Genomic DNA, 55,662 nt, shown 5'->3' with positions numbered 1-55,662 from the left:
AGAACCCAGCCCAACACAGGGAAGTTCTGATTTCCATGTTTGTCAGTTCAAGAAAAATGAACGTTTCACACAACAGTAATCATTTCAAACATTCTGGAAATGTGAGCAGCTTTTCTTGCTCTGATAACCCTAGCATTTCAAATCAGATGCAAGTCAGTCCTTCACCGAATGGACAACAGGGTGGCAGTTTCATACATCCAGGGTCAGGGGGAAACCACAGCAGGTCCTTATTGAGTGAAGTAGAACCCATCATCCTTTGGGCAGAAAGGAATTTATTGGATCTAACAGCAGTCTATCTGTGAGGCCACCTAAATATGAAGGCAGACCTTTTGTCCTGAAAATTTGTGGACGCCAACAAATGGTCTCTGCATCCCGAGATATTCGATTGGATCATGAATCTGTGGGGTCTTCCCGATGTGGATCTCTTTGCTACAGCAGACAACTCCAAGGTGCTGTGGTTCATTTCACACCTGCCTCACCCCAAGGCAGAAGCAATAGATGCCCTCTGGAGTCTGTGGGCATGCAAACTGGCCTATGTATCCCCCCCTCCGGCTTCTTATCTCAAAGTTCCTTTTGAGACTTCTGACGGAAGTCACAACAGTGATAGCAGTCCTACCGTACTAGCCCAGACATCCATGGTTTCCTGTAGCGGTGTTTCTCAAAGTTCGCTCACCGATACAAATCCCACTCATACCTTTTCTTCTGTGTGCACACACATCCGAATCCTCACAAATTGAATCTTCACATATGGTTATTGAAGGGCAGTTTCCAGGCCCTAGGATGTTCTTCGGAAGTTGATTCGACTCTATTCAAAGCCAGAAAACCCTCTACAATTAATATGTATGACAAGGTTTGGAACAAGTTTAAAACCTTTTCAACTAGCAGGAACTTTAATCCAGATCTGCCCTCTACTTCTCAACTTCTGGACTTCCTCCAGGCAGGCCTTAACCTAGGTTTAGGCCTGACCACCTTATTGGTGCTGGAGGCAGCGATCTTGATGGCAACAGACAAGAGGTGAGCCGAAGATTCACTTGTGGTCCAGTTCTTCAAAGGCGTTAAGAAGATATGTCCACCTGTCAAAAAATCTTTTCTTACCTGGGATCTGTCTGTAGTTCTAGAAGCTTTATCCAGCCAACCCTTTTATCCATCCAAATCAGCTTCTTTGTGGAAACTGACTCTAAAGGTGGCCTTTCTAATAGCAGTATCATCTGGTAAAAGTGTCAGAACTTCAAGCCATAGGGATGGAAGAGGATTACATTACTTTCTACCCAGATAGGGTGGAACATAGAACACTTTGCGAATTTGTTCTGAAGGTTTCTTCATTTTCCAATCTTTCAGAACCGTGGACTCTGCCAACCTTTTCAGACCCGGAATCGGGTAACCTCCATGAGCTCGACATCACCAGTGTGTTAAGGTGTTATCTTCAAGCTACAGCATCTTTTAGGGATTCATCTAATCTATTTGTCATCCCTTGGGGCAAAAACAAGGGAAAGGAGGCTTCATGGATAGTCAAGTTAATTCATAAGGCGTACAGGGCCAGGGATTTGGAACCCCCCCTCTTCAATCAGGGTGCATTCGACCAGGTCTGTCTCTGTTTCAGAGGCAGCTAGGGCAAATGTATCCATCGAGAACATCTGCAGAGCAGCTATATGGCCATCCCAACACACATTTATGAGGCACTACAGAGAGGACCTAGGGGCTCTCTCATCTGTGGTGTTCGGCAGACAAGTTATCAGGGCGGCCGTTGCCAGTTCAAAATGATAATCCTCCTATTTTTTTAATAAAACTATTTTCTAAGCATGATCCCACCCATTTCAGCTAGTTATATATCACAGGTATGCTGCCATGGAGGCACCAGGAAAACAGAAAATTGTACCATACTTACCATAATTTTCCTTTTCTGGTGCCTATCCATGGCAGCATACAATCCCGCCCTCAGTATTCTATATTACTGAGATTGCTGGGGGTACCTTAATCCTTTCTTTTATATACTCGCTGATCCTGAGTGAGGAGGCTAAGGCAGAGCTTATCACAGGTATGCTGCCACGGATAGGCACCAGGAAAGGAAAATTACGGTAAGTATGGTACAATTTTCAGTTTTTGCTACATGTCTTTGGTAAAAAAAAAATCCCAGTAAGTGTATATTAATTGCTTTGTGTGGAAGGTATTGTGTATATATACTGGAATTTACGCAGTTATAGATGCTATACTGAAATGGCGGTGATCAGTGACTTATAGTGGGACTGTGTTAAGGTGGCAGGCAATCTGGCGCTAGCTGACTTTGGCTGGGAGGTACACTAACTGACTGGCTGACACTGACATCAATAATGACACTAATACAGCGATCAGTGCTAATACAGTATACTGACACTGTACTAATGACACTGGCTGGGAAGGGGTTAACATCTAGGGGCACTCAAAGGTTTAACTGTTTGCCTAAAAATCTGTAATGTGTGCTTTTACTTTACTATCTGGTTGTTTTTTCTTCCTAATTTTCAGGGGGAAGAAACGGCCAGATTGCTGTTCCCTGTACACAGAGTTCTGTGTTTTTGATCAGCTAACTTCAACCAAAATCGCTTGCTGAAATCAGCTGCCAAGCTCATGCTTTGTCCAATCACAGAACAGGGCAGCAGGGGGTGTGCACATGCACGACACCGAACCCAGAAGAAAGAGCCAACGTACAGATACGTGCACATGCCTGCACCTGCAGCCCGCTCGCAGTATATGTGCTGTGAGTGGTCGGCAGATGGTTAACTAGTGATCAAATGTAAACCAGATAAGTAGTAAACATAAGTTCAACTCGAACATCGTCTATTCGTGTGTTTGGCGAACACACAAACGGTAAGGGCATTTAGCGTGCTGTTCGCCCACCGCGCCCAACAATACACTGTGCCCTGACAGTGCATTGTGATTGGCCAAAGCAATGCACCTGACCACAGGTCAGGCGCAGTGCTTTGCCCAATCACAGTGAATGATGAAGTCATAAAGGACGTCATCACAGTATTTAAGAACTGTCATCTCGGCACAGCTGTCAGACGGTGGGAACCAGCATCGAGAGCGGAGCAAGTTTTTTTTTTTTCTTTTTCGAGTCGGCGGGCATTGTGATTGATGATGGATCTGCTTCGGGGGACATTATTTTTTTGTGAATGAGTAGCAGTACCATGTACTCCATACTCATTTCACAATGGGGGGGCAAGATTCTGATAAGACCCCTGCCCGCAGACCCCTCAACCACTGACCACAGTTGTGGGGAAGAGGTCCTTTTGCCCATCAACATGGGGACAAAGTGCTGTGGGGGGTGCCCTGCTCCAAAGCACCCCCCCATGTTGAGGGCATGTGGCCTGGTATGGTTCAAGAGGGGGCGCTTGCTCGGTCCTCCCCCCACCCCTTTCCTGACCTGCCGGGCTGCATGCTTGGATAAGGGTATGGATTTTGGGGGGACCCCACTCCATTTTTTGTTTTATTTTCGCATGGGGGTTCCTTTCAAAATCCATACCAGACACAAAGTGCTTGGTATGAATTGGGGGGGGCATGCATTTTATTTATTCTTTAATTGCCTGGCAATTCTTTTTACAAAGAATATTTTCACTTCTAAAATAGCGCATGACTTAATAATATAACACATTAATAATATAAAATAATATTAATAATATAACACAAGACATTGGGATCAACAGAGACCCAAAGACTTGGCCATGAACTAGTAGATGTTTTGTAGGCTGTGAAAAACAAATCTAACACATTCCTCCATTCACTCTATACCAAGGGTGGACTGACTATTTGGAAACTCGTGGACTGCCCAAGGGCCCGGTGTCAGCAGGGGGCCCCATGAGATGCCCCTGGTACCTTTTTCATAGGCTTTTTTGAGATTGGGCAAGAACACAGGGGCCCCATGCTCCCCTATTGCCCGGGTGCCCCATGAGTTGTCAGTCCGCCCCTGATCTATACAGTGCAGATGGATGAATCTCCAGCTGTGGCTATTGTTTTCTGACATCCACCAATGGTATTTGTCAGAGTACCCATATGGCATCTGCCTACAAATGGATTCACTACTATTTGGACAACAATTTTTCACCTGGCTCCTTTGATTTTTTGATCAAACGATGTCAGATGGGAGGTGGGAAACAAGCCACCCATGGAGTGAAATTCATCCAGTTCATCAAGAACTGGCCGACATTCCCACAAATGGTAGACAGATTTAGCCAATCAATATCTGGTAAAGCCAGGACTGAAGTAAGTATTTCTCCTTATTCCAACACCCCTAGACTAAGCAAGCGGTTAAAGTGTAACCGAAGGCAATTTGTTTTTATTATAGATGGAGTAAGGGAGGGTTATAACCCCTGTCAGGTTTTTATTTGTCATCTGTGTCCCATAGGGGAGATTTCACTTCCAGTCAGATAGCAAAAACAGGAAGTGAGAGAAAATCCCTCCAAAGTGAGGGAATCCCAGTGTATCACCAGGGTCACCAGAACTAATGTTCCTGTTGGAAGATCTCCTCTCTATTACTGTTCTGGTGGCAACCCAAAATGTTTTCTTTTAATTTTACTGCTATGTTTCTGTGTGATTAAGGTAAACAGAACAATTATAGAGGGTGAATCTCCCTAATGAGGGCACAAACAGCAATAACAACCTGATGGAAGTTCTAACCCCTCTCCACTGTATCCAAAATGAAAACAATGTTGCCTATAATTACACGTTAACCCTTGAAGGGCAAGGCAAGGGTACATTTTGCCTAAGGCCCTATTCGAACCTGAGCATTTTGTAGCACGAAGCTCGAGGCTCCAAAAGGAGAAAAAAAATCAATATTACTCTATGGAGATGGTTCACATCTCCACTCCAAGTTGCCTGAAGCAGAATGCCTGAAGCTCATGAAAGTTTTGGAGCTACTTTTGTAGCTCCATTCGGGCAGATTGATGCGTTTTGGCAAGTTTTCATTCCCATAGAAATACATGGAAACGTTTTCATGCACCTTAGCTCATTTTGTTGCATGGCCAATAGCATTTTTCAGGCATGGCAAAACATGGCAACAATTGATGTCACAGATTAATTATTTTTCTATTGGCTAATACAAAAACACCAGAACTCAAAAACACCTGAACAAATCGCACATAAACGTTTGCAAACACGCATAAAAACGTTTGACAAAAAGCACAAAAAAAGTCACAAAAACGTTATGTTTAGGTGTGAATAGGTCCTAAATCCTGAAGTTTAGCTTTAAAGATCTTCTTTAGCAAGAAAATTATAGGCTCACAGAATACACACAATGAAGTGCTATGCAATATGGAAAAAAAATTCAATCCATTGATAATCAGAAGAGGGCAAAAATGTAAATCCAAGAAGATCAATCTTATAACAGAACAAAAATATAAAAAAAAACCCATATAATTGAAGCATCACAGATTCATTGTCAGGATAACTTTCTGGTCTACTTCAGATGATTGTAGCCGTATTAGTGCACTTGCGACAGAAACAATTGAGTTACTCAATTGTTTCTGGTCTACTTCAGAAAGATGTTTTGGTGATTAGATCCTTTCAGCCCCACATCCAATTGTTGTCCAAAGCTCAACCACCGCAACATCTCTAAGATACGGCCCTTCCTAACCAATGACACCACAAAGCTTCTAACTCCCTGGTTATCTCTGACTACTGCAACTCCCTCCTCATTGGCTTACCTTTGCATAGGCTATCCTCCCTCCAGTCCATTATGAATGCTGCTGCCAGCCTCATCCACCTTACCAACCGTTCCGTATCTGCCACCCCTCTTTGCCAATCCCTCCACTGGCTCCCACTCACCCAACAAATAAAATTCAAGATACTTACAACAACTTTTAAAGCCATCCACAACTCAGCCCCTAGTTACATCACTAACCTGTTCTCAAAATATCAACCAAATCGTTCTCTATGTTCCTCCAAAGACCTCCTGCTCTCCAGCTCCCTTGTCACTTCCTCCCATGCTCGCCTCCAGGATTTCTCCTGAGCCGCTCCCGTCCTCTGGAACTCCCTTCCCCAATGTGTCCAACTATCTCCATCTCTGTCCACTCTTAGACGATCCCTGAAAACTCATCTGTTCAGAGAGGCCTATCCTGCCTCCACCTAACAACTGTACATGTATTTTGTCCATCAGCCCATCCCCCACAGTTATTACCTTTTTTATCTCTCGACCCTCCCTCTTAGATTGTAAGCTCTAAAGAGTAGGGCCCTCTGAATCCTGCTGTATTAATTTGCATTGTAATTGTACTGTCTGCCCTTCTGTTGTAAAGCGATGCGTACACTGTAAATCCTGAATAATAATAATAATGATATCATAAAATATACTGCTTATAGGCATGATTATTTTATGCAGTGGTCTCTAAACTGTGGCCCTTTGCTTTGCTTTTATCTTGGGGCATTATCCCCCAACCCCACCATCAACAACAGTAGGGCAAATTTCCCAGCACTAACACCAATGATGGGGCACTATTCCTTCCACTGACACCAGTAATGGGGCATTATTCCTCCCACTGACACCAAGTATAGGGCCCTATTCCTCCTACTGACACCATTGACGGGGCACTATTCCTCCCACTGATACCAATGATAGGGTGCTATTCCTCCTACTGACACCAATGATAGGGCACTATTCCTCCTACTGACATCAATGATAGGGCACTATTCCTCCTACTGACACCAATGACGGGGCACTATTCATCCCACTGACACCAATCAGAGGGCATTATTCCTCCTACTGACACCAATGACAGGGCACAATTCCTCCCACTGACACCAATGATGGGGGGCACTATTCCTCCCACTGACACCAATGAAGGGCACTATTCCTCCCACTGACACCATTGACGGGCACTATTCCTCCCACTGACACCAATGATGGGGCACTATTCCTCCCACTGACACCAATGAAGGGCACTATTCCTCCCACTGACACCAATGATGGGGCACTATTCCTCCCACTGACACCAATGATGGGGCACTATTCCTCCCACTGACACAAACAATGGGACACTATTCCTCCCACTGACACCAACAATTGAAAACTGTTCCCCCAATTGATATCAATGATGAGGCATTGTTTACTCCCACTGATGCCAGGACATTTTCTTCTCCCACTGGCCACAGTCCGGCCCCCCTAAAGTCTGAAGGACAGTAAATTGGCCCTTCGTTTATAAAGTTTGGAGACCCCTGATTTTATGGATCCTGGTCCTAATGTGAAAAAAAGAAACAAAATTTATGATAAATAGCACTTCCACCTGGCAGCACTAAGGTTGTTGGTTGGAATCGCAACCACGGCACCACCTGCCTGGAGTTTGCATGTTCTCACAGTGCCTGCGTGGGTTTCCTCTGGGTATTCCAGTTTCCTCCCACACTCCAAAGACATGCTGGTAGGTTAATTGGCTCCTGTCTAAATTGACCCTAGTATGTGTATGTATGAATGTAAGTTAGGGACCTTAGATTGTACACCCCTTGAGGGTTAGGGACTGATGTGAATGTATAATATATATGTAAAGCGCTGCGCAGCGCTATATAAGTACCTGAAATAAATAATAATAAATAAATCTAGCTCATTTGATTAGCTACAGAATACAGTAATTAGGATAGCTAATCTGTTTACCTAGACAAGGAAATAAAGTTACAAAAAGCAGCATATTTCAGCATGCTCTGCCATATCCAGTATGCTGTGCCTGTTCTCCGGCCCTCAAGTGTTTGTTTAGCAGGATATAGTATACATGTAGCAGCATGCTGTCCCTTGTAGGGATGATTTAGCCCTCTGGTCACTCATGAAGAAAGGAACACCCTTTTCTCACACAGAGAACAAACTGATTACACCAGGAGGCCAGCCCTAGCAAACATTTCTTTTATCTGCAGTCCCACTTTATCATCTGACTTTACTGTGTCACTGTGTTGAAAAACAAACGTCTATTTGACCCCACTAAACTAAAAGAAAATCAAATCTCAAAGTGGAATTGTACTGCATTTGAGTGCCATAAACCAAAAATGCTACTGAATGCACTGTACGGCTCCATACACACTGGGCATTTTAATAATGCTGGTAGCATTAGCTGTATAAAGTCGGGTTAAAAACGCAAGTTTTTCTGCATTTTTTTTAACGTTTTTGTATTAGCATTTAGCCTAGGGTTGCCAGCTCATCCCTTTAACCGCTTTCCCGTCGCCCTATACCAGATATACTGCTACAGGGCAGCAGGGGTGCGCAAAATCACATATATATTTATGTGATTTTGCATTTCCAGGTAGGGGGTGTGCACGAGCCGCGCACGCGCCCTACTCGCGCTGCTATTCGCAGCCTTAGTGATTACTCGCTGGCACCCGCTGATCGTGGAGCATTACCAACGAAGGGAGAGAACTGTATGCAAACAATACAGTTCTCTCCCCTGTCAGCTCCTGCACACTGCTTTGCATGGCTCTGCATGATCTGCATTACTGACGAAGGGAGAGAACTGTATGCAAACAATACAGTTCTCTTCCCTGTTAGCTCCTACACACTGTTTTGCATGCAGAGTCGGTAATACTCCGCGATCACCGGGTGCCTGTGATTAATCACTGAGGCCGCGAATAGCGGCGTGAGTAGGGCGAGTGCGCGACTCACGCATGCTCCCTACTCAGAAATGCAAAATCACATATATATACGTGATTTTGCGCACCCCTGCCACCCTGTAGTGTAGTATAGAGCCATGCAAAGCAGTGTGCTTACATTTGAAAGTACAAACACAGCCCACAGTAAAACAGTATACAGTTAACCCTTTGATTGCCCCACATATTAACCCCTTCCTGCCCAGTGCCATTAGTACAGTGTCAGTGCTTTTTATTAGTTCCCCCCAGTGTCAGAATGCCCGACGCAGTCCCACTATAAGTCGCTGATCTCCGCCATTACTAGTAAAATATTTTTTAAAAATCCCAGTATATATGCCGCCATTTGTAAACGCTATAACTTTCACGTAAACCAATTAATTTACTTGTATTGGGATTTTTTTTTAACAAAGACATGTAGCAGAATACATTTTGTCCAAATTTTATGACGAAATTTAAATTTTTAAGTTTTTTACTGGACAGGTTTAATAGCAAAAAGTCAAATATTGTTTTTTTTCTTAAAATTGTCGGTCTTTTTTTTTATAGCGCAAAAAACTAAAAGTGCACAGGTGATCAAATCCCACCAAAGAAAGCTCTATTTGTAGGGAACAAAAGGACAGACATTTCATTTAGGTGCAGTGTTGCCTGACCGCGCAATTGTCAGTTAAAGTAACGCAGCGCCGTAACACAAAAATGGCCTGGTCAGGAATGGGGGTAAATCCTCTGGAGGACAAGTGGTTAAAACCGAACACATATTAATTACACAGGTTCTGTGGCTGAATAAGGTGGTAACTAAACGCACTTAGTGCCTTATCTGTATTAAATTAGCTTCAGAACCTTTGTAATTAATATGTGTTCAATTTTAAAGGGATGAGGTGGCAACCCTAGTTTAGCCACGTTTTTACCCTTTTGCGTTCTTTAGTGTTTTTGTACACACAAAAAAATAAATTTTTGCCCAAAAAAACCCCAAAGCGCGTTTTACTGCATTTTTCCGCGTTTTCATGCAAAGCAGTGTGCATGAGCAGACAGGGAGAACTGTTTTGTTTAATAACAGCTCCCCCCCCCCCCCGTTGGAGATGCTCGGCAATCACCGGGCGCCAGCGAGTAATCACTGGCCAGGACCCTGTGATTGACAGCCGCGGCCGCGATTGGCGGTGAGGGTAGGGCGCGACCCCTACCCAGAAATGCAAAATCACGTATATATACGTGATTTTGCACACCCGTGCCACCCTGTAGCAGTATATCTGCTATAGGGCGGATGGAAAGCGGTTAAAGTGATATTACAGGCAATTTAAAAAAATAAATAAACAAACATGTCTATACTTACCTGCTGTGTGTAGTGGCTTTGCACAGAGCAGCCCAGATCCTCCTCTTCTCGGGTCCCCCGCCAGTGCTCCTGGCTCCTCCCTTCTGCCGAGCACCCCCCAGAGCAAACAACTTAGTATAGGAGCACCTATCTGCATGTCCATTCACACAAAGAGCTGTGGCTTGGCCCCGCCCCCCCTTGACTTTCAGCAAACACACGATTGGTAAGGTCGCTTGGCGGGCTGTTCGCCCACCATGCCCCAAAATGCACTGCACCGACAGTGCACTGTGCTCACAGTGCATGATGACATCACAAGGGGGTAGGGTGGCCTCGCCCCTTTGTGACATCATGACAGTATTTAAGAACTGTCAGCCTAGCGCAGCTGTCAGATGGCGTGAGCCAGCGTCAAGAGTGTTTTTATTTTTTCGGGTCGGCGGTGGCAGCAGACATCATGATTGACGTTAAATCTACGTTGGGGACATTTTTTTACTTTTGTTTTTAATAAAGGACTTGTCAAAGACTATCTTCTGTCACTTTTTTCACTTACACTTTTTTTTGTGAATGAGTAGCGGTACAATGTACCCCATTCTCATTCACATGGGAGGGGTGGGATCTGGGGCCCCCTTTTTAAAGGGGGCTGTCAGATTCTGATAAGCCCCACCCTTGGCCACGGTTCTGGGGAAGAGGCCCTTGTCCCTCTTAACATTCCCATGTTGAGGGAATGTGGCCTGATATGGTTCAGGAAGGGGGGCTTGCTTGTCCCCCACTTTCCTGACCTGCTGCGCTCGGATAAGTGTATGGTATGGATTTTGGGGGGGACCTACACGCCATTTTGTTTTAAGCTTTAGCATGGGGGTATTCCTAAAAATCCATACCAGACCCAAAGGGCTTGGTATGGATAGGGGGGGGGGGAAAGGACCCCAAGCCATTTAAAAAAAAAATTTAATTGCCGGCAATTCTCTTTACATTCTGCTGAAACATTAAAGAAAGTTTTCACTACTAAAATACAGCATGACTTAATAATATAACTCATGCGGTATTTTAGTAGCTGTGCAGTATCTTACCGCATACTCAGATGCGGTGAGATACCAGTTAGTGAATTGTCCCTGTTTGAAGTTTGCGGTTGAACTTTCATTAGGTTTGAATGTTCGACCACAACTGAACAGGGGGGTGTTTGGCCCATCACTACTTGCCTTTCTCCAAAGCACCGAGTGTGATTTTCTCTGCTAGTTCCTCTCCTATCAACATGAGTCACTTCTGACAACTTTCCCTGATACCAGAGCAAAAAAGGTGACATGTTTAGGGAGCTCCAGCACACCGCCTGTGATTAACAGCCTCAGCGCTGTTCTTGTGTGCTGTGTGGAGGAGGGTGTGTCCCTTCCTTCCAATCAGCTCCCAGATCTCTTATACAGTGTGTAACTGCAGCTCCCTACCCCTTGCTTTGTGAGTCTGTGAAGAATCCTGTTCATCTAGGAGTGTTACAAGAATGCAAAGGAAAAATTGCAGCAAATAAACAGGTACAACTTATATAGGAAGATTTGCTTCACCTCTGTGCATCACCAGAAGTCAGTGGGTATAGGTTACTGTTGACAACCGCATTGTTGACGACTGCTATTTTTGTTGAAGACTTAATTCCTCCTCCCCTTCTCCCATCCCAATAGCGCTCCAGCTGTGATCTTCTGGTGCTGGAGGGGGGTGGCAGTTACACAAGCGCTGGACCTGTCACAGGCACTCGTCCCTACTCTTTCTGCGTCCTTGTCCATTTATAGAAGCTGTTTTCTATCGCTTCTCACAATGAAAAGCGACCTATGAATGGAGGAGGTAGACCTTTCATTCATCCACCCCCTCTACCCACTCTGCCATTCATAGAGTGCTTTTCTTTACAAGAAGGGATAGTACAGCTTCTATGAAGAGAGGTGGAGGTAGAAAGGAAGGAATAGTCAGAAATTTTGATGAGTCCTTGTGAGGGGTCCAGGGGCTTGTAATAAACCCCTCATCACCGGAAGATCACAGCTGCAGGGGTATTGGGGGGCAGAGGAATGATGATTTCAATTAAAATAGCACCCACCAGTAAATCAAAGTAATGTCCCAGATTAGGGTCGCCACCTCATCCCTTTAAAACTGAACACATCTTCAATCTCTCCCTCTCTACTGGCGCATTCCCCTCCCCCCTAAAGCACGCGCACATCACCCCCATACTCAAAAAACCCTCCCTGGACCCCACCGACCTGAACAACCTTAGACCCATCTCCCTGCTGCCATTTACTTCCAAGCTCCTAGTTTATAATCGCCTAAGCGCCCACCTCACTGACAACAACCTCCTCGATCCACTATAGTCTGGCTTCCGTCCCCTACACTCCACCGAAACCGCCCTACTCAAAATCACTAATGACCTGCTAACCGCCAAAGCTAATGGCCACTACTCAGTCCTCTTACTCCTCGACCTTTCCGCGGCCTTCAACACAGTTGAGCACACCCTCCTCCTTAATAAACAACACTCCCTCGGCATCAGAGACTCTGCTCTCTCCTGGCTCTCCTCCTATCTATCCCAATGCTCCTTCAGCGTTACCTATAATGTTACCATCTCCCCCTCTCTGTTGGGGTCCCTCAAGGCTCTGTCCTTGGGCCCCTTCTCTTCTCCATCTACACCTCCTCCCTTGGCCAATTGATACACTCTCACGGCTTCAACTACCATCTCTATGCGGACGACATGCAAATCTATCTCTCTACCCCCCACCTCACCCCCTTGGTCTCCGCCCGTATCACAAGCCTACAGAGCGACATTTCGGACTGGATATCACTCCACCCTCTCCATCACGACCAACAACGCCACCATCAGTCCCACCCCGCAAGCCAAAGTCCTAGGTGTCACTCTAGACTCAAACCTGTCCTTCCAACCCCATCTCCAATCGCTGGCAAACTCATGCATGCTCCACCTCCGCAACATCTCCAAAATACGTATGTTCCTAACCCCAGACACTACTAAACAACTCATACACTCCCTTATTATCTCACGTCTGGACTACTGCAACTCCGTTCTCACCGGCCTACCTCATCACAGACTATCCCCGCTTCAGTCTATCCGAAACTCAGCGGCCAGACTCATCCACCTTACCAACCGCTCCGCTTCTGCCACCCCCCTCTGTCATTCCCTCCACTGGCTCCCGATTGCCCAACGCATTAAATTCAAACTACTGACACAGACATACAAAGCCATTCATAACACTGCCCCGAATTACCTCACTGACCTGATATCCAAATACCACCCAACCCGTAATCTTCGCTCCTCACAAGACCTCCTACTTTCTAGCTCCCTGGTCTCCACCTCCCACGCCCGACTGCAGGACTTCTCCAGGACTTCCCCATCCTCTGGAACTCACTACCCCAATCTATCAGACCGTCACCTACCCTCCTCACCTTTAGGCGCACCCTGAAAACCCATCTCTTCAGGGAAGCCTACCCCGCCCCCACCTAACAGCCGATCTCCCCCACTCCTCCTACCACTCCATCCCCCACAGCCACTTCCTCCTGTACCACTATCCCCTCCCTCCTAGATTGTAAGCTCGAAAGAGCAGGGCCCTTGAACTCCTCGTGTTTTGTTTTGTTACTGTATTGTCTCATGTTCTGCCCCCCACTATAATGTACAGCGCTGAGCAAACATTTTAGCGCTATATAAATACTGTATAATAATAATAATTACACAGGTTCTGGGGCTGATTAAGGTGCTCATTAAACTCACTTAGTGGCTTATCTGCATTAACTCAGAACCCGTGTAATTAATATGTGTTCGGTTTTAAAGGGATGAGGTGGCAAGCCTATCCCAGACGCAGATTTAAAAAAAAATCTTTAGATGGCAAAATGCTTTTAACCTCACTCTGGAGATCCTCACCATGCAGGCCTGTCCAGGTATCGCAGCCATGGTAGGAAAAAAGTCCTGTGCCAGGCCCTGTGCCTACTCATTCATTCCTAGATTGTAAGCTCCAAGGAGCAGGGCCCTTCTATCCCTCTTGTATTGAACTGTATTGTTGCTGTATTGTCTCTCGTTATAATGTAAAGCGCTGAGCAAATTGTTGGCTCTATATAAATCCTGTATAATAATAATAATTCCTATGGCTGCACCACAGTCATGGCGGCCCCAGCGATCCAGAGGCCTACAGGCTTTTGTTCAAAGGGACCAGGACGCCCAGTGAAAATCTCCAGAGCAGGGCTCAAGGTAAATATTTGACTATGTGGGATATGCTGAGAGGAGGGGGAAGCTGTTAAGGACTCTGTTAAACACGAGGTGAAGTTGTCGTTTAATTGTGTGTTCGTCTTTTTGTGAAACTCTGTTGTGTCTACGGTAGTAAATCTGTCACAGGCCTTTACAAAGCTGTCTCCATTTGCAGCAGCTAATTGGAAAAGTGCCCGATTCGCAATAGACGAGTGTCTAATTTTGTTGCTAATTTGTTTCCATGCGTACTCTGCTCTTTTCTTTTGTTTAGACAGCAACAGAATCAATCATGCAACGAAGACAAAAAAGGGAAGATAGGAGAGGAAGAGAAACAGAAACAAATTATGGTTAATTTACAGGCCAGCAGATCCAATATGTCATGTAGTTCTCCTGACATTCTACACTGTGACCGTTAGGCTAGGTTCACACCTCTGAAGTTTGTGCTTGATCCGTTTCTGCAGTGCATTTTGCATTTTTGCACATGCGTTTTTGACGTGTTTATTCACATTTTTTTTCCTTGTTGCTAGGCAGATTTAAAATGCAAAAAAAACGCACTACATGCTTTTCTGCAGCGTTACCATTGAAGTCTATAGAACCAAATCTGCAACTTTTTGCATTCAAAAAAGTCCCTGACCCTTTCCAAAAAATGCACCAGGTGAAAACGCGGATATGTGAATGTGTCCCATAGGAAATCATGTTAACCACTTCCCCGCCGCCCAATAGTAGATATACTGCTACAGGGGGTGTGCAAAATCATATATATATCAGGGGCGGACTGACCATTTGGAAACTCGGGCACTGCCCAAGGGCCCGGGGTCAGTAGAGGGCCCCATGAGATGCCCCTGGTACCTTTTTCATAGGCTTTTTGAGTTTGGACAAGGACACAGGGGTCCCATGATCCCCTATTGCCCAGGGGCCCCATGAGTTGTCAGTCTGCCCCTGATATATATATATATATATATATATATATATATATATATGTATGTGATATTGCAATTCTTGGTAGGGGGTGCATGCCCAGGTCCCAGCCAGTGATTACCGAGGATCTCCGATGGGGAGGAGGGCTGCTTTGTTTACTAACAGTTCTCCCTGTCGGTTCGGGCACACTGCTCTGGATGGCTGTGCACAGCACAGCCATCCAGAGCAGTGTGCCTACAGTGAAGCACCAACATACCACCCCCCAGTAAAACACTCCCTGAACACAGTTAACCCTGAGATTGCCCCTCATGTTAACCCCTTCCTGCCCATTGCCATTAGTACAGTGTCAGTGCTTTTTTTTAGCACTGAACACTGTATTGGTGTCACTGGGGATGTCAGTGACACCGTCAGTTCCCCCCCAGTGTCAGAATGCCCGCCGCAGTCCTGCTATAAATCGTTGATCGCCGCCATTATTAGTAAAAAAAAAATTCCAGTATCTATACCGCCATTTGTAAATGCTATAACTTTCACGGAAACCAATTAATTTAAACATACTGGGATTTTTTTTTAGCAAAGACATGTCGCAGAATACATTTTGGCCTTAATTTATGACGAAATTAGATTTTTTAAATTTTTTTTACTGGACATGTTTAATAGCAAAATGTCAAAAATAGTTTTTTTCTCTCAAAATTGTCGGTCTTTTTTTTTTATAGCGCAAAAAATAAAAAAAAGCACAGGCGATCAAATACCACTGAAAGAAAGCTCAATTCATGGCAAGAAAAAGGATGTAAATTTCAATTGGATACAGCGTTGCATGACTGTACAGTTGTGCGGTAGTAACGCAGTGCCGTAACGCAAAAAATGGCTTGGTCAGGAATGGGGGTAAATCCTCAGGAGGGCAAGTGGTTAAACATTAAGGCTCTGCTCAGACATATGCAGGTGTATCAGTGTGCTGACATTAAGGTGCCTTGTGTTTAGAGCTGTCCATTCATTTCAAAAGACTGCCCTACAGATGACAATTGCAGAAAAGAGTGTCGCCTTTTTTTTACTGCATCATACTACAACGCATGGTATTATTTGTAATTTCTACACAATGGCAATCAGCAGACAAGAAATGAGCTGTCAGAAGGTCGCGAGGCTGCTCTTGAATCCTGAACTGTAAATGCTAAAGCTGTCTATATGCTAGTAAAAATGTGGTTGAACGTTCTCATATTAAAGTGGAACTTCATTATCTGAATCAACATTTATTTATTTTAGGTACTTATGTAGCGCTGTCATTTTATGCAACCCTTTTTTTTTATATATATTGTACATTCACATCAGTCCTTGACCCCCAAGGGGCATACAATCTAAGGTCCCTAACTCACAGTCATACATACACATACTAGGGCCAATTTAGACAGGAGCAAATTAACCTACCAGCATGTCTTTGGAGTGTAGGAGGAAACTGGAGTGCCTGAAGGAAACCCATGTAGGCACAGGGAGAACATGCAAACTCCAGGCAAGTGGCGCTGTGGTCAGAATTTGAACCCAGAACCCTAGTAGTGCCAGGTGGAAGTGCTAACCATTTAGCCATTGTGCTTCCCTACCTACCAGCATGTCTTTGGAGAGTGGGAGGAAACCCTTGCAGGCACAGGGAGAACATGTAAACTCCAGGCAGGTGGTGCCATGGTTGGGATTCAAACCAACAACCCTAGTACTGCCAGGTGGAAGCGCTAACCATTTAGCCACTGTGCTGCCCTACCTACCAGAAGTCTTTGGAATGTAGAAGGAAACCGGAGTACCTTGGAGGAAACCCATGCAGGCACAGGGAGAAGATGCAAACACCAGGCAGGTTGTGCAGTGGTTGCAATTCTAACCAATAACCCTAGTGCTGCCAGGTGGAAGTGCTAACCAACTAGCCAATGTGCTGCCCCATTATTGTGTTTTTCAGGCAACCACAGAATTTGACAAATACTTGTTTAATAATTGCAGAATCCTCAATAGAAAAATTACCTTTTAAGCCCAAATCCAGCTAAAATACTTAATTTTATGTAGAGCAGGGATGGGAAAAAGTTTGATTTTATTAATGTCGCTGTCCCCATTGGGGGGAATTCCCTTCCCTCCTGCTCCTTGTCCCTGGAACAGGAAGTGAATGGAAACTTTGCTGACAGAGACAAGAGTCGGGGTGTCATCAGGACAAAAAGTATGCTGAAATCTGCCCAGCAAGAACGCAGATAACCACACCTGACAAAGGTTCTAACCCTTCCCTTTTCTATTAGTGGAAATTAAATCACAAAAAAGGATTTCTTTAGTAACATGCTCTCCTTCTTATGCACACAAATTACAAAAATGCAGATCTCAGATCAGATCTAGTCTCAGACGAGCAGCAGCTTGTAGCAGCCCTGCATACCTCCTTCCTTCGATCAGCTCTCTCCAAGTACAGTACTATTCCAGTACTTGTAAACTACAACCCAACTACAATATTGTGCTCATCTGGCTACAAGATGGTGTTCAAAAGGGCAAAAGGGGGCTTAGAAATATTTTAAGTTTTATTTTAGAGAACAAGTTCATCTGCAGAGTACAGGTTCTTAAATATTACCAGACGCTCTATAATCGTCCTCGGTGTTGTGTAAAGCCCATTTACTTTCAGGAGCCCGCCAAGATGAGCAAACATTATGATGCAATGGGGGGTTTACTAAAACTGGAACACTCAAAATCTGGTGCAGCTATGCAGGGCCGTGGATAAGGGGGTACCACCAGTCCTCCTGTATGGGGCCCAGGCCAGCAGGGGGGCCCAGGAAGCTGGGTGAATCGGATATGGGCAGGAAGGGAAATTACTGGAACCAATCCCCTGTATGGCTCTCTGCAGCAGCTGAAAGCTGGCTTCTTCTCCTCTCCCCCCCCCCGGATAGCTTTCAGCTGCAGATATGTACAACCCGGCGTGTCCTACTTTTTTGTATGCCGCTATACACAACGCCTATTTTCCTTTGTAGACACAACTGTCATTTCTTTACTCAGGTTTATACATTAGAACAAAAAGATGGATTTGGGTCCAAAAGAGGGACAGGTCCTCCAAATCAGGAACAGTAGGGAGCTATGTGGCAGGGATAAGGTGAATTACTTACCTTTTTCCTGACTCTGGCAGGCTTTCTCAATCCTTGTGACTGGACCCCTATAGCAGTGGTCTCCAAACTGGTCTCCAAACCAGATGTGGCCCTTTGTTTAACCTTATCTGGCCCTTGGGGCACATTCCACCAACTGACACCAATGATGGGGAACCATTCCCCCAACTCTTCAAAATCAACAATGGGGTGCTATTCCTCCCAATAAAACCAATGATGGTGCACTGATGCCAGCCATTTTCTACTCCCACTGGCCACAGTCTGGCCCCCTAAACCCCGGAGGACAGTAAACTGGTCCTTTGCTTGGAAAGTTTGGAGACCTCTGCCTTATAGCCTTCTCTCTAAGCAGCTTTGGGTCCTGGACACATGCTTGCCTCCTCGAGTTTATTGCAGACTTAATAGTTCTGCATGATGACACTGAGGGATTGCCTACAGCATGGAGCCTAAAGTGATTTTAAAGGTTGTAATTAAGAAAAACAAAAATGCCAAACGTTATAATTACCTGCTCTCTGCAGTAGTTCTGCACAGAGCAGCACCGATCCTCTTCTTTTTGGGTCCCCTGCTGAAGCTCCTGCCTCCTCCCCCCCTGTCGAGTGCCCCCAATAGCAAGCCTCTTGCTATGGTGGTACTTGGGCAGCCTCTCTCCCGACCTGCGCTCCTGTGAATGGACATTGTCCATTGACACACAGAGCATGTCACAGCCCTGCCCCCCCCTCTCTCCTCATTGGCTCACTGGCTGGGACTGACAGCAGCAGGAGCCAATGGCACCAGCTGCTGTGTGAGCCAGTGAGTAGAGAGAGACCTGGGAGAGCTCTAGCTCTCATGCAAATTGCTAGATCGAGATGAGGCTCAGGAAAGTATAAGGGGGGCTGAGGGGAAAGCTGCTCCCAGGTTTTTTACCTTTAAAGTGATATTAAAGTTTCAGTTTCAAAAAAATACCAAACATATCATACTTACCTGTGCAATGTTTTTTCACAGAGTAGCCCCGATCCTCTCATTCTTAGGTCCACTGCCGGCACTCCTGGCTCATCCCCCTTGACCAGGGCCCCCAATAGCAAACCGCTTGCTATGGGGGCACTGATACATGCTTGTTCCTGAGCCCCACTTTATGTGTCCATAAAACACATAGAGCTGTGGCTTGGCACCATCCCGCTCTCTCCTCATTGGTTCACTGGCTGTGGTTGACACTGCTGTGTTTCAGCCAATGAGGAGAGAGAGACTCCTGTGCACATTTCTGGATTGAGAGGGGGCTTAGGTGAGTAATAGAGGACTGTGGGGGGAGCAGCACAAAGAAGGTTTTTTCCCTTAATGCATAGAATGCAAAAAGGTAAAAAAAACCTTCAGCCTTTACAATCACTTTAATGCACAGAATGTATTAAGGTAAAAAAAAAAAGTCTGCCTTTAGAACTACTTTAAGGCCTGAGCTGAAGCCTGCTGGACTGAGGGATAGGGTAAGTAATACATTTTATTCCTCCACCCCTAGACTAAATGAACATTTAAACCTCACAGTGCAGGGGGGAGACCCATCACAAAGGAACAATTTGTCTCATTTTCATAGTTGGGTTTTAATAACCCAGACGCTTGGGGCCCTCCTACATATGGACTGGTTGGCTTCAGTATTTTATATTTCTGTTTTTGGATTTAGATATACTATTAAATCCAATTAGCAAAAAGGGTCAATCTCTGGTGAAGGGTGGGTAAATCCTAAAAATATTTATAATATATACAGTATGTTGTGTGTTGTAGTTACTTTCATACTCTTGAGCTGGAGAGATTTCTTACAGTGGCCATACATGCTTCAATAAATGATTGATTTCTTTTCAGATCAATCTCACCCAATAGAAATAATCGATCTATAGTCAACACTCCATTTGACATACACAGGGAAGTGGATCTCGAGCGATAGTTGGAAGATATGATTATAAGTGATCAAACATATCTGTTGTCACCATGAATTCTCATAATCTGATCAATCGAAATATGATCAGATTCACAAACAAGAACATGAGCATCTAAGTGCTGCTGACCAATACAACACAATTGATAACTTTCCACCCAAGATGATCAACTCAATTTGAATCTTAAGCTAAATTGATTCTAAATCAATCAGAAGGGAAGTTATGCCTGCACAATTGTTTGCGGATTCGTTCATTTTGATCAAATTTCCAATCATTTGACCATTACGAAAGCCAATCAGAGTGCTCACATGACCCAAGTGCATGCCTTTGCCTTCTGGCATTTAAAAGCTCTTAAGAGGCCAGGAGGCAGCAGTGGGAAGGGGTTAAATAGGGGCTCCAGTCTCCTGTGCGAAAACTGTTGCTGCTGACGTTTAATAAACAGCCACTCACCTGTCCCACGATCGAGCGGTGTGCTTACCCCAGCCATTTCCATCTCATGTCATCTGTCCCCAGAGCCAGCATTGAAAGTGTGGGCACCGGGCTGTGACAGCTTGTGGTGTCTCCAGAAGTGGGAGTGGGTACCTATCAAAATCAGGTACCCGCTCCCCAAAAATGCCATTTTTTTAACAGGAGAGGGGGAGGATGCCTTAGGGCCAGTTTGCACCACATTCATTCCAGTGCGTTTTTTTTTTCTGCATCAAAAATGCATTGATAGTATGTTACATGATTTCCAATGGCATAGTTCACACTAGTGCGGTCAGTTCCAGTATGTTCCAGTTCCAGAAAAAACAGTAGAACATGCTGCATTTTTTCTGCACTGAACTGTACCGAAACGCAGTAAAACACATAAAAAAACGCACCTATATGCACCAGAAATGCACCGGAGCGCACATGTCCTTATTTAAGTTGCAGAAAAAGAGAAGAAAAAAATGAACGCATCAAAAACGCACCACAGCACGTACAGAAACACATCTGGAACGCATCCAGACTGCGTTTCTATGGTGTGACCCGGCCCTTAAAGCGGAACATCCCCTTTTGGGTGGAGCTCCGCTTTAAGGTACTCAATTAGAAACTGTGACTGCGAGCTGTGATAACTTGGTCAGTATGGAAGCCCACAACCTCAGACCACCATGGATGCATACTTGTGGCAGCCAGGCTTTAAAGTTCACTTTTTCTGCCACCACATATATGTGATACTCGCTCTGCAAGAGATTAAGGGCCAGTTCACACTACATGCATTTCAGTTGCTTTTTTTCTGTATCCAAAACGCACAGAAAGTAGGTTATATTATTATTATTATAAAGGATTTATATAGCGCCAACAGTTTGCACAGCACTTTACAAAATGAAGGTAGACATTACAGTTACAATATAATTTGGTACAAGAGGAAACAGAGGGCCCTGCTCATTAGAGCTTACAATCTAGGAATATTGATTGTAAGCTCCAAGGGACAGGGCCCTCCTAACCCTCTTGTATTGAACTGTATTGTTGCTTTATTGTCTCCCATTATATTGTAAAGCGCTGAGCAAACTGTTGGCACTATATAAATCATGTATAATAATAATAATAATATGGTTGTCAATGTCACAGTTCACATCAGTGCTTGCAGTTCGGGTTGCAGAAAAAAAAAGTATGCTGCATTTTTTCTGCAGAGAACTGCACTGGAACGTGGTAAAATGCATAAAAAATGCACTGGAATGCACCAAAACACATAAAAAATGCACATGTCCCTATTTAGGTTGAAGAAAAAGAGAGGGGGGAAATTAACTGCAATGCATAAAAAAAAAAAGTACTGGAACGCATAAAAAACGCATCTAAAAAAAAGGCATCTATAGTGTGATCCAACCCTAAGGGGTTGATTTACTAAATGCAAATAGACTGTGCACTTTGCAAAGTACAGTTGCTCCAGAGCTTGGTAAATGAGCAGAGGCTCTGCTGACTTCAATCCTCCAATCACATACAAGCAAAAATGTTTTTGTTTTCCCTTGCAGGTTGATTGGGTACTCTTTGCAACATTTTCTCATTTACTAAGCTCTGGAGCGACTGCACTTGCAAAGTGCACAGTCTATTTGCCTTTAGTAAATCAACCCTACAGTGTGAATGAGCCTAGAAGCATGTGGTGTGGAGGAGAAGCCCTTGCAGTTTTCCCGTACTGCTGTGTGTTGTTATATTGTCAAAGAAAATATTTATAAATCGACCAAGAATGAATCCTGTGTTGTGTCAGGTAAACATTTGTAGTGACAGCCCTGTATTTGTGGACAGAACTCTCCCTCTGAGTCCATGGAGTAGGGAGAGGACTGCTGGCTGGGTTTTGGAGCTGAGACAGTCCACCCCTCCTCCATGCACCAACAGCCTTCTGCTCAGTCCCCCACCCACTGGAGCTCAGCACACTCCCCTGCCTGCCTCCCTCCCCCATTCCACACACATCAGCAGCTCTCCTTCTACACACATCCCAGACTGGAGGAGTGAGCAGAGACTACACAACCCAGCAGGCAGAGCCCTACAAGTCCAGGGGGACACCAGGGGATGAGGTGAGGGCAGAGGAGGAGAGCTGGATGGAAGAAGGAGGACAAAGAGAACTAAAGAAGGAGAAGACAGCGATCCCCTCCAACCTCAGGATCCCAGACAAAGCCAATCTGTCTGCCTTGCCCAGCTGTGTCCAGGAGGAGCTGTAAGTGTACATCCCAGAATGGCAGCACGCCTGGCTTTGTGTAGGGGATTGAGTTCTAGAATGGCGATTTAGGGGTTTGGTGTCTAGACATGAATCCACGTCCTGGTGACAGCACCCCATCGTCTCATTAACATGAAGGTGGGCTCCAGGTCATTCTAATCCACCCAGTGTCGTCATGAGGATGATGTGGTTCTTCTGGTTCCTGACGTGTCATAAGATGTTCGTTTGAACCCCGGTGACAGTAAACATAAGAAGCACATGTTTAGTTTTCAGGCTGATCCTCCCTCTGTGGGCCAGGAGAAATACAGACAACCTGCTGCCAGGAATTTACAAAGCAATAAAAAGGTCCCGACCATCCGTAAATACAGCACGCCATTCGCATTCCCTGATGTTTACTGCGCTACAACGGGAAACGTTGAGGTACGCTATGGACGATTGGGCTGTGCAGCTTTTAAAGTTTGTCAGAAGCCAAAACTTTTCTTTTTTTTCAGTTTTTTTTAATTTCTCCAGTTTGGGAGATTTTTCTCTGCTTCCTGTTCTGTAGAAACAACAGGAAATGAGGAGAAATCTCAGAAAAGTGAAGGAAATCCCATTGTAAGTGTTCACCTTTTCAAAAAAAGCAAACTAACACTGTACACCCTCCCCCTGTTCCCCACTGTACTTACCTCTGTGGGTGCTGAGCTGTTAGTGCCCATGCAGCAGCTAGGGATTCGAATTCTCCGCTTATTTCCCACTTTTCTCTCTGGAGGACTTCCAGGAGGGATCAGTGTGATGATCTGTGCTGGTGCTGACCAAGCAGAATTGCTCTGATCTGTCCGGAAGCCCTACAGAAAGAAGAGGAAGCAGAGATTTCAAATCCCCAGACCGCTGCATGGGCACGAATAGCTCATCACCCATTGAGGTAAGTACAGTGGGGACCAGGGGGGTGGTAAGGGTATACAGTGTTCCCCTTTTCATTTTTTTTTCTTGTTTTTGTTTCTGAAAACTTGAACTGAAACTTTAAAGTGGTTGTACAGACAGAATGTTTGTTTTACCTTCATGCAATTCTATGCATAAAGGTAAAAAAACCTTCTGCATGCAGCTCCCCTCAGCCCCGCCTTATCTGACCCAATCTCAATTTGCACAAGAGCAGAGACTCTCTCAGCTCTCTCCCTCCTCACTGGCTAGAGTGGAGAGGGATTAGAGTACCTGTCAGCTTTTATTGCTGTCTGTGCCCCTATGAGGGAGATTCGCTCTATTTCTCGTGTTTACCATTATTATCAAAGGTGAAAATAAAAGAAAAAACACATTTTGGGTTGTCTCCAGAAAAATAACAGAGGGAAAATTTTCCAATGGGGACACCTCAAGGAATTCCCTTAATTTGCAGGGATTTCCTCTCGCTTCCTGTTTTGGCTATGGGACAGGAAGTGAAGGTAAATCTCCCCAATGGGACACAGATGGCAGAAAAGAAAACTGACAGGGTATATGACCCTCTCTTACGCTATCCAAAATAAAAAAAAACAAAAAACAAGTTTTGCCCATAGTTCTAAATTAAGCTGGCCATACACTATGTGAATTTCAACCGATGCTTGATGAGCCTGCTGAAATCTGCTCGGTGGGTAATCCTATTAGCCACCTCCTGCCCGGCATCATTCTTTTTGAGAAACTGAAGGAGCTAGGTGAAAAATTTGTGGAAGAGTGCCTACGTCTAATCATCCAATCAGATCAGATATTTTAATAGCCGACGTAAAATTCAATAGCCACAGTGGGAGATTGTCTATCCGGGCTGGAAAGCATGAATGGAGGCCAGGGGCGGACTGACAACTCATGGGGCCCCCGGGCAATAGGGGATCATGGGGCCCCTGTGTCCTTTCCCAAACTCAAAAAAGCCTATGAAAAAGGTACCAGGGGCATCTCATGGGGCCCCCTAATGACCCCGGACCCTCGGGCAGTGCCCGAGTTTCCAAATGGTCAGTCTGCCCCTGATGGAGGCATATGTTGCTTTTTTTTCCCATTTCCATCTGTATGTGCATGGCCAGCTTTAAACAGTTGCCTCTGGAATAAGGGTCCCCTCTCCAAGTTCTGGGGACAACTCAAGGTTTTGGATTTTCACTCATGGTGGCAATGATCAGCAGAATAGTTAGTCTGGGTTCGTACTTATGCGTTTTCCGTTGCATCTTACAGAAATGCACAGCAGTCCATTTAACATGATTTAGACAGTTGTCTCTGGAATGAGGGTCCCCTCTCTTCCAGATCCAGGAAAAACTCAAGGTTTTGGATTTTCACTCATTTTCACTCCTGGTGGCAATGATCAGCAGAACGGTTAGTCTAGGTTCACACCTAAGCGTTTTCCAGAAACAAAAAGCAGTCCATTTAACATGATTTCCTATGGGGCAGGTTCACATCTCTGTGTTTTCACCCGGTGTGTTTTTTGTAAAGGGTCAGGAACTTTTTTAACTGCAAAACGTTGCATTTTTGGTTCTATAGACTTCAATGGATAAGCTGCAGAAAAGCATGTATTGCATTTTTGATGCGTTTAATCCGCACAGCAACAAGTTGGGAAAAAATCAAAACGCATCAAAAATGCATGTGCAAAACGTACCGCTATAAAGCACTGCAGAAACGGATCAAACGCAAACTGCATAGGTGTGAACCAAGCCTTAGAGGGAATCTGCCCATCAGGGACACAGATGGCAATAAAAAGCTGACAGAGGTATGGTATAATGTGCACACTGGTGTGCATGCATCCAGCGATAATTTGTTGCAGAAACATTTTTCTTGTTTAACCATATTTAAACTTAAAAAAACATATTTAACTCTATGTACAACAGAAGTGTCAGTTTCTCAGAATTCAGGAGTATTTCTCTTGAAAGATCAAGGCAGGCAGCAGATGTGTAGTTAGTTACTCTTGTTTGCAGGTAGACTTTTCTGGGTATTTATTTTCATGACCGGGTCAGTGTGAATATCAGGACTGAATAAGGATTGTAAGATTAGCCATATGCAGTATGTCTTGCTTTCCCTCTAATACATCAATATATTCTAAAGCTGGCCTTACACTGCCTCCGTGCCTGGGGGCTGAAACTGCCTCCGTGCCTGGGGGCTGAAAAAAGAAACAGATTTCCTTCATTTACACTATACAGCGCAGACCAAGAGATCAATTTCTCACTGCAGCTGATATATTCTGACAGCCAGCACCAGAGGCTGTCAGAATACCTGAACAGTGGCTACATCTTATTGGATGCAGCCTCTGTTCAGCTGACAATTTTCTACCCGGCTCCTAAAAAAAAAAGCGTATTACTCAGTTCACCTCTGTCAAGCCTAACGATACAGACAGGGGCAGCCACAGCTTGAATTCATGATTAAAGCATTAGCAAACTCCTTTTGTTTCTATTGTGTTTACAGATAAGCCTGTAATAAGGCTTAACTGCAAATTTCTCAGAAACGTGCACTGTTTAGGAGATATTTACTTGTGCAGCAGCCAGTGATGTCACCAGCGCATGCGCACTGCGCTCTCAATGGACAGCATACACAGTCGCTGGCGGCGGCAGCTATTTGTGGCTCTCTGCACAGCCAACGGTTACCTGCGGTGATTACTGCTGGACACAGTGTAATTGCTGGCTGTGAAGAGAGCCGCGAATAGCTGCTGCTGCCAGCGACCTGTCATTATATTGAAGGGGGCCGGTGGCTGCATCTGACCACTGAGGGCCGCAGCAGACAATGCATACTGGCCCTAATTGTTGGTGTGAATGTGGCCTAATTTGCATTAATGGAGGAATGATGCCTATTGCATTGTGCCTCAGCTACCTGAAAACCTGAACAGTGACTGCATATGATAAAGTGCAATGCTGTTCCGCTGATAATTTTCCATCCATGCACGTCCTCATGCACACTGGACGTTTTGATAACACTGGTAACTTTAGCTGTGTAAAGTCACATTAAAAACGTGAGTTTTTTAGCGTTTTGGTATTAGTGTTTAGTGACGTTTTTCCGCATTTGCATTTTTTTAGTGTTTTTATTTTTTGGTCAAACAAATGTCCAAAACCATTTGTGGCGTTTTTACAGCTAAAAAAAACTCCTCTAGAAACCCACTAGTCCTGGGTTTTTTTACCAGCCACAAAACATCCCAGCCAAAAAACGTTGATTACAGTCTATGTGTGCATGGACACACAGGATAACATGCTGGGGGGTTTACTGGCTGTAGAAAAAAAACGTTGAAAGCCAAAAACAGAAACTGTAAAAACGTTGTGTGCATGAGAACTAAGGCTCCATGCACGCTGGGCGTTTTAATAATGCTGGTAGTGTTAGCTGTATAAAGTCGCATTAAAAACATGGCATTTTCAGCAATTTTTACTGTTTTTGCATTTAGCCACGTTTTTCCACTTTTGCGGTTTTTAGCATTTTTCAATGTTTTTTGCTAAAAAAAAAAAAGTCCAAAAATGCCGGTTTGCCATGTTATTCACAGTTAGTGCGTTTTTACAGCTAAAAAACTCCTCTAGAAACCCACTAGTTCTGGGGTTTTTTTCCAGCCAAAAAACGCTGATTAAAGCCTATGTGTGCATGGACACATAGGATAACATGCTGGGGAGTTTACTAGCTGTAGGGGAAAAAAATAGCCAAAGCCAAAAACAGCAGCTGTAAAAACACCCAGTGTGCATGAGGACTGAATCAACTTTTGTTGAGCCAAGTGGTGCTTGCAGGGCAGCCCATGGCTTGTGTTGGCCAGTTTAGCAGTAATCGGACAAAATTTTTTCAAAGTCACATGGAAGGGAAAAACATATGTGTGAACAGGTCCAATAGAAAATAATGGTAATCCTCTTGGTGTTCGTTGACATACAGGGACTTTCCAGGATTGTATAGACAGAAAATAGAAATCCCTTGGCCGGTAAGATGGCTCTCATGTATGAACTTCAAATGTATATTATCTGTTTGCGTGGAGTTCATCATCATTCAGGATATGTTACCGTACCTCTGCTCCTATGGCTGCTGCACTTGAGTTAATCTAACATGACTCCAATTCCTTACAATAAGCAGTGAGTGGTCTGAAAAGGAGCAGTCACCGTCGCTGTAACTGCGTGTCTAGACTTTGAATGGCCTCATCCGAGTAATCACTGTCCACAGCTAGGAGAGAGTATGTAGCAGGGGCAGACTGACAACTCATGGGGCCCCCGGGCAATAGGGGATCATGGGGCCCCTGTGTCCTTGCCCAAACTCAAAAAAAGCATATGAAAAAGGTACCAGGGGCATCTCATGGGGCCCCCTACTGACCCCGGGCCCTCGGCCAGTGCCCAAGTTTCCAAATGGTCAGTCCGCCCCTGGTATGTAGGCTGCAAAAAAGGCCAGCTTGGACCAACCTAATTTATTGTAAGTATAGAGGTATTTCCAGGGTGTTCAGATCAATACTGATGACATATAGCATTATAATGTTTATTCTTTTGTTCTAGTGATGAAACTGTTTTCTGCTAATGTCCTTGTAAGGGCTGGGAGGATTATGACTCAGAAAATATGGTATCGCTTGTTCAACTTCATTTAAAAAAAATTTGGAAAAATCTGTAGGTGTTACTATTTTTGGAAATAATAGATGACCTGGAGCACGTATTAGTCCTCATGCACACTTGACGTTTTTACAGCTGCTGTTTTTGGCTTTTGACATTTTTTTTCTACAGCTAGTAACCCCTCCTGCATGTTATCCTGTGTGTCCATGCACACATAGACTGTAATCAATGTTTTTTGGCTGGAAATAAACTCAGGACTAGTAGGTTTCTAGAGGGGTTTTTTAGCTGTAAAAACACTCTAACGCTGAAAAACTCAGCAAACCGGCGTTTTTGGAAATTTTTTTAGTAAAAAAAATTTTCTTTTTTTTTTTTCAAAAAAACTCAAACCATAAAAAACACAAACGCGGAAACGCCACTAAATGCTAAAAAAAGCTGAAAAACTCACATTTTTAAAGTGACTTTACACAGCTAATGTTACCAGCGTTCTCAAAACGTCCCGTGTGCATGAGGACTTAAAAAAGGGGACCTAAAAGAGAGAAGTTCATTATTAGGGCTTACACTTAAAAGTTTATGTTAAACTGATTTTTTTTTCCACGTTTAATTAGCATGAGTAAAATTTAGGACCTTCTCATGGTGTTACTGCTGTCCGATACAGGTATCGAACCTTGTCCAGTTCAGCAGGACCCGAGCAAATTTTGCTCTATGTGTAGTACTCTCTGCTCAACAGAAGCTGATCATTCAAACTGTCCTGCTGGAAAACCAGCCTTTGATCAGCTTGTCAGTGTATCCTGATGGCAGGAGGGGCTATGCAGGGAGGTTACAGTGCAGTCCCATTCACTTGAATGGATAGGTACACCCCCTGACTGCTGCCTCTGCAGCTAAAGGGGGAGCAGTTGTTGGGGGGGTTAAAAATGCAGGCCCCCCCCCCAACCACTAGTGTGAACAAGGCCTTGCTGATTTCTGAATGGAAGGATCATTCATACCAGTTGATCAGTTTAAGTCAGTGGTTCTCAACCTGTGGGTCGCGACCCCTTTGGGGGTCGAACGACCCTTTCACAGGGGTCCCCTAAGACCATCAGAAAACACATATTTCCGATGTCTAAAGAGCAGCTGCTGTGTTGAAAGCAGCTACTCTGTTAAAAGCAGCTACTGTGTTGAAAGCAGCAGTATTGGAGGTAAAACGACACTCATGAATTATAATTACTGGGTAAATAATTTTATGGTTGGGGGTCATCACAACATGAGGAACTGTATTAAAGGGTCACGGCATTAGGAAGGTTGAGAACCACTGGTTTAAGGGGTATATTTGTGAATCTGACATTTACCAAACATTCACTGCAGGTGAATCTTCCTGCTGTTTGAAGGTGATTCACCATCCGATAACGTTTCACTGCTTTGTAAATATGTTCATATGTGCTGTAATAATAAATGTTGCTGTTTGCATCCCTTTGGATAAGCAATAGCCCTAGGAAGTATCTCAGCAAAATGAACTTCCTATTGTAAAGGGTGCCAGAAATTTCCCTTGTAGTTCAATGAAGACTCTAACAAGCAGGAAACAGAATTTTAGGGAGATTCTGTGTACATACAGTATAAGGAACACTTCCAGAGAGCCAGATTGCAAGAATATGGCTTGTGCACAATATATGACAAATGCCAATTCCAAGTAAGTGTCAGATTTTTGTTTATTCTGAGAAAACAGTGACAATAAAATAACAATAACATATGGAGTTCAAATCAAACACATTTTTTATTTTACAAAAAAATTATAAGTGACAAAGGATTCACATAGCACTACGGGTTATCAAAAGTGACAACACAGTTGGTTTGTACCACCTGATGAGAGAAATAAATGTGACAGTTCAGGCCAAAATGACAGGTTCTTTTGATTGCAATGTTTTTGGCCAATACTACTTACTTTCCCTGCCCCTTCCGCCTACCTGAGTCCCAAGAAGAAAGCCAGTGCTTAGAGCTAAGGACCTTCCCCCACCCCATGTGAGCGTTCTCTCGACTGGTGATTAGCTGCTCTGCATAGTGGATGGAGGAAAAGGAGGACACGTGTTCCTCCCCACCCTGAAGTATGGACAGTTTCCAAAGATGCAGGTTGGCAAACAGGGTAATGGAGAGCAAGAGGAAGGTATCCACTCAAAAGGGGGGTGCTGAATGGGCAGTGACAGGTTTACTTGAGACAATGATCCATCTGCTGGCTGGTTAATAGACTTTTTGTAATATTAATGTTCAGTATTTCTTATTTATCAGGTATAGGATTTGTATAAAACATTTTTTCCCTTCAATGTATCCAAAGACTTTAGACGGAGGTTGGATAGTTCTGCAGAAGGATTACAACATAAATGTGCTTGCTTATTTCAGCCAAGTATTGGACTGAGAAGACCTCCCTGGCACCAGCCTGATCTCATTACTGATCAGCCAGGAATATCTAATCCGGATGAGGATTCTTTTCCTGAGATTTGTTAGTCAGATGTCTTCGAAGGCTGCATGGTGTCTACAGATTTATAGTGGTTTCTTGAATCAACTGCAAGAGGCCAACTGGGTGTTAGTCATCTGTAAATATCTTAACCTGATATGTAGTGTATGATAATATTTTTTAAATCGGTGCTCACACATAACATGATATCATACATTGTTCATCAAAAACAATCTGCAATTCTTTAACTGACTACGTAATGTAGCACAAAATCCTAACCACAAGTATTTGGATTAGGATTTTGATTAATAATTAGGATTGTATTAAAGTAGTATTAAACCCTCAGCATTTTGTAGCTTGACATGTGGAGCACAATAATATAAACATTCCACAGGAAACTATTTGTTAAAATTCTTATCCCAGCACTTGCAGTTTACATCTTTCAGTGCTTCTGACTCCTGCTCTCTTCAGTGCTGCATCCCTGAACCTGTGGCCTTCACAGGAAAAAGTTAACAGTAGAGTCTCTGCTGGGTGGTGGTGTGGGGGAGGAGCAGGGAGTACCATCCTAGACGTGAGGCTGTGTGTTTCTATGGATGCACAAAGTATAGGGAAAAACAACACTAGTACCTGATTGCAAGGATTTCTTCATAGGAACCACCCTGAAACAGTAAACCTGGGGCAGGGGTCTTGGCACCAGCCTAAACTAGAACAAGGATTAAAAGATAAAGAGGCTGCATACTCAGTAAATCAGCTGCTGAAAGTGCTTAAAAATCAGAGGGTTTAATATCACTTTATTAACATTCAGTGGTCTACAGGAAAATTTCTATGATTTTACTATAAATGCCTTCCTAAACCTAGATATCGGTAATGTAAGGAGTAGATTCTGTAGCCATTTGTATTGTGTTTTGTTGTCGTTTTTGAAGCTTGTTGTCTTGTAGTAGGTCATGTAAATGACTAACCTGCAAATTAACACCCTCTATTTTTGAGAAGCCTGATGCATTCTCTCTTCTGCCATTATTTAGGGAGTGCTTTTGGCTGAGACTTTGAAGTCTTCATAGAGCAAGTGATGAGTGCTTCCCATGCAGCAATTGCTCCTTTGACGCCTTGTATGGAAGGCCTACCTCCACTCCCAAAGAGCCTTAGTGGTCTGCTCAATTCAAGCGGGGGTTCAGGGTGGAGAGATCTGGAGAGAGTCTATGCGCAGAAGTCCCGTATTCAGGATGATTTAAGTCGTGGAGGCTCCAGCGGAGGCTCTCATTCAATAGCAAAGCCGCCCAACCTTGATGCTGCATTGGCTTTGCTTAGGAAAGAAATGGTAAGTTAACTTTTTTCTTTTCTTTTTTTTTTTTGTTATGGAAAGCCTAAAAAAATGTGCAGTAAAGGACAATTTCATTATGTTTTTTTTTTTGTGTACTTGGCTTTGTCCTTTTATATGCTGGTCACAAGCAGATATCTCCCTAAGAATGATGGACAAGGAGACTTTTGCCAACTCAATGTAATGTTAGCACCTGCTGCTGTTTTTCTTGAAACAGTACAAACTGAATACATGTAATTGCCTTTGGGGAGCCCTAATGGCTCAATCCTTGCTCAAGCATAGCATTAAGTTGTCAGATTGGGGGGCAATTAGACCACCCATAACCTTCCAAGTAAACAATGGGGGGGGGCTATTATATAAATTGGGGGGCTATTATATAAATGTTTTCACACAAGATTTACACAACTTAAACCCAAGACTAACACATTTTTCTAAATGGTTTCAACATTCAAAAATATTTATAAGTTAACCCCTAAATGATACATTCATAAATGGTGTTTAAGGACTTCTAACCTGGCCGTAAATGCAGTGGCAGACATAAATGTACCGGCATTTTGCTGCCATCATTGCACAAATTCAGCTGACATAACATTTTTCAGTGGTAGTGATTCCAGACTCTGGAGCAAGCATTTCTGTAAGGGGGGCTATTAGCAAAGTGTTAACTGACAGGTCAGCTAGTGCAGCTTGCTACTGCAGAGAAGCCCTGCTAGCCTCCACAGCTGCAATTGATATGGGAAGGAATAGTGTAGGTCTGTGCCTGCAAAGTGTAGCAGTTATGCTGTGCAATGAATAGGGATGACCATGCCTATTCCCTTCATGAATTTAAGATGATTTGACAGAACAGCTCATACAGGAGCTGCTCAGCTTAGATATCTACACTGACATGCTGAAAAAAAATTCTCCATATGTACCCAGTAGTTAGAGCAGTGGTGTATTTAGATCTTGTGCTGCTCTAGGCAACACTAAAATCGGGCTCACACAGCCCTTATAAAATTTTGCAAAGGGTTATATTGTGTGCCTTAAGCAATCCTTTGTGCTGATCCTGAGACAACTTGTAAGTTGTAAAGCTGAAGACAAAATGTTTTCTTTTCATTGTGGATAGAGTAAGGGAGGGTTACAACCCCTGTCAGTTTTTTTTCCCACCCATGTCTCATTGGGGAGATTTCCATTCCTTTTGGTTCCATAGCCAAAACCGGAAGTTGGAGGAAATCTCTATAAAATTAGAGAATTCCTGGTTGTTGCCAGAATCACCAGAACTAGTGTCCCCATTGGAAGGTTTCTCCTAAAACCCAAACTTTGGGATTTTCTTTCATGTTCACTTTCAGTAATCATGGTAAACAGGAGAAATATGGTGAATCTGCCTAATGAGGGCACAGACAACAATAGGAACCTGATAGGGGTTCTAATCGTTCTCCTTTCTGTCCAAAACTAAACAAAAAAAAAAGATTCTCCTTCAGTTATACTTTAATTTAGTTGAAGGATCATTTATTAAGGTAAAGGTCTACTCTTAACATGGATTGAAGTCCTTAGTATTGGGCAGCGGCTGTAGCATAGTGGTTAAGGTGCCTGTCCAGGAAATGTATGGTCGTAGGTTCGAGGCCCACCTGAAGTCCTTAGTTTTTAGGACAGGGGCAGGCAACCTTAAAGAGGTGGAAATCTACCTGAATGACATGGAAGAAGTTGAAGATCACTGGGCTAGTGTCACATCCTCACATCTAATTTAAAACTAATTACCGTACTACCGTGTGTTTAAACCAGGTGGTGAGGAGGCAACACATCTCCTCCTCACCACCTGTCAAACACACTCAGATTGCTTTTCAGAGGAGCAGTAGTGCCTGCTGTACTTGTGAATGAGTCCTTAGTTGCATTTGGCAGTGGCACTCTTAAGGCTTGTTCACACATAAATTTGGGGGGTGGAAAAACCCTACTGTAGAGTCACAGTTTTATCGCCTCCAATCCCTACCCTCTTTAGCTGCTAAGGCAGCAGCCAAAGGTGGACACATGTCGCAGCAGGAAGTAAACCCCTGTTACTTTTGGTTGGTGCTGTGGCCTGCCAATTGTGACACCCATTCAAATAAATAGGGCCACTCTGCAAGCACCCGCAACTGCATGCTTCTGCTGGGTCCAAAGGGTTAAAGCAGGTGATGAGAAAGCAACATAATGCTGCCTGCTTTAAACCCTTGTTGTACTGCAGAAGGTGCACTTGAATGGATCATTCTTGGCAGGTGCTACACCCAACCATGACAGGGCGTATAACTCCTGCTGCAGCTGCGACACGTGTACACCCCTGGTCACTGCAGCTAAAGGGGGTACGGTTGTGGGTGCTGTATGAGCGGGAGTGCTAAAAAAAACCAAATCTTAACTATGGGGTTTTACCACCCCAAAACTGCAAATGTAAATTAACCCTTACTGTTCTGAGTCCCCTATAAGGCTGCTTTCACACTGATGTGCATCTGTGACTTTCCTGGGTTAGCTGCGCTTTGCCATAGACTTCTATTATAACCTAGCAAGCAAGCCCGCAGGAAAGCTGCTGGTACACTCCAAGGTATGGGTAACCCTCAGCGCATCAGTGTGAAAGCAACCCTATACTATGCCCAGTGTATCGTTTCACACTGACCTGAAGATCTCTTCTTTCCTGCTGCCGGCACCACTCTGGAGATCTCTAGCCAGAATAAGAGGTGGAATGCAGTTGGTATCGCTCTGCATGGGACAGGAGCCGGCAATACAGAGCAGGCATTGGCTTATGTGGCTCTTGTTCCCAACTACAGCTCCAACTTTACAAGTAGCCCCTCTGCATTGCACCCTGATGCTCTGGGATGGCAGGTCTGCAAGCACAGACTGTGATCTACCAATCACCTGGCTGCGATCTACAGGTTGCTGACCCCCAATTTAGGATAATACAGACCTCTTTCATTTGAGTACAGCTCCATAAATGGCACTATAGACCTTATGGAAAGCCCAGGCATGAGAAAAAACATATTGGGAAACCAAATCTGGAGATTTTTTTCATGTAACTGCTTATAATAAAATTTTAAAACTATGTGCAATGTTTGTTAAATTTATTTAGTAAAAGACCTCCAATTTAAATGAGAAATGGTAAAATCCTCCAACTGTTTAATGGTTATTAAAACCCCAGTGTTTGATTACAGTTGTCATTGAGCATGTGATTACATTACCATCTCACACTGTGAACCCTCCTCATGTAAATCATAATATTCCAGAAGTCTGATGTTACTACGAAGAACAGTATTGTAATTGTAATGCAGTGGCATCAGTGGAAGGAAATGGTTGGCATACATTCCTATCTTAAACTGACACTATATGAAAAAATCTCCAGAGGAAAAACTTTCACACAAAGGATGGTGGTTGTTTTATGCACTTTTTTTGTGTTTTGTTTTAATAGAAAATCTGACTTTCTTATATATTTATCATATTGTTTTAGAGATTAAATACCGTGCATTGTTTGTCTAACCCTAATTGCCATTCCCCGGGAACAACGTTCATTCATAAAGAATCTATAGTGTAGTTTTAGACATGAGTATATTGCATTCATTTTTATAGTAATATTAGTTTTAAAGCATGTTAATATCTTAACATTGTTCTTTGTGTTACAGTCTGAGTTTTTACTGTGTGCAGTCTGAGTATCAGGTTGGGCCACAGAGACACAGTTTTCACTATTTTGACTCATTATGCCATCACATAAGCAATTCAGATGGGATTGAAGGCTAGACTTTTATCTTTAATTCAAAGGGTTTCACAAAAATATTGCTGTTTGAGAATTACATTTTTATACTTTATTTTGGTGGTATTTATTCACTGCTGGGATATTAATTTTTTTTGCTATGTAAATGAAAAAGTCCAAAAATTTTGAAAAAAAGTGTTTTTTTTAATAAAATTTTGCAAATAAGATTTCATCATAAATCTTGGCCAAAATGTATTCCGTTTATCTTTTTAGTAAAAAAAAAAAAAAATCCAAATCGGTTTATAACCAAAAATTATAATTTTTAAACTTTTTTTTTTTACATTTTTATTTTAATTTTTTATATTTATTTGTATTTTTTTTTTTTACATATTGTCACCCTAGCAGTACAGTGTGACACTGTACTACTTGTGGGGGGTGGTGATGATTTTTTTTTTTTACACTGATTGCTTTTACACCCGTATAGGATATAAAAGCAATCATTTCTCTTTCACTCTGTCTGCATTCTTGCAGTCATTGAGAAGTACTGAGTGAGCTGTGATTGGTCACAGCTTGTCACATGGTACAAGGCTGTTGTGAATAGCCTTGTACCATGTGACCTCTGTGATCATTCACAGATTTCATACGTAGTAAGCAATGATGTCACAAGTGACATCTTGCTTACTACTTTGCATGTGATCACTAATTGGCCAGTCACATGATCGGGACCTCATACAGAGGTCCCGTCTGCCGATCGGTGTTTCACTGTGTCCAGAGGACACAGCGGGCACCGGATCGCGGTGCTGCGTGCTCCCAGGGAGTGTGCACAAGCAGGGTGCGGGGAGGCCGTTTATAAACGGCCACCCGACCCTGCACTGCCACCATCCAACCGTTTTATATACAACGGCCAGTCGGGAAGTGGTTAAAGAATATTGCAATTCATGGTATGTTTTAGGCCAGGGCTGGGCAACTGCGGCCCTCCAGCTGTTGGTGAACTACAAGTCCCATCATGCCTCTGCCTTTGGAAGTCATGCTTGTAACTGTCAGTTTTGCAGTGCCTCATAGGACTTGTAGTTCTACAACAGCTGGAGGGCCACAGTTGCCCACCCCTGTTTTAGGCCATTGTCCATTTGTATTGAGAAGCATGGACCTATCAGTTTCTCAACATTTGGCAGAGTCTGCTCACATAGTATAGCCCTATATATTTTATAATTGATACGGTGATTCTGTCAGTAGTCATATCATCAATAAACACTAGTGACCTTGTTCCATACATGCCTATGCTATAACACTGCCTCTACCATGTTTCACAGATGATAACGTGTGCTTCGATGTAGGAGCAATGGCTTGTTTTTGCCATACTCTTCTTTTCCCATCATTCTGTTATCTTGGTTGCATCTGTCCAAAAATATTGCCCCATAGCAGACATTGACTGTAAAGGCAGCCTCCATTACACCCAAGTGACTATCATCTTGTCACATACCACACACAGCTGTATACTCTACACAGAATCATAAAAGACCTCCAACCAGTACTAGCCATAACTCTCTGACCACTGACAGTTGAAGTTAATAACACTGAGTGTCTTGATACAATGGAGACCTAAACCAACTCCAGGGTCACCACTCTGAGATCTGTGTCCTCTATTCAGTATATTCTATTCTAGGAGCAGGTCAGGCTAGAAGTCAGTAAAGTCAGGGTGCATTGGATGGAGTTAGGCTGAGGATTCTATCACCAATTACATGCTGGGCTTGCATGGTGAGCAGTGGCTGAGATTTCTCCCCTTGTTTTGTGGTTGATACAATGGAGGATGAACACAAAGAGGGAGAGGAAAGATTGGGAGTATAATAAGTCAGAAATTCAGAAAACTAAATGTATGCCACAATAGGGACAAAAGGTTTTTTTGCCATTGAGACAAAGCCTTCATCTTCATGTAGCTCACAATTGGGCTTCTGTTTGGATCTTAGAAGAAGGTTGACCCTCTTGTCCTGGAAATGTAATGGCTAGTGCAAATAATAAAGGTAACACAGTACAGTACTCAACTGTCTTGCTTCTAGACAGACCAGATAAAATCTGGAATGTCATGATCGTATGTGCTTATTTCACATCTCTACTTGATTGGCAACACTAGGGTCGTTGGTTCGAATCCCAACCACGGCAGCACCTGCATGGAGTTCTCCCAGTGCCTGTGTGGGTTTCCTCTGGGAATTCCAGTTTCCTCCCACACTCCAAAAGGCATGCTGGTAGGTTAATTTGATCCTGTCTAAATTGGCCCTTGTATGTGTATGTATGAATGCAAGATGCAAGTTAGGAACCGTAGATTGTGTGCCCCTTGAGGGTTAGGGACTGATGTGAATGTACTATATATATATATATATATATATATATATATATATATATATATAATATTATGTAAACCGCTGTGTAAATTAACGGCGCTATATAAGTACCTAAAATAAATATTGCCTGGAGTCATTTTTACTTTGATGTCCACTGTGTGTGTGTATGTGAGTAAAGTATATAACTTTTTGGCTATTTGTATGAAACCGCTCTGTAGAAGGAAACCAAAGATTTTAACGTTTCCAATAATATCAATGGCTAACAATACAACATGTTGCTACTCCCGAACTGAGCAGAATTTTTAGATGTTTTTTTGCTGGCAAAGTTTAATCAGCCCTTCATGTTCTTGAGGCTTACTATTGGTTTGCACCGTGTGGTAAACCCTTTGTATTTACTTTCATGAAGCCTTCTCTTTATTGTAGGCTTTAACAATGAGATGCCTGCATCCTGGAGAGTGTTCATGACTTGGCTAGATGTTCTGAATGAGTTTTATCTCACCAGGAATTCTGTAATCTTCCAAAACAGTTGTGTTTCTTGGTCATTCAGGTCCTTTGATGTTGAACTCCTCAGTGCTTTCATTTTTGTACGGATATCCAGGATTTTTGAGGTCACTCCTGATGTTTCTGCCATCTCTGTGGTCAGTGTGTTTTGTTTTTTTTAGAACCCAATGATGACCTGCTTTAAAGGATAAGTTCACCTTTATACAAAAAATAATGAATGCAAACTATTTTGCAGGTAAAAAAATGTGCATTTGTTATTTTTTGCTGCAAATCATTGCACCAGCGATCAGCAGATTGCTGGTGTCATGCAGGTCTCCCGTAGTTCTGTCAGTATATCTGCTTAGGCAAGCAGATATATTAACCGGAAGACTCCATGAACTACCATGGCACTCTACAGGGACTTGTAGTTTCTCATTCACAGAACACAGTGAATGAGTGACACAGCCAGGCAGGTGGAGCCCCTCACGGCCACGCTTTTATTTTTTTATTCATTTGACATTTAGCTGTCAAAGCGGACGAACGGGGGCAGGTCTGATAGTTACATGTTACACCCTGAATATGGGTGTTATATGTAACATGTTATGAAAGGTGAACTTATCCTTTGAAGCCTCGTACACACGATGAGAATATTGGATGAATGATCGTCTGGGTTTTTTTTGCCTTCTAGTCTCATATCGAAAATGAATAGGTTACTAAAGTGACGAAAATTCTCATACAACTTCCTGCAATGATGTATTGTACTCTATTGTAATGCATTCTTTCATTTCCGAGCATGTGTCTTGATCACATGATTTTTTTTTTTTTATCGATGAGTACTGTACTAATTAAACATAAATTGTTCTGTTAACTTAAGTAAAAAAAAATAGTGCTTATCCCTTCGGATAATTTCTCATAAACTGTCCTGATCGGCTCTTGAAAGCTGTGTACTAATGGTTCGATTATCATAACGATCGGTCCAAGTGTTTTTTTGGGGTTTTTTAGTCCGATTTTTTTTTTTTTTTTTTTTTTTTTCTCATGGTGTGTACTAAGCTTTATTTGTATTGATAGCTCTTTGGGTCTCCTATTGGGAGTCCACAGCAACAGCTTCCAAAAACAAACACTATGCTTGGGTGCCTAATTTGTCCCTATTCCGCAGTGCAAGTTTATCATCCTACTTAGGCTGGCAGTTAGTGGTTGTTCAGAAGCAATGGAGACCATGCTCCATTATACAGGGTGCGGCAACATAACTTCCTTTTTTCAAAACGCAATAAAACCCATTTTATGAATCAGAATTGTTTTTATTGTCTTTAGATATGTACCTACATTATTAAAGTTTGGTTTTACACAGTTTTGAAAATCATATCAGGTAGGTGACGCCCCCCATTGTCCATACACTGAATAAGCTGATTTCTGGCATTTTTTCATGACCCTTACCAGCATAGCAGCGAGTATGTTGGCAGTTTCTGTGCGGATGTTGGCCTTCAGGTCTTGTAGGGTCCTTGGACGGTTTACATAAACGCGGGATTTCAAAAAACCCCACAAAAAAAAGTCGCAAGGGGCCAAATCGGGGGAGCGGGCTGGCCACTCCAAATCGCCCCTTATTGAGATGAGGCGCTCCGGGAAGTGTTCCCTTAAACAGCCATTGATGCTCTTGAAAGTCCAAGGGCAGACGCATGTTTGCGCGCAGAACACTGCGGGGATCGCAAGATTGAAGCTCTCACTGCTTCGATGTTCTCAGGTGATCTGATGGGTTGAGGGACTCCAGCTCTTCGTCTTGTCGTACTCGCGGTTTGTCTGAACGTAGTGACCCACGTAACAATTGATTTCCGGTCCGGGACACGGCCCAACGGGGCTACATTGAAGTGATGTCGGAAGGCGTGTTGGGTTGCGATCACAGAAAATCCATTCGAAAAGTAGGTCTCTACGGCAAACGCACGCTGCTCACTGTTCCAACGCATGATGATGACTGACCTGGAAGAGAACAAAAACTTTAGAACTACGCCTGTCGCCTGAGACCACTCCCGCCCCGCTATGGCCGCTACAGCCTGAATTGCACGCATTTCAAAAAAGGAAGTTATGTTGCTGCACCCTGTATATTGACTGCTTCTAGAGGGAATATCTAAATCATTAAATCATAGAAAAATGCATATGCAAAATTTAAAATGAGTTTAATGTTTCTAAAATAACTTGAAATGTGAATTCACTAAAATACAACCCAGATTTACCTTGTTACTAAAGCCAAAACTTTATCCAAACCTTAAAAAAGTTTGGATGTTAGTACCTCTGTCAGGTTTAAGTTTGCTGCCTGTGATCCTGTTGGGTAGATTCACCCTCTCTTTGCCTGATAACCATTGTGACCAGGACAAGAACATGATGAGAAATCCAAAATGTTATAGTTGTCACAACAGGAATAAAGGAGTAGTGTTCCATACGCAATGCCTGTGGTGTACTGGCAAGCATTACAAACTTTACCCAGCAGCAGGCCCACAGCAACGAGATGTTGAAGTAAATGGGGACAGAAACTGCATTTTCACCTATTTTAAAGCTCAAAGTGAAACCATGCTCTTCCATGTGTTCACCTGAACTGGGCCTTCTATTTTGAGCACACCAGGAATGCACATACAGCTCTCCCTTTTGGCATTCATGTACAAAGATTACTATGCGAGTGAAACTTTACTATAATAAATGATAAAAGCATGTTGAATATACCTCTGAATAGGAATATGGCTGCTCCCATGCATATATAAAAAATCTTTAAAATGATGTGTTGTTACATTTATTGGATTTGGTCAGTAATAAAGGTTTGAATAGTACCTATCATAATATAAATATGAAGGTTGACCTAACCTAGACCAATCACACAGCAAATAGTCCTTATCACAATACATTTTTCTGATCAGAGTTTAAACCAAGGCATCAGCAGCCAGATAATTGGCATTCTCAGAAGGGAAGGTCAAAAATAACAGTTAATTATTTCTATTGAAAGATTTCCGGTATAAAGTGTGCCTTTTTAAAATTGCACTGGATTTACCACTTGTATTTATAATCTCCACTGTTCTTAATAATTAGCAGAATCCTGGCATACAGTTTTAGCAGGGTTCATCTGGACATGTGCTGGATAAAGTATTCTAGTTGTGATAGAGCAGTGGTCTCCAAACTGCGGCCTGGAGGCCGGATGCGGCCCTTTGCTTGCTTTTATCTGGCCCTTGGGCCACTTTTCATCCCACTGTTAGCAACAATGGAGCAAAGTTCCTGCCCTTGACATCTACAATGTGGCATTATTTCTCTCACTGACACCAACAATGGGGCACTATTCCCCCTAATACCAAAAAGAGGACACTGTTTACTCCCACTCACACCAAGACAATTTCTACTCCTGCTGGCCACAGTCTGGTCTTCCTAAAGTTTGAAGGACAGTAAACTATCCCTTTGTTTAGAAAGTTTGGAGACCCCTTTGGTAGAGAGATGAAATGATGGGGCACCTCATTAGGTTCTCCGTGTCAGTGTGAATGTTTTGCAGCTTTATTGTACTTGGGCTAAGTTTTTGTAGCTGCTGACTTTTAATAAAATGGCTGGAACTCCGCTTTCACCCACAAGGTCTCATGCACACGCTCTGCTGAACACTTTTTCTCCTGGCAGGAGAAAACCAGTGTAAAAGAAGTGCCTAAAATGCGTTTTGGCTCATCCAGCGCTCAGGTTGATTTTATTGACCAGAATATTAATTTATTCTGGCCATTGTATTGAATGAACGCACAAGAACTAAACGCACATTTTGGCACGTTTGAGCATTTTTTTATGCTCAAAAGCTCCTCCCCTGAACATGACTTTGTTGCTTTTTTCGTGTTTTAGCTGCCCCTAAAGACCTGTAAATGTCCGTGTGTTCATGGACATATAGGTTAACATGGAGGGGTAAGGGGTAGGGATGTAAATCAGGCATTTTTGAACTGAAGTGTGCATGAGCCCTAAAGCTGGCAGTCTTTCTGCAGAGATAGCACTTCGGAAAAATGATCATAAAGCTTATCAATCTAGTTCAATAAGTAAGATCTTTCAAAAAGAAAAGGAAAACCTTTTTAGATATACCGTACTTAATCCACAGACATCGAGGACTTGTTTTCTGCTGCCAGGGCTAGTGCTCTGAATAATTTTGGTTTTCACGACATCTGGTGACCTAACTGGTTGTTGAGCAACAAGGTGGAAGAAGCGACTGGCTGTTTCCCTGTTATTTTTCTAAGACCAGAATCCACAATCTCTGTTATAGCAACTTATCTGTATATACATGATGGCTCTCTCAAGACCCCACTCTCCTTCCCTTTTTATTCGAACATGTGAACTGGGGAGTCTTGAGACAATAAAGCCTGTTTCACACCTGTACGTGTTACGATTGATGTGTTTTTTTGGCACATTTTGTTGTGTCCTTTGCTTTGTAGAACACGCGTTTTGATGCATTTCGCATTTATTTTTTTGGAAATAGGAAAGTATCAAGTGCGACTTTGATGCAACTTTACACTCTCTGACACTCTCTGAAGGTGCCTCAAGTTGCTGCAACTTATGAAAATGTTACTGCACTACTTTTATACTCTCTGGCATTCAGTTGCATCAAAGTTGAATCAAAGTAGCGCGGGAACCTTTTCAAAGTTGCTGCACCTTTGAAAATGTTCCTTCACTACTTTGATGGAACTGTTTTTGATGCGTTTATGCTTTTGCCAATAGGAAAGTATCAAGTGTGACTTTGATGTGACTTTACATTCTCTGGTACTCAAGTCGCATCAAAGTAGTGCAAGAACCTTTTCAAAGTCAGTGCAACTTTCAAAAGGTTCCTGCACTACTTTGATGTAACTTGAGTGCCAGAGAGTGTAAAGTCACATCAAAGTCACAGTTGATACTTTCCTATTTGCAAACGCATAAACGCATCAAAAACACAACACTTGCGTTTTTGGTGCAGTTTCATTGAAGGCACCAAAAATGCAATCTGCTGTGGGAAAAAAGTCCCTGACCCTTGCCAAAAAATTCAGCGGCTGAAAACGCAAAGATGTGACTGTGTCCCATAGGAAACAATGTTAAATGTACTGTAGTGCATTTTCTGCAAATCAAAAAAAGCAGTGAAATACACATTGGTATGAGCCAGGCCTTAAACAGGAAGACAAGAAAAGAAAAATTGTGCCATAAAGTATATGCTGTGTGCCCGTGGCAACAGTATTGAGATAATTTTGCAAACTATCTGTTAGCGTTAGACTATATATATCAAATATATAAATCAATCAAAAGCAGCGGAAATGTTTTTGTGTTGTGTCCTGCAACCAGCCACCCCTGTTCCAGTGCAGGTTACAACATTCTTTTTTTTTTTTTTTTTGCTTCAGGCAATATTAAGATACTAGGACTGAGCTCTGAATCATGGGAGGAGGCCACATGTTACCATACCTAGAAGTAGAGGATATTTTGCAGTGTGCCCAATGTTGTAAAAGAGTGTCAGAAGAGGGCAGGGAAGGTGACTATATTCAGACTTTAACCACTAGCCTACAGGGCACTTATACCCCCCCTTCCTGCCCAGGCCAATTTCCAGCTTTCAGCGCTGTCACACTTTGAATGACAATTGCGCGGTCATGCAGCACTGTACCCATATGAAATTTTTATCTTTTTTTTGTGACTGATAGAGCTTTATTTTGGTGGTATCTAATCAACTCTAGGTTTTTTATTTTTTCTTAAACAAACCAAAAACCACTGAAAATTTTGAAAAAAAAGTTTTTTCTTAGTTTTTGTTATAACATTTTGTAAATAAGTGATTTTTCTCCTTCACTGATATGCACTAATGAGGCTGCACTAATAGGCTGCACAGACGGACACTGATAGGTGGCACTGATGAGGAGGCACTGGTAGGTGACACTGATGGGCACTGAAAGGCAGCACTGATACATGGCACTGATATATGGAAATGATAGGCAGCACTGATAGGCGGCACTGACTGGCACTGATTGGCGGCACTGATAGGTGGCACTGATTGGCATTGATAGGTGGCACTGACTGGCACTGATGGGTGACACTGAAAGGCAGCTCAGATGGGCACTGATATGTGGCATTGATGTGCACTGGTAGGCAGTGATATGTGGCATTGATGTGGCACTGGCACGAGGCACTGATGAGCACTGACACAATGGACACTGACAGGTGGCACTTCTGGGGTTACACTGATGATCAGGGCACACTGATCATCAGTGCCCTGATGATCAGTGTACATGTCCCCTCCACGGAAAGCCGATTACCGGCTCTCCTCTCCTCTGTCAGCGTGACAGCTTGAGAGGAGAGAAATGCTGATAACAGGCATTTCCCTGTTACATGTGATCAGTTGTGATTGGGCACAGCTGATCACATGACCGAGCCGACACCTTAGGCTCTTTCTGTGATCGGTGATCCCCTGTGTCCGAGGGACACAGCGCACCGCCGATCGACGCGCTGCGCTCTCCCTGTGCCACGCATGGCGTTGAGAATGGGAGGACGTCATATGACGTCCTCCCAGAACGAGAGAACCACCTTGCGTCCATCATATTACTATATGGCGGGCGGAAGGTGGTTAAAGACGCTGTGTCACTCTGTCTAAAATGGGCAAGATTACAGAGTCTAGCACTTCACAATGCATAGCAACATGCTAGTGCAGGGATTCTCAACTAGGGTTCCTCCAGAGGTTGCTAGAGGTTCCTTGCGCAATCAGCAATTTCTGCCTATAAGATAAGTTCCCACTGACACCATTGATCTTTTTAGCAATCTGTAAGGGGGTAATTCTTCCCAATGAACACAAGTGTAAGGCGCATTCTTACCTCTGACTATCACACTAATGTATCATGAATTGTAGATATAGTCATTTTTAGCAGGGGTTCCCTGAGACCGGAAAGTTATGTCAAGGGTTCCTCTGCATTGAAAAGGTTGAGAAAGGCTGCGTTAGTGTATTACGGTGCGTTGTATTACAAAAAAAGGTTCATGTCTATTTTGGACGAACTGGGTTGCCTTGCCTGCCATATTGAGATTATTAAAAGGTTCATGTCTGATTTTAGACATACTTGGGTGCCTTAGCAGCCAATTCAAAATTTAATACACTGCCTTAATGCACCTTCATATGCATCATAATGCACATTTGTTAACATACCGCAAGAGTGTAAATGAGCCCTTATACATTTCTTTTAAAAATAAAACTAAAAGAAATCCTTTCACTTTTAAAGTCCAAATGGCTGTGTTTTTCACATGGTAATCGCTGCTCTGCTATTTACTTTTCTAATGTGTAACAAAGATTCATTACACAGCAGTCATACTCACAATCAATAAGGCTTTCCATATAGGTAATGTGCTGAAAAAGCAAACAGACAATGACATCCTTTGTATGTGTCTGTAGTGAGATAAGTGGCACATTTTCTCAGCATAGTTCCTGTATATATTTAGGACATAGGCATTGTAAATGTTAAGTGAGGCGCTTTCTGCAAAACTCGAGGATATCCGTAGAATCCATGACCTAATTGTTTTCCTATTCAGAGGGATAAATACTAGGATATGCCTTCCTATTGTCAATTTTTTTTAAAGCCTCACTATATTGTTTACAGAGGAATAGTAAAGACGCCTAATAAAATGTGTAAAATTCTATTGAATGCAAAGATAATAAAGTATCTAATCTAAACATTTGGTAATAAGAAAGGTGTTTTATTTTTCTAAACAGTAAGGCCCCTTCCACACGTGGCGGATTCAGTTCCAATCAGCTCACAGATCCCCTAGCAGAGTGGCCAGAAGACACATCCGTGTGCACTCTGTTTATGCAGAGATGACATGGACCGAGCACGCTCTGTTTAAAAGGGCAGTTGGGTGTAAACGGACTGCGCTGTCCATTTATACTGTATTACCCTCTGATCTGCTCTACCTAAACAGAAGACGATGGGGATCCCCTTACATTTTCTTTTTAGTGGACCGGGTTGGACCCAGAGTTAAGGTGTCCTTGTGTCCGTTTACATCCGCTTGTCCATAAGGATAAATGGACCTTCCGATCAGGTCCACCTGAAAAACTGACGGATCGACCTAATCAGAACGGCTGTGTGAAAGGGGCCTAAATCAGAAAATGGTCTACATACAAGCCAGGTAACTAGTGGTTGAGCCAGCTAATCCAAAATAGACTACTAGTTCCCCAATGGGACTTTTTAGGCATTCATATCACAACATTATAGTAAAAAAATCAGTTGGTCATTTTATTCAAGTACAAATTTCTGGATTATATATATATATATGGCTTGCAGTACAGAATGTCAAAGAAGGAGTGCACAAAGATGCTGTCTTGAGTATTATCGTATACAAGATATGTTTCCATTAAACCAACGCGGTTCACACATATACAGCTCTTTCCTCAGGGAAATCAAGGATTTCACATCTCTGAAACGCATCGGCTGAATGGAAACACATCTTGTATGCGATACTGTTTGACAGCCTCTTTGTGTATTCCTTTTTTCACATTCTGTACTACAAGGTGTATATATGTTTTTAATTCAGAGTTTGTACTTGAATAAAATGGGCAATTGATTTTTACTATAATGTTGTGATATGCATGCCTAAAAAGTCCCATTGGGTAACTAGTAGTCTGTTTTGTTTCACAAAGTAGGGATGTGCTATATATGAGAGTGTATGCGCAACAGCTGAACCAGTGAATATGGGGATGGAAATGAGAACGATCAAAACCTCAAAGTGTGTAGCTGAGGCACAGAAAAGGTTATTAGAAAGGATAGGGGCAGATTCATCATGAAGGGTAATCCTAAAGTAGCACACCCCAATAAATGTAAATGATTATATAAATTCATTTTTATTCGGATGATTTGGGATATAAATGCAGGGTAGTAGTGCTGTAGCAACATATCTACCAACCAGGGGAATAACAGCTGCATTGTAAATGGGAATAGAAAAACAGAAAATGCCTAATGTGATGAGAAGGGATTCTGTTATTGGATGGACAGAGAGCAATCTGTCCCCATGAAATGGGTTTGACATTTTGTGGATTGAATAATAGATCTATTATCAAGTAGAGCTGCAGATGTTCTAGTGGTCATGGCATAGGATCACACCAATGAAAAAAATGGAGTAACTTGGAATCTGGGGAAAAATTATTTTAGAGGTGATAAATGTCTAAGAGAAAATTTTAAATCTAGGCTCTACTAATTTTCAGAAAGGTTACTAGTGCACTATTATAAAAGAGATCTCTAGACCTTAGAAAGTCAATAAATGGCTGATAAGGTTGCACGCGGGTCTTACCACTTAGCTATCACATATATGCGTCACTGTCTTGTTCTGTGCTCTTTTGGTGCCACCAGAACTGTGACCAAGCTGTCACAGGCAACTAAGGCTCAGTTCACACTACTGTGACCCCATTGTCATGCGACTTTCATGAGACCTTAGAGTCCATGGGATTCTAAGTTGCATTGAAGTCACATGAGAGTAGTGCAGGAACCTTTTTTGAATTTGCTGCAACTTCGAGTCGCATTGACTGGAATGGCTGCAATTAAAAAGGTATTTTGACTTCTTGTGCGACTTTGTGTCGCAAGTGGCATTTCTGCTCGCATCAGTGTGAACCAGGGCTCATGGTCAACTACCAGTGATGGGAGCCTGTAGGATGGGTTTCCAAAGACATCAGCATTGTGCAGCCAAAACAGTCAGGAGCTTCTCCTATCAGCCTTGGGCATCACTGACTATTTAAAATACTGGTTAACCTACTTGGGGATCACCTACCGCAGATTTACTGCAGTAGAGCAGCCCCGCCGTGCCATATAACGTACATGTACATGATTTGGAATTTCCAGATTGGACACGCACACGCCTGCCGCCCCAGCTGTGCTTTCATTTGCTACATCACAAGCCGATCAGTGGTTCCCAACCAATGATTTACTCACTGATCAGCTGCGCAAGTGACAAAAGAGAGCCCTCTGTTGGTAAGCAACGATGTGGCTGTTTTTTTGTTTTTCTCCCTGCAAAGAACACATACGAGCAGCACATTTTAACCCTTTGATTGCCCCTAGATGTTAACCCCTTCCCAGCCAGTGCCATTGGTACCTTGACAGTGTATATTATTAGCACTGGTCACTTTATTAGTGTAACTGGTGATGTCGGTGATCGTTCTCACAAAGTGTCAGTGTCACATTGCTTACCGCATTATCACAGTCCCGATATAAGTCGCTGATCACCTCCATTAATACTATAAATACATTTTAAAAAAATTTTGGGGGGGTTAGCAAAGACATGTAGCAAAATACATTTTGGCCTAAATTTATGAAGAAATTTTATTTTTCTATTGGATATGTTTTATAGCAGAAAGTAAAAAAAAAAAATTTTTTAATAAAATGTTTTTTTTTTTCATTTATATAATAAAAAACCCAATGGTGATCAAATGGCACCAAAAGAAAGTTTTATTTGTAAAATAAAAGATATACATTTCATTTGGGTACAGTGTTGCATGACCATGGAATTACCAGTTTAAGTAGCGCAGGGCTGAACAGTAAAAAATGGTCTGGTCATAAAGGGGGTAAAACCCTTTAGAGCATAAGTGGTTAAAAGGGTTAATGGGGTTTTTTTTTTCTTTTTCTATGTAGGATACAAACTGGCTGTGAAACTAGAAATCAGAATTTCCCTGCTTTTGTCTACCAGTGTTAGCCCTGCAGGACAAAGTTTTTTTTTTTTTTTTTTTAAATGTTTTAAACTTCTAGTCCAGGCACACAGAACATAAATAATTAAGTGTTTATTTGGTGGAAAAGCGTAAATAATTAATTTTTTGCCTGACCATCCCTTACATTATTCATGTGATCATAAGATTATTTCATAAGCCTCTATGCTTACAAGTTTTTTAAGAGCTTTTCTGTGTTTTGTGATTTTAGGTTGGGCTTAGACAACTCGACATGTCTCTCCTGTGCCAGCTATATTCGCTTTATGAATCCATTCAAGAATATAAAGGCGCTTGTCAGGCTGCTTCCAGCGCAGAATGTTCATATGCGATGGAGAATGGTTTTTTTGATGAGGAAGAGGAGTACTACCAAGAAGCCAGTGCCCTTCATAAGGGTGGGAGAGAAGACTCTGAAGGAAACCTTGTTTTGACTGTACCTACCCTCTCCAATGAGGACTGGATACTAGAGAACATTTGATGAAGGAGCTGGATATTTCCCACCTTGATTTTGTTTTTCCAGCCACTTTTTTTTTTTTTAATAGGAAAGTGGTTTGTTAACCATAACATAAACATTTTCAGGCATGCTTTTAAAGAGTGCTCTGTTCCCGCTCACCATTGTGGGCAATAATGTTGCTATAAGCAACTTGAAAGAAACTTTCAAGTGCCTTTGACATCCGAAAGCACTTAACTGTGGGGAAAGACTAGACAAATACCTTTAAGATGTGTTACGTTGGAGACTTAAAGTAATAAGATTTAATCATACAGGCTTCCATCATCTGCCTTAAATCGCCTATTAAGCAATGGTGTATACCCTTAGTTCATACATATACCAAGGGAATGTTTAATAATTTCATACAACTCATTGGTAAAGTCATCAGTGAATGTGCAGTCGGTGAAATAAAGGCTAGTTATTACTTAACAGTGCAGGTTTTTTATGTACTGAAGTTCAAAACTAGGTGTAATTACCTGGGAGGTGGTTATTTTTAATACTTAGTCTCCACCTAACACGTGTTTATAAGCCATTTGATAATACAGCATTATATTATAATTATATAACCATAGATTTAAATAACTGTGGATGAGTTGCCTATAGCGAATAGAGAACTAAAGGAAAACACAAAATTCCTTAATACATATTTTAAACAAATAGCTATATAAAGGCGTAAAGCGCATAGGTACTGGACACACCATTTGTAAAGGATAATGATGTTATGTAACTTTTGCTCCTATAGCAGGGAATGCCTTTATATTCTGTTCAACTCCATTTATGAACCAGCCGCATCATAAGTTAGAAATGCACCTCAGCTGCTGATAGATGGTTTGTAAATTGTAACCATCAAGAAACTGCCCATAAATGCCAGCTGGAATGGATTTAGTAAACATTTTCTTCAATTGTTTCTTTTAAAAAAAATAATCAGAAGATAACTACAGGGATTAGAATCCATACTAGTGCTAGGCTAGCCATACAGTCTTAGATTTTCTTTTGTTCATCACACAGGCTAAATGAGAGAAAATTAACAGATTCCTTCACTCACACTAAACATGGATGAGGAACTCTCCCATGCCAGCTATTAAATTTAGGCTGGTTTATCACCCGTGGCTGCTTGAATACCTAAATAGTAACTGCATCTGATTAGGTATAGTCACTGTTTGACCAATAATTTTCTACCCAGCTAAGTCAATTTTTAACTTGACTTTTGTCAAGCCAAGTGGTGCCAACCGGGCTACCATGGCATTAATTTCAGGAATCAGCCAAAATTCGAGCCATCTATGGCCAGCTTTGCATACATGGCCAGCGCTTTTACTCATTACCCAGTTTGATGATCATACATCTTAACTCGGAAAATGCTCCTAATAGTAGAATACAGAAGCTTGTGTAGAGATTGATACAAAATCAAATATATATTCCTTAAAAAGATATCTTTTAATATAAAATAGTCTGTAAAACAAGCAACATTTTGTACCTGTTTCCTTTAGATAGGAGTGCTGTTTATATAAAAATAGGTATCTGCAATTTTTGATAACCTACATCCTACCTTTGTTGCATCAGTCTAATAAAACCAGAGAGAAATGTCCCACTGTATCATGGAAGCTGAACTCAGTTCAGGCCTCCCCAATGAATCACAGACTGAGAGTAATTCTTTCGCACAGAAAATAAATTCACATTTTTCTACACATAGGTAACAGAGGCAAGGGATTTTTAAAAATCTGCTCCCTTCTCTTGAAAAGTAGCCTTTTTAGACCTAACAATGCTTTAGGGAAGGGGTCTCCAAACTTTCCAAAGAAAGGACCAGTTTACTGTCCTTCAGACTATAGGGGGGCTGGCTGTGCCCAGTTGGAGTAAACAATGCTCAATCTGATATTAGGGGGAGAAATAATTGGTGCCAGTGGGAGGAATAGTGCCCCATTGTTGGTGTCTGTGAAGGGAATTATGCCTATTTGTTGGTGTCAGTGGAAAGAATAGTGCCCCATGTTTGGTGGCAGGAATATTGCATCAAGGGTCGGATAAAGGCAAGCCAAGGGCCGCAGTTTGGAGACCACAGCCTTAAGGGCTCTTCCTGTTATTTCCTCAATATTTGGCAAGCAACTTAGTATATGAGGGCATTTTTTCAAAGAAATCCCTGATTTTTCTATTTTAAATTAAACATGTAATAAGAGAAATCCTAGACCTGCATTTGATAGCTTCCTACTGCAAATTATAGTGGCCTGGCTGTTAATCTGATCCACTGGCTTTAATACGTTTAACTCCCTGACCTGGAAAGCATGCACAGTAAGTCAGGTCATTGATTAAAAGTCAGGTTCAAGGTCATTGATTAAAAGCATTAAAGCTAAAAGAACCAATATGACAGCCAGACAGCTATCCTTTTCAGAAGGTAAAGTCAAAAGTGGCAGCTTCCATGTTTCTCCAATGGTGGATTTCCTTTAAAGGATATCTAAACCCGAGAAAAAAAACTTATGATTTCATTAGTTTTCTGTTTTTAGGCTTGGTACATTTTCTGCAAATACATAAAAGCACCTGTTGATCCTGATAGAAAATCGGTCTCCTTGTACCTTTCTGTTTATTGAACTGAAATGTCAAACAATATTTTCTGCTTTCCAAGCTATCTTCTGTGAGCTTACACAACTCTTTCCCCTATGTAATAAGGAGAAGAGAGGTGTTGGTAGTCCACATCAGGAGAGAAGCCGAGGGTGACAATGTTGCTCCTCTACAGTGGAGTGAATAACTACAATGCAGTGAATGATCGTGGTCACCCTAGGACAGAAAGTGTGTTTCTAGCAGGATCACTAGGAGTAAATAAAGGAAAAAAGTGTTGGAAAATTATGCAACCACCTCATCTAAGGACTGCTGAGCTGCAATATATCACATTTTTGCATTTGGTTTAAATATGCTTTAAGCAAAGGTGAAAATCGAATTGTGATACTGATGTGTGTGCACAAGCCTTTCCGTGCACAAAAGTATTTCAGGGTGCATTTTTAGCATCGTCTCAGAAACATAGCACAAGTCACTTGCCACTTTTTATTTTTCCTGCCTTCTTCATGTACCTCACATAAGCACCATTAGGCTCCAGCACTGTTAGCCGTGCATATCTCATTAGACTGTAACTCGGAATGTGTGCAGCTCATTGTTGCTTTTTCTTTGTCATACAGTCTATTTTGATCAGTATTTAATGAATCTTACAATGGTTTGACACTTTAATGCATATGCTGCTTGCTTTTTTTTCTTATTTTATGCACTTTTTTGTGTTTTGTGTGCTGGTTCTGACATGTTATACACATAGCCTCGTAGATCCATATGTATCCGTTATAGAAAAAGCGATTTGTTAAAATACATAAAGATGCAAAAAAGACAAATAACACATTGAGCCTGACTTTTACTAGTCGAACATTTGTATTTATGTTTTGGGACCTTAAACATTTCTTTGCTATCAACTAAGAAAAAATACCTATTGTTTTATTATGTTCACTACATGTATATTTATTTAGGAATAAACTGTCATACATTTTCTCTAATAAAAAAAGTGTACACAAATTTGAAAGCCTTATTTTTGTTCCAGTGCTTACTACTGTTCAGAATAGGTGCAGATCTTTGCCTCTAGCTGGCCATACACGGCGATAGCTGGACCCACAGAGGTTGCACTAGTAGTCCAACTCCTCCAGGATGGCACATCAATACGTGCCATTGCCAGAAGGCATGGAGGAGATTCCAGGAGACAGTTACTCTGGGAGAGCTGGACAGGGCCGTAGAAGGCCCTTAACCCATCAGGAACATGATGAGCACTGCCAGAACCCTACAAAATGACCTCCAGCAGGCCACTGGAGTGAATGTCTGACCAAACAATCGGAAACAGACTTCGAGGGTGGCCTGAGGGCCCAATATCCCCTAGTGGGCCCTGTGCTCACTGCCCAGCACCACAGAGCTTGATTGGCATTTGCCATTGAACACCAGAATTGGCGGGTCTGCCACTGGTGCCCTGTGCTTTTCGCAGATGAGAGCAGGTTCACCCCGAGCACGTGACAGACTTGAAAGGGTCTGAAGAAGCTGTGGAGAACGTTATGCTGCCTGTAGCATCGTTCAGCATGACTGTTTTGGTGGTGGGTCAGTGATGGTTTGGGGAGGCATATTCATGGAGGGACTCACAGACCTCTATAGACTAGACAATGGCAACATGACTACCATTAGGTATCGGGATGAAATCCTTGGACCCATTGTCAGACCCTACGCTGGTGCAGTGCGTCCTGGGTTCCTCCTGGTGCACGACAATGCCCGGCCTCGTGGCGAGAGTATGCAGGCAGTTCCTGGAGGATGAAGGAACTGATGCCATTGAATGGCCCCCATGCTCGCCTGACCTAAATCCAATAGAACACCTCTTGGATATCATGTTTCGGTCCATCTGACGCCACCAGGTTGCACCTCAGACTGTCTAGGAGCTCAGTTATGCCCTGGTCCAAATCTGGGAGGAAATACCCTAGTACACCATCCGTCATCTCATTAGGAGCATGCCCTGACGTCAGACATGCATACAAGCACGTGGGGGCCATACAAACTACTGAGTACCATTTTGAGTTGCTGAAATGAAATCTCAGCAAAATAGACTAGACTGCTGTATTATTTTTTCACTTTGATATTTGGGGTGTCTTTGAATTCAGTCCTCTATAGGTTGATAATTTTGATTTACATCAAACAACGGGGCATCCTTACGTTCCTAACACATTGCCCAGTCCATATCAGTATAGATATCTAGCATGATATTGTTCCCCATTGAGATCTGATGTGTTTTCAAAGTGTTCCTTTAATTTTTTTGAGCAGTGTACTTTCTACACTCCTCTCTTGCACATACTGGCCTCATCATACCTTCCATATCCTCTCCTGCATATATTGGCTTCATACATTCCACTCTCCTCTCCTACCCATACTGTCCTCATGATACTTTCCGCTATCCTCTCCTGCGCATACTGGCCTTATCATTCATTCTATACCCCCCTCCTACCTATACTGGTTTTATAATAACTTCCACTCTCCTCTGCTGCACATACTGGCCTCATTATTCCTTCCACTATCCTCTCCTACCCATACTGGCCTCATTATACCTTTCACTCTCCTCTCCTACTCATACTGTCCTTATCATACCTTCCACTCTCCTCTCCTACACATACTGGCCTCATTATACCACCCACGCTCCTCTCCTGCACATACTGGTCTCATCATACCTTCCATACCCCCCTCCTACCCATACTGTCCTGCTGCACATACTGGCCTCATCATACCTTCCACTCTCCTCTCCAACCCATACTGACCTCATTATACCTTTCACTATCCTCTCCTGCACATATTGACCTCATCATACCTTCCATATCCTCTCCGACCCATACTGGTCTCATTATACCTTCCACATTCCTCTCCTGCACATACTGGTCTCATAAGATCCACTATCTACTGCTGCACATGCTGGCCTCATCATACCTTCCATACTCCCCTCCTACCCATACTGGTCTCATCATACATTCCACTCTACTCCCCTACCCATACTGATGTAATGCCCTCCAGCTTTGTTAGGTTGTTTTTTGTTAGAGGTTGAGTAGCAGCCTGGGAATGAGTCAGCCTGGGGCCAGGAGGTAGTGAGGCTACCTCTGGACAGGCTGGGAGGCTCTAACAGGCCAGGGCTTCTTAGCCTGCCAACCTTTCCAGAAACCTGAGATCTTTCTGGAAGAGGGGTGGAGGAGGAACAGATCTGCATGTTTGATGGGCTTTGACCAATCCCCTGGCAGGAGGCTGAACATGGTGACCAGGGAAACCCCCAAATGTGGCAGAGCCTGGGGGGTGGTGTGCAGTGTTTGGTGGAAGATGGATTGAGGAAGGGTGGAGTGAGGAGCCTGGGAGGGGAGTCCACCTGCAGGCAGGTCACTGGAAAAGACGATCTTCACTGCTTCAGCGTCTCCTGGGGAAGACAGCCTGTGTAGCAGGGAAGGAGCCAGCCCAAGGTAAGGCCTGAAGTCAGCCACCAACCCACTAAGCTAACAGGAGAGGACAGTAAGAGTACTCTTACACTCCCTGGGTCAGATAAGGGGAGAGGGTGGTCAGGTGCAAAACCCAATTAGCTTCTC

The 55,662-nt window shown here is 42.9% G+C and overlaps 1 protein-coding gene across 2 annotated transcripts; it reads left to right on the top strand.

The window, feature by feature from the left end:
* Positions 1 to 22,415: 22,415 nt before the first annotated feature.
* On the top strand, positions 22,416 to 53,089 carry FAM89A (family with sequence similarity 89 member A). Of its 2 annotated transcripts, none has more exons than XM_089694244.1 (3): positions 22,416 to 22,687; positions 31,603 to 31,895; positions 49,274 to 53,089. In XM_089694244.1, exons 2-3 carry the CDS (start codon positions 31,647 to 31,649, stop codon positions 49,535 to 49,537), a joined length of 513 nt encoding a protein of 170 aa, XP_089550370.1. In that variant the 5' UTR covers positions 22,416 to 22,687; positions 31,603 to 31,646; the 3' UTR covers positions 49,538 to 53,089. The 2 variants fall into 2 exon arrangements, with proteins under 2 accessions (XP_089550370.1, XP_089550371.1); XM_089694245.1 differs by lacking the exon at positions 22,416 to 22,687 and adding an exon at positions 22,740 to 23,107.
* Positions 53,090 to 55,662: the final 2,573 nt, after the last annotated feature.

This window comes from Staurois parvus, unplaced genomic scaffold (genome assembly GCF_062004578.1).
Source record: "Staurois parvus isolate SC_StPar_1 unplaced genomic scaffold, SC_StPar_1.0 ptg000657l, whole genome shotgun sequence".
NCBI lineage: Eukaryota > Metazoa > Chordata > Amphibia > Anura > Ranidae > Staurois > Staurois parvus.
Note: the sequence above shows the minus strand (reverse complement) of the source record. Positions and strands in the feature narration are given on the sequence as shown.

What these genes read in the sequence shown, in the direction of transcription:
- FAM89A (XM_089694244.1), top strand. Translation starts at nt 31,647, where the DNA reads ATGAGTGCTTCCCATGCAGCAATTGCTCCTTTGACGCCTTGTATGGAA. An exon ending in CTTTGCTTAGGAAAGAAATG is followed by an intron (nt 31,896 to 49,273) that starts GTAAGTTAACTT and finishes TTGTGATTTTAG; the next exon opens with GTTGGGCTTAGACAACTCGA.